This window comes from Tiliqua scincoides, chromosome 6 (genome assembly GCF_035046505.1).
Source record: "Tiliqua scincoides isolate rTilSci1 chromosome 6, rTilSci1.hap2, whole genome shotgun sequence".
NCBI lineage: Eukaryota > Metazoa > Chordata > Lepidosauria > Squamata > Scincidae > Tiliqua > Tiliqua scincoides.
Genome location: NC_089826.1, coordinates 81865359 through 81935045, shown reverse-complemented (window position 1 = coordinate 81935045; position 69687 = coordinate 81865359). Strand labels below are relative to the sequence as shown.

Genomic DNA, 69687 nt, shown 5'->3' with positions numbered 1-69687 from the left:
GAAAGAAAGAAAGAAAGAAAATCTGAGGGCGGAGGGGTAAGAGTAAGAAAGAAAGAATTTTACTCTCACCTCTCCACCCTCAGATTCTTTCTTTCTTTCTTTCTTTCTTTCTTTCTTTCTTTCTTTCTTTCTTTCTTTCTTTCTTTCTTTCTTTCTTTCTTCTATCTCTATCTCATATAAGGGACTTTCAAGGTCCGTTGAGGACGAAAGTGAAACTGACATTGTGTGAGCATAGAGAGGGGCGCTGGGGTGAAATTGACAAGGGTTATTTTTGAGAGAGGGGAAAATGAAGATCCAGGAAGTTCCATTTAAGATTATCTTTGCTGATGGTTCAGACTATATCTCAATATTCCTCGAGAGCAACGTGATCTTTAGCTGGGGTGGTGTGTACAAGCGGGTTTGGGAGGTGGACTTAGACCTGGAAGATCCAGGTTCGAATCCCCCCTCAGCCATGAAGCTTCCTGGTGACCTTGGGCCAGCCACTTTCTCTCACCTACCTCACAGGATTGTTGTGAGGATAAAAGGAGGAGAGCAGCTGTGTACATCGCCCTGAGCAATTTGGAGGAAGGGCAGTATAAAAATGTGAAAAATGAATAAATAAATAAACCAATGCATTCACAAAAGCAGCTTCCCCTCCATTTAATCTTGAATATTTTAAGGAGCAGTCCTCTGAATCTGGTGGTCAGTCGCAATCCCTTATGAACTATCTCTTTCCTTCCCCCCCCTCACCCCACAGCAACCTGAAATGGGCCCCTGAAGACACGCAGGAAAGAAGTAACCGCTTTCTCCCCATCGCAGGCAGGATCCAGAGTGATGCGGTTGCGTGTTTCAATCACAGCAGTGTGAGGTTGGTGTGGGTTTAGGGGAGGGGGCGAGGAGAAGAGAGGGCTTCAGTGGGGGTCAATATGAACGCGCGATTAGCCGGTGGGAGCTTTCGAGGTGAGACGGGGGCAAGTCAACAGGCGTTTGCTTTGGGGGGGGGGAGATAAGAGAAGAGCCTGGAGGAGGGGGGGAGCTGCAGACTCGTGGAGCTGGTTTTCATCTCCCAGCTTCGGGGGGATTTATAGCCCACCACCACGACGCCCAAATTTACAAGCCAGCCAGCCCCAAACCCTTGGCAACCCCCGTGGTGAGTTTACAATGGTTGTCATTCTTTTCGTGCTCATTTAGCCAGGGGCTGAAGCTCCCCCCCCCCCCAGCTCAGCCAGAGCTCAGTGAAAGTGTGTGTGTGTGTGTGTGTGTGTGTGTGTGTGTGTGAGAGAGAGAGAGAGAGAGAGAGACGCAGAAAGAGAAGGAGGTAAGAGCTGTCGAGGGTGGGCACAGGAAGGGGGCTTCAGCTGCCTGGGGGCGATCGGGGGTGCGTGGCTGGGCAAAACCTGTGGTTGGGTGGTCCGATCTGGGGCAGAGGCTCCCCTGCCAGCCGCCTCTGGGTCCAGTGCAGTCGCAAGGAAACAAGATCGGCAGCCCCCTCGGTAGAGGGGGTCCGGCTTCTTTGCTCTGCCCCTGTGAGGCCGAGAAGAGCCCGCAGCCCTCCCCGCAATGCCCGGGCCCTTTCCTCCTGCAGCAGCCTAAGAAAAGGAGGGAGGGGGGCCTGCTACCCAAAGACGTGGCGCAGGAATTGGGGGGGGGGTCGAGAAGAGATAGGAGGGCCACTGACAGAGCCCGATTCAGCAGAGTGGGAAGATCGGGATCGCCTCCTCGGGTACAGGGTCACCGGGAGAGAAAGCAGCCTTGGGATCTACTTCCGAGGAAACGTGCATCGAATCCCACCAGCCGGGGGCGAGGGTCTTGCTTGCAGCAGTGGCGTAGCTAGAGGGGGGTAAGCACTAAGTTTTGCGGGGACTGGCTCCCGCCTGCCGGGATTGGCTCCGAAGGAGAGGAGCCGCTTGCACACCCCGGAGAGGCTCCCTGAAAAACTTAGGCCTTTGCCCCCCTCTAGCTACGCCCCCGAAGCGCGTAGACTGGGCTGTGGGTCGCTCCGGTGATTCTTTCCCCCACGGGTTGCAGTTGAATCTTGGAAGGATCTTTCTATGATTCAGTGATGGGGCTGAGGAGCGCAGCCTTGAATGCTTTCTGCTACCAGAAAGCAAGTCCTAGATCGCAGGGGGGGGGGGGGCGGATTCAGAGGGCTGCTCTCGGGACAGCTGTGTGTGTGTGTGTTGTGTGTGTGTGGGAGACGACACGGGTCGACCTGGGCTTGCAGCCCAGCTTCTGTGTCTATTTGACTGGGGAGTAAGAGCCCAAACCTAGGCATGCCTACTCAGAAGTAAGTCTCATTATAGTCGGTGGGGCTTCCTCCCAGGTAAGTGTGGATAGGATTGCAGCCATAATCCCCTGGAGTTCAGCGGGGCTTTTCTCCAGGTACTTCTGAGTGGGGTTTGCTCCTGATACACGTGATTCAGCTGCACGTGTAGACTTCAAAGGGGGAACCCCTCCCTGTCCAATTCCCCCAATTTCTATCAAGATCGACATCGAGTAAGCACAATCCTATGCCTGTCTACTCAGAAGTACGTCCCATGATAGGAAATGGGGTTTACTCCCAAATAGTGCTGATAGGATTGCAGCCTTACTGTCCAAGCTTATGCGTGTCTACTCAGAAGTAAGTCCCATGATAGGAAATAGGGCTTACTCCCAAGGCAGTGTGAATAGGATTGCAGCCTTACTATCCAATCCTAGGCATGTCTACTCAAAAGTAAGTCCCATTATAGGAAATGAGGCTTACTCCCAAGGAAGTGTGAACAGGATTGCAGCCTTACTGCCCAAGCTTATGCGTGTCTACTCAGAAGCAAGTCCCATTGTGTTCAATGAGATTTACTCGCAGGGAAGCGTGGATAGGATTGGGTAGTGAGTCTCCTGCAACCCAAAGCCTACTTCGCGTTTACTCACGAGTAAGTCCCACTTCCTTTCCCCCCCCAATGCAGCCTGTTTCAAAAGTCCTTCCACCTGTCCTCCAGATCACGCCTCTCAGGTACTCACCACGGCTCGTTCGTAGGCCGGCTGCGCACCCAGGAGCTGTGCTCCGAGGGCGCACTCAGTGCAGTTCTACGGCGCGCTTCCCGTGGCCACCGTCAAACAAGACCCCAAACTCCATCCTCAACCCGTACACACAATAGGGATCGTGCGCCACCTAGAGGCAACTCGGTGCTACTACACGATTTCGGCTCCCTAAAGCCAGAACAGCGCCCATCCTGTTTGGGGACATGGTTATGTTCAAGCAGTGGCGTAGCTAGAGGGGGGCAAAGCACTAACTGTTGCAGGGATCCTCACCCTCCCCTTCCCAGCTATTCCAGGCAGTGGGAGCAAAACTGAGGTGTACGCATCCCCTCAATATCTTTTTCCCCTCTGCTCTTTTTCCCCCACTCAGAGCTGGGGAAATCTCAGCACAGGCCTCCTGAAGCTTCTAGAGCAGTGGTTCTCACACATTTAGCATCGGGACCCACTTTTTAGAATGAGAATCTTGTCAGGACCCACTGCAAGTGATGTCATGACCGGAAGTGACATCATTAAACAGGAAAATTTTTAACAATCCTAGGCTGCAATCCTACCCACAGCCTCTTCCTCCTAACTGTGCAATCCTAACTCCACAGTTACCCAGGAGTATACATACCCAGGAGTATTCATACCCGTACAATATACATAGTAGCTTGTTAAAAGTAAAGTTCTGTAACATTTCCCCAAATGCAGTCACAGACCAGGGTAGCATCAAGTCTAATATATTAAAAATAAAATATTGAAATGAATATTTCAATGGGGACCCACCTGAAATCGGCTCGTGACCCACCAAGTGAGTCCTGACCCACAGTTTGAGAAACACTGCTCTAGAGAATAGCTGCTCCTGGTGCTGTGGTCCATTGCTCAGGCTGTCTGCTTTTATTCATTGTTTTTAACAGAAGAGAAGCAACTCTTCCATCTGCCTCCCCAGAGCTTGCTGATGCAGGCAACCTGCTATTTTTTGATTGGCAAGCCAATCACCCTGCTTTTCTTTTCTTGGAAGACACCCATGATTCCAGCTTTACCTGCTGGAGGCAAGTCTTCCTGCTGCCTCCCAGAGAATGATGACACAAGCATGGTCTTCTTTTCTTACTGGGCAAATGGAGGTAGCTCTCCCTGGTTGTACAGGCAACCCAGCCTATTTTGTTCCTTGCAAGCCACCACAATGAGAGTTGGTTGGCAGCTCTCGTTGTTCCCTCCATGTTTAAGTGTGTGTGTGCTGCTTTAAACAGACTGTGTGCTGCAGAGAGAGAAGCAGTTTGGAAAAGCTTTTAATGTTGCTGGGTGAACCCAACTTCCCCGCCATCTTTGTTTCTCAAAAGACACATGCCCTAGTCTCTGAATCCGATGCTGATTTCCTCTTTGACTGTCCTTCCATGTTTAAGGCAGGCCATTGGCCTTAAAGCATTTGCTAGTATTACTCATGTGTCTTGCACATTTATGTGATTAAACATCTGTTCTATGACTTTCAGACCATCAAGTTTTTTTAAATTTGAAAAATTGCTCTTGTAATTAAGACTGTGTACATGGCTTGGTGATGTCCTAGAGGCTAGCCAGTCAACACTGTGCACACTGTCTCCTTCTGCAAACTGGTAGAATGGATTTCTTCTGAGCTTCATCTTGCAGGGAGGACTGTATGTCCAACCCAAACAAGGTGAATGGGATTCCACGGGGAGTTGACTGTTCCAGTTGCACAGACCTGCATGCTTCCCAATATTCTGTTTCCAAGTGTTCACCAGCCATGAAACAATCTGAAGGACCTTAAGAAAGTCAAAGAGGATGGAGTCAAGCGTGGATCTAAACACAATCGGGTCGGAGGTGGAGACCTAACCTAGTGAGTTACCATGAACTGTCAGTGCTCTGTAGTCTCTTCAATCAGAGACAGAATAGGTGTGTCCCTCAAACTCTCTCCCACGGGAACCACTAGAACCAACAGTGATTAACTTTGGTTGGATCATGTCCTAGCTGTGAACAATTAGAATAGCAGGATTTTAATGCTGCTCATCTGATTTTCCTTATAAGGGAAAAAGTCCATGTTCTTTTAAGACCAGAAGACTCAAATGCAAACATTCCTTATTGAAATTTACAAGCTTGCTGAAATAAATGTCTGAATCGTGCTGCATAAAACTGTTTTGTCCACTTTTGCATGCTGAAAGCCACAGCTGCTGCAAGTTCAAATAAAAGACATTTTTGTAACCTCATCTCTGGGACTGAACATGGAAGACCCATGGAAGGGCTGAAAAGTCAAGCTGCTTCTTGGCTTCACCCCCCAACCGCCTTCAGTTCTCTCCTCCCAACCGCTATTGAAAACCTATTGAAAGACATTTGTCATCAGTGAGAGTCTGAGGGAGCAGAAATTTTCACTGCCACCAGATGTCTGAATGATGCAGACTTTCCTTTTAGTTAAAAAGTGCCTTAAGATATATTTGTTCCTCAAGTCCAGTGCAGTAGTGTAGCTACAGGGCGGTGGTGCAGTAAGTATTGCAGGCGCCACAAAGCACCATGTAAAGGGCCCCTCCCATGCACCGTCAGACATTTTGAGCAGCAATGGCAACTGCAACTATGTTGCCATCACTGCCCAGAATGTCCCCAATTGTGAGTGGGATGGGCCACTTACATGGTGCATTCTGGCACCTGCAATGTACCCCCCCCAGACCGCTACTGGTTCAGCCCGCCCCCATAGTCCTCTACTGGTCCAGCATTTCTCAGGCTGTTCATCACAACCTGATTTCTGGTGGGTCATGGAGAGCCACCAATTTGGAAAGCCACCAACCACCAACATTCCAGGTGGCTAAGTGTTTGCATTTTTTAAATGCAAAAAATCCATCACTGGAGCATGTTCTTGCTGACAAATGTGATTTTGTCAGCAAGAACATGGCACAACCTGAAGATTGCCGAGCAGAGCACAGAGAGAGAGAGAGAGAGAGAGAGAGAGAGAGAGAGAGAAATTCTTACTAGTAAACTAGTGGGGCAGGGCAAAGCCTAGCCCCACCCTGACACATGCACTTTCTGTGTGCATATGAGTCACTTTTGCACCCTTTGGGCTTTCCCCCCACATTTTTTGATGTGTGAAAGATCTGCAGTGGGGCAGGAACCACCGGAAGGGGAATGCTGCCCTCACTACCCTCAACAAAAAAAATGCATGTGTGCCCCACTGCCTCCCCTTTACCTGCTTAGAAAAGCAGGCAGGTGGGAAAAGAGAGGGAGGGGAAGTGGAACTAGCCTCTTTACTTACCACTCTGGCACCATGTCCTTGCTTTTACTCTGCATAGTCCTGTTTATTTTAAACTGCATGATGGCAGTAGAGTAAGAGGAAAAACAGTCCATGCAGAGGAAGTATGAAGAGGCAACACTGGAGCAGAAAGTAAAGGGATGGGAGTGGGTTATATATACAGAGAGAGAGAGAGAGAGAGAGAGAGAGAGAGAGAGTGTGTGTGTGTGTGTGTGTGTGTGTGTGTGAGAGAGAGAGAGAGAGAGAAATCCGAAATAGTATAGAACACAGGTGTAACTCACTGACATCACAATATCATCTAACATCATGACACCACTTCTGGGTTCTCCATGGAGGAGAGGGGGCTGGTGGCTTCACGCTCTACATTCCTTCTCTATGAAGGCTCCCCTTTGTAGGAGAAAGAACAAAGACCCCAAAGGCACCTGTACCTCCTCCCCTGGGGAGAACCCGGAAGTGACTGCCTTGCACCTTTCAAGTTCTCCCTGGAGGAGGGGACAGTCGCTGTGATGGTGGTGGGTGGGTAATGGAGGTGGTGGGTATAGCCTTCAGCAGTGATTGACTGAGAGCAGAACAGTCCTGTTGGATCTGGTCAAAGGCCCATCTAGTCCAGCTTCTTGCATCTCACAGTGGCCCACTAGATGCCTCAGAGAGCACACAAGACAAGAGACCTGCATATTCTATTGCCACTCAATTGCATCTGGCATTCTGAGGCAGTCTACTTCTAGAACCAGGAGTAATACATGGCTTGTAATCTGTGATCGACTTTTCCTCCTTAAGTCTGTCCAGGTTGTCCAATCCCATTTTAAAGGCATCTAGGCCAGATGCCATCATCTTATGTGGCTGGGGAATGAAAAAAAAAAAAAAAATGACCCTAGGAAATGAGGGAGCTCTGAGATCTAAGATTGTAGGCCAGGAAGAACAGGGAGCAAAGGTGAGCTGTAAATGGGGATAAAGAGAGAGCTTCTCAAATAAATAAATAAAAGGAAAATGGCCAAAGGAAAGGATCTGAGAAGGAAGCATTAGAGAGAAATAGGCAGAGAGAAGGGCATATTTAACAAGAGGCTGCAGAGGGGAGGAACTGAATCTCCACCAGTCAACATTTGGGCTCCAAGACTTTGTTCATTCAAAAATGTACGCAGCTCAGGGTGATAAAAGCAGATTCACTTGGCCTCTCTGAGTGGACCACTGTTATATCATGTGCATGCAGCTTATATGTTGTAAGAAAACACCAGCTGACTAGTCTTTTCTTTTTTAAAAAATGGCATCCAATGACCAGGCTTGTTTTTTTTAAAATCTGGCAGAACTGAATTAAAGGAAGGTTTTGTTACTGAACCATTCTGATCTTGTGTTTATATTAAAAGAGCGGCGTGTAACCCATCATTGTCTCAAAAGAAAATCTTTCTGCTTTCTTTGGGCAATGACCCAAGAGGGGGGAAAAAAGTATTCCATTTTAAACTTGGAACTGGTGACAGGCTATTATGTCTGTGATTGTTAGCCATTATCCCTTTCCTGTATTTCTTCTTCCTCACTCACATTAATTAGCTTTGACATTTAAGAGAGAAATTATTGCATCACATGTGTGACAAGTCACAATAAAACCTCTAAACTGAATTGATTTGACATTCCCCTGTAATATTCAATTGCTTCCTGGCACCTGGAGCAGAAAAAAAAAAAGGAAATGTAGATTGCCTCGCTGTTTAAGTGATATGTCTACACTGGGATACACAGCCTTGTAAGCTAATTTTCTCAACAAGGCAGGTTTCAGCTAACTGTTTCCTCTCCAGGATGGGTAAGTAGCGTAGGAAGGACTGAACAGTGTTAAAATACTTCTTAACCCATTTCTGCCCAGCCCACAGATCTATACATTTGATCCCTGTTGCGTATATGCAACATTGGGCAGAAATGGCTTAATAAAACATTTTCTATGAAAATTACTGTAACATACCAGAAAACAAAATAGTCTCAAAAAGTAAACCCAAGCTTACCCTAAACTCATAGCCCACTTATTAAAACTTGCACCAGCTGATTGAAATGGGTCATTTTCAAAAGGCAGTTCCATTACAGTAGTTGATTCTGAAAGCTGACACACATGGACAACTATGGCTAGGCTGTAAGAGAAATGACTGTGCCTTAGTACCACCAGATCAGCTCCATGGCAAACAGTTCTGAAATTGTATCATAAATCACTGCACTAGAGCAGGGGTGCCCAAACCCTGGCCCGGGGGCCACTTGCGGCCCTCAGGAACTCACAATCCGGCCCTCAGGGAGCCCCCAGTGTCCAATGAGCATCTGGCCCTCCGAAGACTTGCTGGAGCCTATGCTGGCCTGACGCAACTGCTCTCAGTGTGAAGATGACTGTTTGACCTCTTGCATGAGCTGTGGGACAGGTGTTCCCTCCACTGTTTGCTGTTTCAGCTCTGTGATGCAGCAGTGGCAGTGAAGAAAAGACTAGCCTTGCTTTGTGCAAGGACTTTTATAGGCCTTGAGCTATTGCAAGACCTTCATTCATTCATACAAGTTCCACCTCTAATATATTCATTTATGTAAATTTATTCACATTTGAAATGTAAATTAATTCGGCCCCCAACACAGTGTCAGAGAGATGACGTGGCCCTCCTGCCAAAAAGTTTGGACACCCCTGCACTAGAGTAACAACAGAACTGTGAACCTGCGTTTTAAGTGTTAGCAATGTCTACTGTACCTACTCCCCCCTCCTAGACTGACTGGCCCTCCAAGCAACAATGCCTGTTTTAAGCTTGTTGTCCCACATCCAGTCTCCTACTGTCATTGAATACCAACACTTACTTATAACCAAGTAATTGCATTCACATTTGATGCTTGCAGTAAAATGCAGAACCCAATGGAACCGATAAACCTCTAAAAAGGAATGGTCAGTTGTGAGCAACTTTGAATCTGGGATCATTTCTGCATTTCTCATGTGGAAGTCAATCACTCTGTTTGTCCTCTGTGTGAAGGTAGAATTAAGCTATATGCCAGGATGGTGTAGTGGTTTGGGAGATAGACCAGGTTCCAAGCCCTGCTCAATCGTGAAGCTTCATGGGTGACCTTGGACCAGTCACCTGTCTCACCGGGTTGCTGCGAGGACAAAAAGAGGTCTGATGTGACCATGTTTTCAAGAGTTGCCTCCTGGCAATGACTTCCTGTGAGCAAGGTTGTGAATGAATGAATGGCCATGGGGAAGACTTTCCAGTGTCTGAAATGTCCAAAAGATCTGTAGTGGAGAGTGACCAGCAAGGCCAAGCAGAGAACTGGAGACTTGAACCCTAGCATTTTGCAGCTCAACTGCCTCAGTCTGCCTATAAAGAGACACTGGAACTAAAGGCAAAATAAAAACACACACCAAGAAACAGCTTTGGTGGCTCCTCCCATCATAACCTGCCATTTCAGATGAAAACACAGTAGTGCAAGAAGTCACCACTATTCTTGTGTATAATGGCTGTAGCTTATTATAATGGGCACAATCGAGCCAAATTTGCATGGGAGAGATTTAAGCATGTACTCAACTCCCATTGACATAAGTGAGATTTCCAAAGTGTTTACCTTTTCCTACAGTATGGATTTTGTATGTATGTAGTATTAGGGAGAGAGTCTGGTCCAACAAGAAGCTGACGGAACATACCAAGATCCAGGTCTACAGAGCTTGCGTCCTGAGTACACTTCTGTACTGCAGCGAGTCATGGACTCTTTGCTCACAACAGGAAAGGAAACTGAACAGGAGAGGAAACTGAACGCTTTCCACATGCGCTGCCTCCGACGCATTCTTGGCATCACCTGGCAGGACAAAGTTCCAAACAACACAGTCCTGGGACGTGCTGAAATCCCTAGTATGTATGCACTGCTGAAACAGAAACACCTGCGTTGGCTCGGTCATGTCGTGAGAATGGATGATGGCCGGATCCCAAAGGATCTCCTCTATGGAGAACTTGTGCAAGGAAAGCGTCCTACAGGTAGACCACAGCTGCGATACAAGGACATCTGCAACAGGGATCTGAAGGCCTTAGGAGTGGACCTCAAGAAGTAAAAAACCCTGGCCTCTGAGCGGCCCGCTTGGAGGCAGGCTGTACAGCATGGCCTTTCCCAGTTTGAAGAGACACTTGGCCAACAGTCTGAGGCAAAGAAGGAAGGCCCATAGCCAGGGAGACAGACCAGGGACAGACTGCACTTGCTCCCAGTGTGGAAGGGATTGTCACTCCCGAATCGGCCTTTTCAGCCACACTAGACGCTGTTCCAGAACCACCATTCAGAGTGCGATACCATAGTCTTTTGAGACTGAAGGTTGCCAACACACAGTATCACGGAAGACTTCTAAAATATTCTTGACAATAAAAACAGAGCTTTAACAACTCAAATACCAAGAGGCACTCACTTTTGGGAAACATTTTATAATTTATATATAAAATTCAGTAAGAAACCAAGTAGAATATTTGACAGAAAAATCCACATTACAACAACAATAAAAGTCCCCAAACAAAAAACAAAAACAATTAGAAAAAAAACACAGAACGCTGATTTTAGTTATAAAAACATATGAATATGAACATTTTAAAATAATCTCAGGTTATTTGGCAACTCATCCTTGCGAGAGACAAATTTTGATAATAAAAAATGCTTTACGTGAAACTTAACTTGAGGATTTGTTCTTGTGAGAGTACGTTTACGAAAAGATTCTGGCAGCTGCACCAGGCTCTGTTTTAATACCAGCATATAGATAAAAGGATGAACATCTCTACGTCCTACAAGTGATACTCCAACTTCAGCATGTTTCAACTGATAACAAGGGGAAATACTGAGAGTACAATTAAAACGCTTCAAAATGAGACAGACATTTTCACTTCAGAACAGTTTCGGCTGAAGAGATCTAGTTCTACCTCAATGAGCTCTAGCTACTTTGATGCTGGGAGAAAAGTTTACAGATGAGAATATATTTCAAAGTGAGTGGGGTGCTTTTACTCAACACTGTAAACGCAGCCCAAAAATTTTTACCTTACAGAAAGCCACAGATGTGACAAGGAAAGGAAACCAAAGTCTCTTCCCTCATACTAATCTACTTGACTTGAATACATGCGAGAAAATACTTTGTAAGTTACCTGGCGGCATAATGGAGACCTCAGTTGATTTTTTTTGGGGGGGGAGGGGAGGAAAGAAAACCTCCCCCTGCTCCCATCCTACACAATGCTAATGATGGCTGCACAACATTAAAAAACCCAATTCAAATGATTAACATAAGTTGATGGAACGAAGTTCACAGACCAGTCCTTGCTGTTAAATAAATAAAGTGTTCCTTGTTGATTAAATTCATACACAGTAAAATACCTTTTTTTTTTATACATGGCTTATTTACAAAAGGCGTCATTAAGAGGCCACTGGTGATGAGTGGATTGGAAGCATCGGCATTAGAGACTCACCCGTGACAATCGCGGCTTGAGATAGAAAGTAAGCTTCTGCAATGTATATGATCTTCAGCATTGACAAGGTTTCTACAGCTGTTTATAATGTGTAACCTAAGAGTTCTGCATTGGTGAGGTTATACCTTGAAAACAAGTGCATGCAAAACTTCTGGACTTTGTTTTAAACAGAAGCAAAAAAGAGCTTCCTTGTTGCTTTTCCTTCTCGTTCTTTTTGTGCGTGGGGTACAACTACCGCTTAGACCTCTTCTTCTCGGGCTCATTCCCTCTCAGATGACCTCTCTTGGGCACCACTGAAGGACTGGCTTCCCTTTTACGCTTGCCAGGCTGCAATTTAGAACTGAACAAAAAAAAAAAAAAAGAAAAAGAAAAGATGTACACCCAAGAACAAAATAGGAAAAAGCCCTCAAATAAGACTGCTGTGGACAGAACTTGGCAGGGATATCTGGTGTGTGGGAAGGCAGGTGAGGCAGAGCCTCCCTACTGGAGTCCTTTGAAAAGTGCTGCCACCATGTGAGGTACTCAAGCACTCACAACCCATGCGCGTGGGTTGTGAGCGCTTGAGCACCTCTCACATGGCGGCAGTGCTTTTCAAAGGACTCTGGTGGGGAGGCTGTTTCACCTGCCTTCCCACCAACTGCACGTCCCTGGAACTTGGCAAAACGACTCTGGGCAATTATTACTTATTTAATTTGCACTCCGCCTTTCTCCCCGAAGGGCACCCAAGTCCTTGGAGGTATATTTTAAATTATATTTATGTGTCACTTTTCCCTAAAATGCTCACAGTGGTATATGGGTAAGACACAAAATGCCATGGAAACCAGAAGATAAACAGCCCCGGTTATGAGACAGGTATTTCCCCAATGAAAAGAGTCACCCCTGAACAAACCCTGTCCCACCTCTGGAAAAGGAAAGATGCTCAGCTGAACATGTGGGCAGGTTTGTACCACAGAAGGTGTTCCTCAAAATGTCTTTTAAAGTCCTAAATGGCTTGGAACCAGGATGAAAACCAAAGCTTTGGACTAAGCCTGAAAGGGACTCCGGAGCCAATGCAGACGAGAAAACAAACAAAAAACCCCACAAGCCCCAAGGCAGTCCAATGGTCCCTATACCAAAACCCTTAAAAGTTCTCTTCATCAAGAGGGAACCAAGGTGATTCTGCAGTCTAGGTAGGGTGAGTCCAGCAGAGAGCTTTGTCCAAAATCTCTGTATTCAGCTGTTTTACAGGGGCAAAGAGCTAAACAACTCGTAATCAAGCTTGGGAGAGTTGTCATCCAGGTTGGAACCCATGACAGAGGATCAGTAACAATTTAGATGGTAGTTAAATTTCTCTCTTTTGACAGTCTTATCTCTAACTTAGCTGCCAAAGTCATTCAGTTCCACTGTCCAAAACCATGAGAAGCTCCCACCTTAAATACCTTATCCTGGTTTCTCTTCGCCTTTTGAGTTAGCACAAACCCACCCTTATTTTAAAGCTTTTCCTGGGTACTGAAAAGAAAGAGGACAGCAGAGAAGAAATGGGCAAGTAAGGCGCATATACCTAAGCCAGAAATGGCTTTCAGGACCCTACTTACTGTGTCAAGAGCGGAGATTTATTCGATTGCACACTGATGGGTGACCGTTTTTTCCCCTTCAACTTCCTGCGGTTTGTAGGAGAAACTGGACCTGGGCTTTGGTTTTTAGATGCTGCACGTGTTGTTGGCTTGCTAGGCTGCTTCCTGGGGGGGGGGGGGGAGAAGTAATTGGTTACAAGCTTTTACCATGTGTTCTGCAATGTGGTTTTCACTCAAAATATTTTCTAATGGATAATTTTAGAAAGTACAGATCAATGAATGTGACAGCTATAGTGATAATTAAGTAGAAAAAAATCGTTATTGAACAACACCTGAAGGGGTTTAGAAGACACTCTTACACTGGCTATTCAGAAGTAAGCAGTAACAAGGTGGCAAGCCAATAGTCTCTGATTGGAAGTATTCTTCTGATTTCTGAAGCAGACACTACTGACCCTCCATAACAAGCAAAGCCTGCAAGCGATATTTTTCAGCAAACCTTGATTAGAACTTGGTTGCAGCAATCCTACTAAGTGTTTTTCCACTCACTGGGGGATGTGAAGAACCAAGAACCCCCCCCCCTTTCTGTATTGTTGCTGTTACCTGCAAAATAGGTATTAGTTTTTGGAGTGGAAACATGGGCAGAGGAAGGGGCGAGAGTACCCACACACCACCTACCTCTGCCACTTCCCAGTTCCACATAGTTCTATCTTCTGAATTGTCCCCTCCTCGGCGAAAACTGGAAGTGGCTTGCGGAGGCTTCCAGAAGGCCCTCTGAGGCACCCCCTCAGGTGTAGTACCTGAGGCCCTGTATGCCTCCAGCCTCCCCCTTAGCTATGCTAGTGGTCTCAAGATAGTTATCCAAGCATTGAAACCACAGGCACATCCCGAGTGACTGACAATGGAATGTCTTGCTGGTGGATTAAATACAACTGGAATGGCTAACTGACAAACTTTGGTACTTGTACTACATTTAAAATGAATACATTCGTTGCTGGAATCCAAGACCAGGATTCAGAGTTTGGTACTTGCACATTAGGACTTTCTCTGCCCGATGCCTTACATGAAGCCATGCATTTGGGTGGAGAGATCCTCCGGAGCGTCCAAGCCATAGCAGAGCCGGCATTACCTTTCAGCTTCCAATCTGGAAGCCGCCCTAGTTGTCGCTCCTGAACGCGTCTCATCAGTAGCATCATCACTGTCAACGTCGCCTCCTTCATTCTTGCCTTCACCCTGACCTTGTGTGTCCCCTTTGACTGCAGGTGCGAGCTTCTGTCGTTTTTTAGCTGGTTCAGGTGTATCCACCCCTGCAAAATGTGACACGCATTCTCAGATTTCCACCCAAGCCTCCAAAAAGTAAAATGACACTTATTTTAGAAGGGGAGAAGCTCAACAATTTTCCATTTCCCTCTGCATTTTAATTCGCACTTGTTTGACTTAAATTTCTCCAAACACATTTGCAATGGTTTACTTCTTCAGTTCACAGCCAGAATTCATAGAAAACTCAAGTGAGTGGAGGGGAGCAGCTGGGATGTAGCAACCCTGACATGAGATTATAGCATTTTCCATAATATTTATTTTAATAACCCAATGATTTTTCCTCCAATGAATAAAGGATAATAAAACTGATCTCGTTCTCTGCAAATGTTCTCCTTAATAAAGTTAAAGGAAGCAGAGGCCCTGCGTCTTACCCGTTTCCTCCGATGGCACTCGAGGCCGTTTTGGCTTCCTTCCTCTTCGACGTATAACCACCTCCTTCCCTTCTTCTGCTTCCTAACAGTTGGAAGTAAATAAAGAACAAAATGGAACTTATTTAGGGCATTTTGGTTTATAAAAAGCAGATAAGGGATGGACAAAACAAGGATTCATAAAATTATGAACAGTATGAAGAAGGGATGATGGACGTTTTGAAATTAGAGTTGATAAGAGGACACACACATAATTAACTTATTGAACCCTTCCAGAAGATGAGGTGAGGGCCACTAACTTGGAGAACTTAAAGAAAAAGAAAGGACAGAAAGTAGGCCTATCAATGATAAGGCATGTTCTGTGCAAGCAGGCTCCACAAAACCTATTCATTAAACTCACGTTTCTCTTGCTGTTGACTATTATTAAAGCAGTTTACAAAAAAAACATAATACTAAACAGAAAGAAATCAAAGTTAATATACAAAGCAGCAGTTTTAAAACCTTTTTGAAAACTAAACTTTGTCTTTGGGAATAAAAGAGTCTTCAACTAATGTTTAAAAACTAAGAGAGGGAATCGGTCTAATCTCTCTGCTGAGAGTTCCACAATTGTGATGTTGCCAGCAGAATAGTTTGTGAGCCTAGAAATAGGAAAGAAGAGAGACCGGCATCCAGTAGCATAGCTGGGGAGGGGGTGGTACAGTAAGTACCGTAAGCGTCACAACATGAGGTGCAAGTGGCCCCCCCCCGCTTGCCATTAGAGCCATTTGGGACAGTGACATGGCTCTGATGGTAAGTGGGAGGGCCACTTGCACCTCATGTTGTTGTGCCTGCAGTACTTACCATGCGCCCCCTGGCTACACTACTGCCTGCATCAGACCTTCTGACCAACTCAGGGCCAATTTTTCGGGTGCCACTAGTGTTTGGATTTTTGCATCCACAGTCTCAATAGCTAAATAAAGTCTCCATACTGAAGATGCAAATATATTTCGGGTTCCAAGATGCTGAGCTCAGGGGAGATGGGTCTCCTTCATGCTGACCTGGGAGCACTCAGGAGCATATGGCTGGCTGCTGATGGGGAGACAGAAACCTGGACCTTGGGTTGACCCAACAAAGCCATTCTTTGGAAACAGTTTTCACTAAAGCATGTGCTGGAAGTGATCATAAGCACAGTTATGCAGACAACTCCATTGAAAAGAAACACTTACAGCCTAATCCTATGCATGTCTACTCAGAAGTAAGTCCCATTATAGTCAATGGGGCTTACTCCCAGAAAAGTGTGGATAGGATTGTAGTCACACTCTTCAGTAAATGTGTTTAGGACCAGGATAGAAAAGGAACTGAAAATTTTGGTACTTACATCGCCTTTTTCATTCTCATTCAATGCAGCTTTGACTGAAAAGGAGAAAGTTAAGAAGTCTGCATAAAATGCAAGTCTCACAATATAAAAAACCTCAATCTATTTTTACTGTTTTTTTAAAAGGGCATAAAAATCTTAAGCTTCAAGAATCAAGCAAGTGTAGAATAAAATGTCACCTGCTTCTTGCACAAAAATAGGTAACAGATGAGACAATCTGTTCCTTTACAAAAATTTTTTAAAAAACCTACTAAGTAGTAGTACATACAAATGTATTTAGATAAAAATGTCCCTCAGGTGAGTCCAGAAGAATTAAAGCCAAATCAAAAGGTAAGGAGTACTCCAGCACCCCATTCACATGAACTCAAATTATTTACTTTCAGGACATTTCCATCAAATGCAGAAAAAGAAACCTGCACCTGCCCAGCATCTCCAATGCTGACCAGATTTATAAAGAACACAATTTCTTCAACCTAGCAGGAGTAAGGTATCATATGCCCACAGAACCTGTGTCAGATACGTGGAGAGCCCTCAGGCAAAAGCCCTACACAGACCTCCTTTCAGACATGCGTGCATGCACCAGCACACCCCAGAAGCATTCCACTTCAAAGCAGCTGCAGTGAAGGCAAAAAGACAAATCTGTCCATATGTCACAGCAGCGGCAGCTTTCCCTCCTTCCATTGCCTGGCAAGCTCCCTAAGAGACATTGGGGGGGGGGCAGGTGAGAGCAGAGCAGCATTGAGGGCAGGTCATCTGAAATTTCAATATTAACATGAAGACTTATTCAAGGAACAACTGATGAGCTAGACAATTAATTACTGGTACAATTAAGGACAATTAATACTTGAGGTGCCACAAAGAAAGATAGCAGCACTGAAACAAGATGGGATGGCATTTTCACCTCCAATGCAGATCTGTCAGTATCTCGTTAAAATTCTACTCCCAGCAAAGCACAGTACAGTACAGACGACAGACAGTACAAGGTGTCTGGCTAAGCTTTGGATATGTTCTGGACCAATGTGTTGGTGACAATGTCATATCATCATAAATGCCAGAGGTATTTTATACCTCTGGGGCAGTAAATGAACCTTAGAATCTAGCTTAAGCGTTAAACAAAAAACTTTTCAGTCTGTTTCTCTAAATCCAAGATTGCAGACTAGAAGCAACATTAGGTCTGTTTTACAGAGATGTCAACCAATGGCAAACTGAAGTGATTATGTTCTCATTAAAAAGATTCCTAATTTTCAGCATCTATTGTAAAATGCGACAAGCTGAAAAAACAGCAATCAAAGGGCAGAGTGGATAATGTAGTTACTTTCAATCACCGGCACACAGGCTGTTTGAGAAGTGATGATGGAACCTGCTTCACCTCAAATATTATTGGAACGATGGGGAGCAATATGTATGGGAATCAAGTACCCCAGAGAATCGAGAAGGAAAAGTCCCGTGTGTGGAAAACCCTTGCATGCCCATTAGAGCTACCATAGATCTCCATATCAGGGCAAGTTAATAGAAGGATATGTGTGAACCTTTGAAACAGTAATTCTCAAAAGAAAAATGCTTAGATTCAGGATGTACTATATCCCCTCCACGCTCTGTAACCTCCTTTGCACAGAAAACATGCATCTGAATCATTACCTTTTGGAGAATTCTTCGTTCTGCCACGAGGGTCTGGTGTCTTCTGCAGTGAATCAAAAAACAAACAGTGATGCATCTATGTTATGAAACTAAGACATGATTAATCACACTGAAGCGATACTCGGCACTACTGCAATTCATGCAAACTAAAAGTGGAATGTATCATGCAGTACATTTTACAGCTGAGGGTCATTTCACATATTACACAGCAACTAACCTGGGTTGACTGAATAGCACATGCCTTGAGTGGGGTCATTAGATTACACAGACTACTAAGAGTAGCCCCCTGTATCAGTGATTCTGGTATCCGTGGTTTCATTTATCCACAGTTCAAATTCTGCCCCGCCCCCCACTGCACAAATGACTTATCTGTCTCTGATTGCAGCCTTCCTCTTGCTGCCTCCTGTGTCTGGATGTCTCTGTACTGTCTGCAAATGCTAGTAGGAAGCACAGACAGAAATCTGCTTCCTGCTGGCATTTGCGGACAGCACAGAGACAGCCAGACATAGACAGCAACAAGAGGGTTGCAATCAGATACAGTTAAGTCATTTGTGCGACGTGGTGAGGAAATTTGTGAACTGCTTCTTGTAGGTTTGCTGCTATCCATGATTTCTGGTATCTGTGGTGGCAGCTAGAATCTATTCCCCATGGATACCTGGGGACCCGTGTAACTTTTTTTAAGTAAATGGCTGGGATGCAAAGAGCTGCTGAGGTTCAGGCAAAGGGATTATTCGGAACCCATGGGATATTTTTGACTTTTCTTCATTGAATGATAGAGTCTCATGCCACATCACAAACTGTCTTCAGACTCCTGTCAATTTCAAAAGCCTTGTTCTGTGCAGCACCAGGTGCCATTGTTCAAGGGAAACAAGTATAAAGCCCCTTGGGCTCAAGAAACTGCTTTCATGGTTCTCTGGATCCTGGCCAACTTTTGTTATGAGAACATTTAAATAGCATTCCACAGAAAGCCAGAATTCCCACAACATGTAGTGGACCCAAATAGAAAATCCAGACAAATGCTTACATTCCCAGTGCTTGCGTCAGCTGCTAAATCTTGACCTGAAAGGAAAAAAATAGACCTCCTGAGTTCAATGAAATGCTCAAGTATATTTTCCATAGAAACGTGGCATCATAATTACCCCGCGGTGCTGCTGTCTCAACAGGATATTTACGAGGTCTTCCTCTTTTTCGCTTAACTGGTACTTGCTGGTTTACCTAAACAAAGGGGAACAAAGAGTGCACAGTTTAGTTTTCAGCCAGTTCAAAATGAGGCCACTAAAAGCAACTGTACTGAGAACAGAAGAGCCTCGTGGCACCTTTAAAGAATAACAGATTTATTATGGCATAACATGTCTTGGGCTGGATACAGGGCTGACCCAAGACCTCCTGACGCCTGAGGGGGCATGCCTAAAGTTGCCCCCCCTTACCCAATGATGTGCCAGCCTCTGCTCCTCCCACTCTCCCATGTTCTAGATCAGCACTCCCCTCCCCACCACATTTCTTCTTCCTCTCTGTCCTTCTCTTCCTTTTGTAATCCAGAGGTGGAAGGAGGAGGCACAGAGGAGGCAAGAAATGGACAGAGAGGAGCACCCGCCCCACCGCAACAAATCTGCTACCTGATTTAACAACTACTGTTGGCTCCATGGAGGAGCAGGCCCCAACTAGATCCCAAAAACACTTTTGCCACACCATAACACAGGCCAACACACATTTTGCTGTATTAAAAGTTAAACCTCTTCTTGGGTATATATATGGGGTGCGGATTCAAAAAATTGTATCAGTTTTGTCCTACCATGTCTAATTTTGGAGAAACAGCCTAGCCCTGTTTAGTGAATGGTTCAAGCAGCATTCTTGTGAGCAAGTCCACACCATGGCTTTGAACCATTCGCTAACAAGGCTATGCAAATCTAGGCGTGATAGGGCAAAATGATACCATTTTTGGAATTGGTATACCAAATTCCTATACGACCTCCCCATGCTTCAGAACACCTCCCGGACACAGACAGGTCCTCCAGACGCCGGCCTGGCACCTGCATTGAGCAAATCAGCCAACCTGCGGATAAGGAGGTCCCTCTGTCCTTGGGAAAGCTCCAGGGCCTTGTTTTTATTGCTGCTTTTATTATAAGTGAAATAATTCCTTATTATTGCTATCAGTGAAGCACCATTGAATGATTATTTGTGCCATGAACATTTTCTTCAAAATAGTAATGAATTGGAAGAGGTCAGGTCACTTGCCTCAATAGGATTTAGACTGGACTTCAGCTCTGGTTTTTCACAGATATCTACTTTGCCAACAATCTCACCTGCAGGAAGAAAGAAGTTCAAAAGAACACATTAACTACCTATCATCATTTCTGAGGACTTGCAAACACTAGGCAATTTCCTCTGCACTGTATAAACTCTGTTTTTTGTTCGCTGCACACCCTATCATTTCTGTGTCTGTGACAATTTAGATAAACATCAGTGAACATAATGCTGCTGTAACTTGTCTTATAGATATAAGACAATATATAATGCTGCATCACGTATCCAAAGTTCATATTAATAAGGTACATATTGCATTAGTGATCACAACCAGAGCATTCATTTAATACAAATATTGAATTAGAACTGTCTACACCTGTACTTCCGTAAGGTGAATATACAAAAAGACAGTTATATGCCCACTCAATTGTGGTATGGTAAAACATACAGCACAAATCTAGGACATATCTACTCAGATGTAAGCCCTACTGAGTTAAATGGGGCTTACTCCCACATAAGAGTGTATAGCATTGGTTCTCAAACATTTTAGCACTAGGACTCACTTTTTAGAATTATGATCTGTTGAGACTCACTGGAAGTGATGTCATTAAACTGGAAGTGATGTCATGGCCAGAAGTGACATCATCAAGCAGGAAAATTTTTGACAGCCCCCAAATGACAAAATCAAACTGAAGTAGTAAATTAAAAGTTTACAATACATTTAAAAACTTACTTAAAATAAAGAAGAACCCTCCTAACCCTCCCAAGTAGTTGCTGATCTTTTTAAAAAAATTCCCAAACATCCAATCCTATCCACACTTACATGGAAGTAAGTCCCATTAACCATCACTGTCAAAAGCATATATGTAGTAGCCTGTTAAAAGTACAGATCTGTAATGTTCCCCAAATGCAGTCACATACCATGTTAGCATCAAGTCTAATATATTAAAAATAAAATGCACACTGAAATGAATAGGGACCCACCTGAAGTTGGCTCACAACCCACCTATTGGGTCCCGACCCACAGTTTAAGAAACAATGGTTTATAGGATTACAGTCTTATCTTACAGGTTTGTTTCAAGTATTACATTAAGATAATACATTCGAAGCATTTGTACACTCAAAGAGCTATACAAATGTTTATCATATCACCTTTTTCTTCTACAGCATCTGACGAAGGTTCTCGAGTGTTAGCAACACTTTCAGGCATTTTTTCAGAGTCTGTGTCAGTTGCTCCCTAGTAATATTAAAAACAGAGTGCTCTAGTACCAAGAAGGGGATACTGTCAACTACAAAAATTCTAAAAGGTTGTCTTCAGAACGACACAAGCAACAGTCACTCTATAATTGTGTGAGCTAATTAGGCCACAGTAGTTTGAGTCGCTTCCACTTTTGTTTACAAAATTTTATTGGTTGCTGTTCCAACCAAAACAGCTCACAAAGAACTCTAAAAATTACTCAGTGTAAAGTATATGCTCCATGCCAACGTATTTTGCAAGTTGCAGGCTTGAAAACAGGTTTAAAAAAATACCATATTGGTTTCTGGTCTTGCTTCCACATGCTGGCTCTCTTCAACTTCCTCTCTTGAAGTCAGGTTCATCTGGACATCATCTGCAGAATAATGTTAGCATTTACTGGGGACATTTTCCAAAGTCATAAGAGCAAGAATATTTCTTGTCCCCAGCTTTCTTCAAGTCAAATCGACCAACAAGCAGAGCATGCAAACTTAGGCATAACGTTCATTACCAGGGATGAGAAACGAAGAGTGCTTGTTGTTTGTGAGCTACCTGATTTAGTCTCTCCAATAGCCGGATGTCTCTCTGTTGTTTCTGGTATAATGCCTTCCTCCTCCTGGCTAGGTGTTTCTATTACCTAAGAAGAGGAGAGATGAGAAGACCATAAATAGAACTTTGCTGGACCAGAAGGCAGCTCGTCTAGTATTGTGCTCTGAAGCAGTGGTGTAGCTAGAGGAGGTGCAAAGCACCAAGTTTTGCAGGGAACCTCACCATGGCATGCAAATAGCTCCTCTCCTTTGAAGCCATTCAGGGCAGTGGGTGCAAAGAGGGTCTGTTTGCACGCCATGGTGAAGCTTCCTGCAAAACCTGGTGCTTTGCACTCCCTCTAGCAACGCTACTGCTCTGAACATCCGTCAGCCAGATGCTTCAAGGAAGATCCCAAGCAGGTCACAACAGTAACAACTCTTGAGTGCTGTTCATCTGGTATTCAGCAGCACATTTTCTCTAAACGAGGAAGCTTCACTTAGATATCATGCCTTCAATAAGGGACTGATTTGTGAATTTGTCTGACTACTTTAGAAAGGGCTGAATCTGGCTATTCACTGTGCATTGACAATCTTTTTCCGATTCCTTAATAATGTTTACTGTTTGACAGTAAGGTGTTCTTTGTGTGTGTGTTTTTTTCCCCTACTTTTACACTTTTTCACCCAAGTAAAGACTCAAGTAAAACAAGCAAAGACAAATGCAAACCTCTAATGATTTTTCTTCAGGAGCTTCTACTGCTTCCATTATGGCTGAGGTATCTGAAGCTTCAAGGACTAAAATACAAAACCACAAATATGTGGATTATTAATCATAAAGTACCATTTATATAATGGGTTTCAAATGCTTCACATACAATATCAGTAAGTTTTTACAACCCCCCCTCCCACTTCCCATTGAGTGTTACAGAAAAACATGGCTTTCTACTGGTCAGCTAATGAGTTCAAAGATGTGACACTGGAACCAATGACTTCCTAGTTCACACTTCTACATCTTATGAACTCTTCTACACTTGCAGAGTTATCAAGATGGACTGTAACAGGGATTGCAATGCTTTCTCAGAACCACAAAAACCACATTTTTTAAACAGTTTGCATGTGCAGAGAAAAGAGGGAGGAGAGAATTGTGGAAGGTGACCCAAGGTGCATATTCCTCAGGATGGATTTTTGACTGGGGAAATCTAAGCTTTGTTGTGGAGTTGTTGCTCTGCTTCTGAATGTACAGAAATCAATCATTTGCCTGCTGAGGGTGTCATATCATTAGCACTGAAATGCTCTCTAAAACCATCTCTTTTTTTGGTTCATTCTTATTTTAAAGGGAGACTAGCTGGAACAGTACAGCCTATGGACCCATTTATTTCATAGTCAGTAAGAACTGCAAAAGAAGAAGAATCTTCACCTTCCAATTCTTATTCAAGGTTACCATTACTCACAAGGCCCTCTGGTACAGAATTCCCATTCTTTCAAACTATGGCAGAGACCACCAAACACAGGCTCCCCTCCCCTCCCCACCTTTTGTTAGAAAAGGGAGTCTAAAGTGTGTGGGTTTCTGCACGAGATATGCTTAAGGTATGTGGGCAAGATCTTTCAGCTTGCCTCCTCCTTCACCTTCATTCTTGTTTACAACATTGGCTCCACTTATTGTCTCCTGGGCACCAAGTCAAGAGCGAAGCTCTTCAACCCTTCTCTTCACAATGAGCGGCAACAAAGAGCTTGGAAGAGCTCTCCCCCTCAATATGCACCTCAGTTGCTCACTCAAAACCACAGGCAATAGGGAGGGGCCCTGGGGGGGAATTTAGAGATTATGTGGAGCACCAGGCAGGAAGCCCAAGGCTCCCAGTTGCTTATTCCAACTTTAAATGTTTAAAATTCCAGTAGACTGGAACTCCCTACTATAAACTTAGCATACAAACCAGCAACCAATATTATTCTGTTCCACACTATTCTTTGAGAATAGAATGCTCATTAAAAAATCATTTAAAATGTATACATTGTTTTCTTTTATTGTTACCACATTAGGATACAAAATAGAATTTTTTCAGTTTTTCAAATATACTGTCAAATAGAGCCAGATCTTAGCCACTCAAAACAGCAACTGAGTGTTTACATTCCTGGCAATCTTGGACGACACAACTCCCCTGTCTGCTGCACTTACTCAGTCTTGACAGAAGACAGGATTCTCTTTTAAACAACTTCCTTTCACCTCCGCTGAATCACACCAAACAGAGCAGAGGGAGTGTTCTAAAAATGTCTCTCTCTAATGGGACAAGTACTACATTTTAAACACTTGTCATATATAACACGATTTACATATCATGGCAAGAATCCCTTAAAGCAGTGGTTCCTAAACTTTTTCGACTGGCAGTTCCCTTGACCTACTAGGCCACTGGCCTCAGCTCCCCATTAGGGCTACAATCTTATACATTGTGTAGGGTGGTGGGTTTTTCGCAAGGATTCTGTGGCTCCCCGGTTGGTTTCCACAGCTCCCCGGGAAGCCACAGTTCACAGTTTGGGAACTACTGCCTTAAAGACTGGCTACGTTTTCTGAAAACAGCACCCATACCTCAATACTAGCATGTGAGCCCAAGAATTAACTATTTGAAATGCAATAAAATTTGGATGTCAAACTTATAGTGCACAAGGAACAGATCTGAATATCCATGGGTGCCAAGCCCACACCTGGAGGGCCTCAGAACACCTCCCACACACAATTGGAAAGCACTTATGGTTCGCAACAGACTTCTGGTCACATAGTGATGTTCTGAGAAATGGGGAGGGTGTGTCTGGCCTCCCTGCACCTCAGAACACCTGCGGTATGTGACTGAGAGGCACTTCTGGTCATGACCAGGCGGTCTTCTGAGGGCCCCTCCATTGATTCAATTATCCACAGAGTGTCCTGAAACAGAACCCCTGCAGATACCAATAGCCCACTGTACCGCCACACGAGCCAAAATGGATCAGGGGCTATGTGAGCTGCTGGTGTCAGAAATCCTGGAAGTGGAGAGTTTGCTCCCATGTGCCCTGACTCAGTGAGCAAGCTACAGCCCTAGAAGAGCTATTGAGTTTAATTAAAAGCACTTCTGACTACTTTTCACACTCCTCAGCTCAGAGCAATGGGCAACTGGAACAGCTTCTCTCCATCCTTTTTATTGCTTCCCACCAACCACGTTTACTTATTCTCAAAACTTGGGGCCTCACTGAAGTGTGGATTCGGATATCTGTACCTGCAACACATTTACTGTGCTACCACTTTTTCAGACAGTCATTTTTAGTACGCTAAACCCTACGGAGCCATTACAATCTCTATGCAGCTTTCTTTTGAACAATTATTCCTTGAGTTCTATTGGCTGGTACCCAATATCAACTGTGAATTTTGCCATTAGAAAACTGAATTTACCTTTGAGAACCTCTTCTGGTTGGCGCTTTTCACGTAAATTTTCCTTTGCTGGACATCTACGCTGAAGGTCCTAAGAAGTCAAGGAAAGAAAAATGTCAGGACTATGGATCTCTTGGTCGCCAGCTTGTTTCTGAGCTGACACAAAGAACTCTTGCAGAAAAAAAGAAAATGCACCAGTACTTGCTTGAAAAAATAATAAAATACACATTTTTATTAACAAGTAGCCAATGTTTCAGCGTCACCTGTTAACAAAAGGCACATAATCATCTTTTTCCCTACATGCGCCCACCTATGTGCTTAAGATAATAGGAGACACTTCTCTGGGTGCCTAATTTCTGAAGTTAGGGGGTAGCAATTGGATGAAAAGGCCTTCTCCACCATGGTTCTCCACTTCTGGAATACTCTTCCTAGGGAGGCTTGCCCGATGCCTGCTCTGGTGCCAGTTGAAGAGCTTTCTTAATTTTCTAGGTGTTTTTGAACTTGGTTTCACCGTGCTCCCATGATGACTGACGGCTGTCATTACCTCTGCTGTTTTCGTCATGCTACTGTTATTAACTACTGGCTTTAAAGTGCAATATTCTTGAAGTCCTTTAGACAGAACACTTGCACCATCAGTGTCTTCTCATGGCAAGCCCCACAAAAGAAAGGAGCATGTGTTAAGTCTAACATGTACTGCCACCCCCGCTGAGACTCAGACTAAGGCAGAGCCAAAAGGCTAAATCTTCCTCTCTGATGCCGAGTTCCTGACTAGGATTGGGGCCCTGCAGCTAGTTAAGAACATAAGAACATAAGAACAGCCCCACTGGATCAGGCCATAGGCCCATCTAGTCCAGCTTCCTGTATCTCACAGCGGCCCACCAAATGCCCCAGGGAGCACACCAGATAACAAGAGACCTCATCCTGGTGCTCTCCCCTACAACTGGCATTCTGACTTAACCCATTCCTAAAATCAGGAGGTTGCGCATACACATCATGGCTTGTACCCCATAATGGATTTTTCCTCCAGAAACTCGTCCAATCCCCTTTTAAAGGCGTCTAGGCTAGACGCCAGCACCACATCCTGTGGCAAGGAGTTCCACAGACCGACCACACGCTGAGTAAAGAAATATTTTCTTTTGTCTGTCCTAACCCGCCCAACACTCAATTTTAGTGGATGTCCCCTGGTTCTGGTATTATGTGAGAGTGTAAAGAGCATCTCCCTATCCACTCTGTCCATCCCCTGCATAATTTTGTATGTCTCAATCATGTCCCCCCTCAAGCGTCTCTTTTCTAGGCTGAAGAGGCCCAAACGCCGTAGCCTTTCCTCATAAGGAAGGTGCCCCAGCCCCGTAATCATCTTAGTCGCTCTCTTTTGCACCTTTTCCATTTCCACTATGTCTTTTTTGAGATGCGGCGACCAGAACTGGACACAATACTCCAGGTGTGGCCTTACCATCGATTTGTACAACGGCATTATAATACTAACCGTTTTGTTCTCAATACCTTTCCTAATGATCCCAAGCATAGAATTGGCCTTCTTCACTGCCACCGCACATTGGGTCGACACTTTCATCGACCTGTCCACCACCACCCCAAGATCTCTCTCCTGATCTGTCACAGACAGCTCAGAACCCATCAGCCTATATCTAAAGTTTTGATTTTTTGCCCCAATGTGCATGACTTTACACTTACTGACATTGAAGCGCATCTGCCATTTTGCTGCCCATTCTGCCAGTCTGGAGAGATCCTTCTGGAGCTCCTCACAATCACTTCTGGTCTTCACCACTCGGAAAAGTTTGGTGTCGTCTGCAAACTTAGCCACTTCACTGCTCAACCCTGTCTCCAGGTCATTTATGAAGAGGTTGAAAAGCACCGGTCCCAGGACAGATCCTTGGGGCACACCGCTTTTCACCTCTCTCCATTGTGAAAATTGCCCATTGACACCCACTCTCTGCTTCCTGGCCTCCAACCAGTTCTCAATCCAGGAGAGGACCTGTCCTCTAATTCCCAGACTGTGGAGTTTTTTCAGTAGCCTTTGGTGAGGGACTGTGTCAAACGCCTTCTGAAAGTCCAGATATATAATGTCCACGGGTTCTCCCGCATCCACATGCCTGTTGACCTTTTCAAAGAATTCTATAAGGTTTGTGAGGCAAGACTTACCCTTACAGAAGCCATGCTGACTCTCCCTCAGCAAGGCCTGTTCGTCTATGTGTTTTGAGATCCTATCTTTGATGAGGCATTCCACCATCTTACCCGGTATGGATGTTAGGCTGACCGGCCTATAGTTTCCCGGGTCCCCCCTCTTTCCCTTTTTAAAAATAGGCGTGACATTTGCTATCCTCCAATCTTCTGGCACTGTGGCCGTTTTGAGGGACAAGTTGCATACCTTAGTCAAGAGATCTGCAACTTCATTCTTCAATTCCTTAATAACCCTTGGGTGTATGCCATCAGGGCCCGGTGACTTATTGATCTTTAATTTATCAATGAGGTCTGAAACATCTTCTCTTTTAACCTCTATCTGACTTAACTCCTCGGTTAGGAGGGGCTGTTCGGGCAGCGGTATCTGCCCGAGATCTTCTGCCGTGAAGACAGATGCAGAACTCATTTAATTTCTCTGCCATCTCTAAGTCTCCTTTTATCTCCCCTTTCCCTCCCTCACCATCCAGAGGGCCAACCGCTTCTCTGGCGGGTTTCCTGCTTCTAACATATTTGAAGAAGCTTTTATTATTCCCCTTAATGTTGCTGGCCATGCGTTCCTCATAGTCTCGCTTGGCCTCCCCTATCACCTTCTTACATTTCTTTTGCCACAGTATATGTTCCTTTTTATTCTCTTCATTAGGGCAAGACTTCCATTTATGGAAGGAAGCTTCCTTGCCCTTCACAGCCTCTCTAACTTGGCTGGTTAGCCATGCAGGCACTCTCCTGGATTTAGTGGAACCCTTCTTTCTTTGCGGTATACACCTCTGCTGGGCCTCTATTACTGTTGTTTTAAGCAGCCTCCATGCACTCTGGAGAGACTGGACTCTTTTTACCCTCCCTTTCAACCTCCTTCTAACCAGCCTCCTCATTTGAGGGAAGTCCGCCCGTCGGAAGTCAAGGGTTACCCAAATAATATATTTAAAGTCACTTCTAATTTGAAGTATGGGGGAGACCCCTGACCATTCCGTGCAATGATGACTGGGTGACAGAGTTTGCATTTGATACATGGTAGACACAGGGCAGCAGGTCTAGCCCCATGTTTTCTGCCAGAAGAAGTTGCTTGCATTAACACAGCATCTCAACTGGCTGGACTACAATCTGGGTCATTGGAATGTGGCTTCATTTCAACTGGACTATGCAATTATTGGGTGGCACAGCAATAATTCTGCATGTTTAAAATACTGTTTGGAACTTTAAGGTGAAGTTCATTGACAACTCCTGAAGGGCCTGCAAAACTTGCATTGTTATACTGTCTTATGGACAGGAATATATATATGAAATTAGGACTCTGTACAAACTGCATAGAAAAAAACTGCAAAATGAGAAATACCTCTTCAGCTGCCCTCTTAGTCATTAGCTCCAGCTCTTCAGTCACAACTGGCACAATTTCTTTATTGTCTAAAAAACAAAACCAAGAACAATCAAAATGTTATAAATTTGATTGCACTTGCTGCTATTTTGCAAACTATTATGTCATCCAGTGGAATCCATAAATTAGTTTTGCCATAAGTTACAGTGGTGCCTCGCATAACGAAATTAATCCGTTCCGCGACTCCTTTCGTTATGCGAGTTTTTCGTTTTGCGAAGCGCGTTTTCCCATAGGAATGCATTGAAATTTAATTAATGCGTTCCTATGGGCAAGAAAAGTCAGAACAAAGTCAAATTTGGTTTACAAAGTGTTTATTAAGTGCTCCTTAAAGGCATACATACTGTACAGAGGATTTCAAAAATGGGGGGATGCTGAGTGGGGAGCTTGAAGGCTGTAATCCTGTGCACACTTTCCTGGGAGTAAGCACAATGGGACTTACTTCTGAGGAGACATGCACAGGATTGTGCTCTAAGCTGGGGAGGACAGAGCAGCTGCACTCAATTGCTTGCTTTTGCCCTGATCATGGGGGGAAACGTGAAGGAAATGGGGCAGTGAGAGGGTGAATGAGCGATGGGGGGATGCTGAGTGGGGAGTTTGAAGGCTGTAATCCTGTGCACGCTTTCCTGGGAGCAAGCACAATGGGATTTACTTACATAAACTGACATGAAGATCCGCCCCTTACTAGGGTGAACGGGATCATAGACATGAAGATCCGCCCCTTACTAGGGTGAACGGGATCATAAAGTGACATGAAGATCCGCCCCTTACTAGGTGAACGGGATCATAAAGTGACATGAAGATCCGCCCCTTACTAGGGTGAACGGGATCATAAAGTGACATGAAGATCCGCCCCTTACTAGGTGAACGGGATCATAAAGTGACATGAAGATCCGCCCCTTACTAGGGTGGACGGGATCATAAAGTGACATGAAGATCCGCCCCTTACTAGGGTGGACGGGATCATAAAGTGACATGAAGATCCGCCCCTTACTAGGGTGAACGGGATCATAAAGTGACATGAAGATCCGCCCCTTACTAGGGTGGATGGGATCATAAATGGACATGAAGATCCCCCCCTTACTAGGGTGGATGGGATCATAAATGGACATGAAGATCCCCCCCTTAAGACAAACCAAAACAAAACAAAAATTCGTTATGCGAAGCATAAGTCATAAAAATTCGTTGTGCGAGTTACCAAACTTCGCACAATGCTTTCGTTCTGCGGATTTTTTGCTGCGCGGGGCATTCGTTATCCGAGGTACCACTGTACTTTGTTCCAAAATTTAACTTGGAAAATATTTCTAACAATCTTTTTTTTAAGTCTTTCATATTTGTCCAATTTCTTGTATCTCATCAACATTAATGGCAATATCTCTTTGGAACACTGGTGTCCAGAAAAAAAGAATATGCATAAAGTACTAAACAATGCTTTCTTCTGACAATGGTTTACTTGAGTTAGACATGTCTTCCCTGAATTCCTCCTGATGAACCTTTCTCCAGGATTTCCACCCAGGTGAATAAAATGAAGCTGCAAGTTTACAGGAAGAGGCTGTTAGGCAATTACAGGGGGCCCCAAATCCATGGATCCTGTTCCCTCAGATTCACTTCTGCAGATTGGGACAATCCCCCCCCCCGGGACGTGCAACCTCTCCAGAGGCAAGGGGAGCTCCACTTTCCTTGCCTCCAGAGGGACCTCTGAGCTCAGCAGAGGTCATGGACAGAGGTCCCTGGCCTCTGCCAAACTCAGGCTGAGCTCTAAAGCAAAAAAACGCTGCTTCCAGTTTCACAAATAAACTGGAAGTGATGTTTTTAATGCTTATGGGAGGCCTGGGGAAGCCCTGGAGGAACTCTCTGGTCTCTGCTGAGCTCAGAGGCCCTTCTGGAGGTGAGTAGAGCTCCCTTCACCTCTGGGGGAGCAGCCCCATGGGACTGGACGTTCACCCATATCCACGGTTCCAGGTACCCACGGGGGGGGGGGTTTCCAGAACAGAACCCCCGTGGATAAAGGGGCATGCCTGTACCTGCATTTTGTAAGGCCTGGATTCCTTGTATTGGTTCATACTGTAGCAATTCAGGTTTTCATGCTGGTCGCTGTGTTAAATGCTAACATCAACACCCCAGTGTTATGCTAACCTTGAAACCCAATATACTTGGGGTGACAGACCTAAACACACAAGGCAGTAACCCTCACTGGTTACACTGGAACTTGCGTTTAAGCAAACATGCCTTGGACTGCGCTGTGTTCATTTACATTAACCGGTTCCAACATTTAAAAAAACCCAAGAGATTCATACGATTTGTTTCTGGAATCGTACAACACTGAAATAAAGAACACACTCAGGAAACCTCACCCAAGTCCTGTGCTGCACTGCTTTGAGAGGAAGCCTCAGGCTCATGATGATCATTCACTTCAGCCTCCGTGTCAGTCAAGCCACATTTCCCATGCAGATCTGTTCCTCCATCCTGAGAACTGCTTCCCAGTTCCGAAACTAAAGAAGTCCCACTTTTCTGGTTAGGGAGGTCTCTTGTTTCAGAAAGATCCGTTTTAAATACTGGTGCATGATTAATAGAGTCAATTGCTGAACTCTCACCCCCTCTTTCTTGTTCCAGGGGCATTACAGGCAGACTTGATGCAGCTTCATTCCGTTGCCCCCCCTCTTTAGCTTTATTTACATGCCTACAAGGTTCAGGCAATGATCCTTCACTGACAGGTGAGCCCAAATGTGTTTCTGCGGAGCGGTCTTCCCCCTCACTCGCAGCTCTCACTGCATTTGTTGGCATTTCTGTTCTTTCAGCCTCATCCCTGGTTTCAGGTGGTGCTGACTTCCCCTCCAAACTCTTCAGGAGGAACCCAAGGGCATTTGGCAGACTCTCGGTATCAAGCTCAACCGAATGACTGCTTTCTTCTGGGGCTGAAGAGAGGGTGCAGTCCACCGCTTCGACACATTGGGCAGTACTCCTTTCATCCGCCACACTTGCAATCGTAAGCAGCATTCCCTCCGAGTCAACAATAGCAGAGACACTGTCGCATTCTTCCACTGTCCCAGCAGAGGTCTTTGCTTCTGGTTTATCTGTGCTTAAGGCAACCGACTGCTCATCAGGTTTGCTGCTGGAAAGGGTGAGGCCAAGAGCCTCACACTTCCCCTCCTTCCCAGCAAAAGTTGTAGAACTTTGTTTGATTTCTTCTGTGCTTTGAATCGCTAACCCAAATTCTTGGTCTGCGGCTTCCTGAGCCTTGCCTTCCTCAGCCGCATTTGTGCAGACTGCAGCACCTTCATCTTTTGATGGGTTGTCCACTGGCACCAGCATACCAAGGATGCCTTGGGTGTATCCTTCAGCTGTGCTTGTAGAGATAGCAGAGGTCTCAAATCTTCCTTCCATTCTAGCAACAGAAACCTGACTAACCTTCTGTGTGACTGCGGGAGATATAGAAGCTTCAAAATGTTCTGCTGTGCTTGTCGAGATCACACCTGCATCAGCCGTTTGCTCTGGTCTCAAGGCAAAGTGTGAAACAGGATCTCCAGTGCCCTCCTGGGCAATGGGCACATCCGGCTCTTCAATTCTGCTTGTGGAAATCACAGTGCACTCATCTCTTTCCTCTTTGTTACAAGCTGCTGTATGGCTTTCCTCAGGTCCTCCAGTGGTTGCACTGGGCATAGGAGAGGCATATGTTTCGGAGGTCATTTCAATAGCTCTTACAGTTGCAAATAAACTCTTGCCCTCTTCCATTGCTGCGCTTGGCATAGGGGCCTCAAATTCTTCCAAAATACTTGTGGAAACCTTGTTTGGTTTAACATCAGCTACTCCATCTTGATTTGGATATTCTACAGCAGTACTGGGCATAGGTGCCTCAAAGTCTTCTGCATCCACTGGACTTGTGGTCTCCTCAAAGTCTTCAACTGTTCTTACAAGTAGCAATGTTTGTCCGATGTCCTTGTCAGAACCATGCGCAGATGTAAGTTTTACCACACTTGTAGAGATCATCTCCCCTTTATCATCTTCATTAGCTGATGACATGGCTACTTCTTTTGAAACTGTCCTAATCAATATGTCTTCACAATTCCTACTGTCTAAGTAAGAGGTGGCATCTTCACTCTTCGCCTTCACGGCAGAGAGCTGACCTGAGCTTTGCTGTGAGGTGGCGTTCATCATGCTACACTCAGATTTCTCAGAAGTTGTGGATTCTTCCTCTTTTCTTGCAGTGAAAGCTGTAACATTTTCACTGCCTGTATCAACACTAGCAGTGCTGCTTTCAACCACCCCCTTTGAGCTGCTGAGGGTATCATCATGCTTAGGTTCTTTCTCCAAGCCTGTCATGCTGTCAACAGTCCCTTTATCCATGCTGATGGCAAGCTCACTAGGCACTGCTCCAAGATGGCCTGCAGCGAGGCAGACAGAAGAACTACCACTTTCTGCAGCTCCCTCGCAAACCACCGCCCTTCCACCTTCTTCTGTTCCTGTACAGGCCAAAGGATGTTCAGTTTCTTCATTGCCTGTTCCAGTACTAGTGACGAAGTTTTCAGCTTCTTCATCATCTTCTTTGGCACCAGTGCTGGTCACAAAACCTTCATCATCGCTGGAACCGCGGCTTACTTCAGTGACGTTGGTTTCCACTCTGGCTTCCGTGCTGTCTGTGGTATGCTCGTATTTTCCCTGCACATCTAAAGAAACTACAAAGCCTTCATTGCTGTCCTCCAGGCCAGCACACACAGCAGCGACTTCAGGGTCATCTTCCGCTGTTATGCCTGTGCTGGTGACGGCACTCTCGCCATTCACCACATCTTCGCTTTTGTCAGCGCGTGGTCCTGCTGCTATATTGTTGGTTACTACTTCGGCGCACGCTCCAGTGACGGCGCTTTCTTCTTGCAAGTCTGTACCGGACACCAAACAGATGGCAAAGCCAACATCTCCTCTTTCCACACCTGTGCAAGTCACAGCACCCTCAGCTGCTTTAAGCTGCTCGGCTCCAGTTGCATTACTCTGGAATTCGTTGACGGTTGCATTCGTAGGTTCATCTTGAGTGTCCGTGCCTGCGCTGGTTACGGCACCATCGCTGTCCATTTCACCAATGCAAGTAGCAGCACTGCCAAAGTTGTCTGTACCATCATAGGTGGAAGCCAGACACCTCTCTTCGGAGCCAGCACTGGTTACCGCATCATCTTTCTCTTCCGTTTCCATGCTGTTTATCCTTTGCTCCGGCTCTTCTCCACTGTCATCAGTTAACGGTTTGCTGCTGTGTTCTACGTCATTCCCAAGGCCTTCGCCACTTTCCCCCTCCTTTGTGCTGGTCAGGGAGCTTTCGCAGGCTGCAAGACCTTCAGTGACGCTGCCACTAGGTTCAGCTGCTGTCACAGAGCATTTCCTGAAGCACTTTTCCTTTGCAAAGCTTGGACCTTCCTTACTGTTGGCCCAAGTGCCCACAGTGAACCCTTCATCTGCTTCTATACTTGCCCAGCTCAAAACAGACCCACTTTTTTCTTCTGAACAAGTTATAATGGCATCACCTTCTCTTTGCAAATGTGAGGATGTGCTCTCTTTGCCTAGGCCTTCTTCACTACTAGTGGCTGTGCTGCTGTTCCCAGTGCTTCTCTCTGTGCTCGTTCCTATGACAATCGCATCAGCAGCCTCCAGTCTGCTGTGGATATCACCACATTTACTGCCTTCTATGGTGCTGCCTACTACACTGCTTTCATTTTTATCTTCAATAACTCTTCCTGCATCACCATGTCCTCCTCCTTTGCAGACCCTTGCAGAAGCTTGACTTATTTCTTCTGGAACAGGGATGGGTACAGAACCTGAGGAGGATTTTATTAGAGCACTGGTACCATGATTCTCCTTCATTTGGTCTTTACCTTCTATAACACCTTGGCTTTGTTTTACAAAAGAATTCTCCTTTACATGTTCTCTTTCATCTTTCTCCAAGCTGGTTAAGGCCGTTGTGTTTGCACTCTCATCTTTAAACAATGCTGGGCCAGTCCGACTTTCATTCTGCACAGTGCTGTCCCTTTTAACTTTTCCTAGCATGCTACCTTCCTGAACAAATGCTGAAGCACTTATGTTCTTCTCTGCTGCTGGATTACAGCTTACACGCACCTCGCTGCTGTTGTCTGTAATATCAAGGTCAGCGATCTCACCATCTTTTACGTTACTGCTCAGTACAATGCTAGCATGATGATCCATGTCAACAGCAGGTATCATTTGACTGTCTGAAATTACATCTTTAACACAAGCCCTATTCAAAGATTCCTCTTCAGGCACATCAAACAAAGGGTCTGAGACTTCTGCTAACTGTGTATCTAAGTATTTTTTGTGGACAGCATCTTCTCTGGAGGAGCTATTTGTTGGAGAACTGCTTTCTTCAGTTGGACCAATTATATCTTTAAGATTCTTTGGTGTTTGAGAATCTTCAGTCATTTTTTGGAATCTCAGTTTTTCATCCTTATGAGAAGCAGGGAGCAACATTCTGTCACTGGTCTCATTACTGGAGATCGCAGGATCTGGTTCCTGCTCAAGGGGTTTCACCTCCTTCAAAGCTCCTTTGAATGCATCACTTGGCACACCCACTTCCTTGGTGGGAACAGACCCAACCTTTTGTTCAGGGTTACCTATACGTGAAAGGGAAGATTCTGATGAGGTTTCTTTGGAATGCTCAGATATATCCTCACACTCTGAATCATGGTGTGTTTGGTCTATGACAGTATTTTTAAATTTAATTTCTTGTTGTGAATTATTATTGCTTTCTTCTTCAGCTCGAGATATCTGATGAGTACTACTGAGCCTTTGCTCCAACTCGGTATCCATTGGCTCTTGGCTCTGTTCAGAATGTGATGTGCGGCCACGAACTGGCTTCTGAAGGGCTGGAGAAGGGCTGGAAACAGATGAGGTTGCTGTTGCTTTTTCTTCGCCTACATCCACTTCTTGGGTTGAGGAACCTCCCCTTCTGTTTTCACCAGCTAACCTTTTACTAGACTTTTTATCCTTGGATAGATCATTTTCAGGCACTTTTGCACGACCGTCTATTTCTTTACTACCTTTGTCCTCTGGTTTATTGTCTTCCTCTCTCTTTCTCACTTCCTTACCACTATGCTTCAAACTTCTGTTTTTGTGACCTTCTGCTGAAAGTTTCCTTTCTAGCCTGGAACTGCTGATATCTTTATCACTTTTAGTCTTCTCTTTTAGAGTAGATTTTTCAACAGACTGCAACTTAACTCTGTGGCTAGGATCTTTCTGTGAACTACTGATTACGTGTGCTCCACTTTCTAGCTCCAATTCTGAAGAATTTTCATCCAACACTTTCCTTTCCGTTTTGGATTTGCTCAGCTTGTCTGGGTCACTCTCTTCCACATTCCTGTCCTTGTCCAATTTCTGCTCAGGTTCCTGCCTGGAAGAACTTTCTTGCAATTCAGTTTCAGGTACTTTGGCTTGTTTGGTGTGGCTCTTGGATTTGGACTTCAAGAAGGATCTTTCTTCAAGGGCACTCTTTGATCTTCGCTTGTCTTTGTGAATACTATCACCCTGTCTCAAATTGTTATCCGAGCTGGTCGATTCGGCATCATGTCTGTCTTCTGCATAACTTTCACTCCTCCTTGATGTGGCAGAACTATGCTGCTTTGATGCACTCTGAGACTCTTTCGGAGGTCGAGAGTCACTGGATGACCTTTTGGACTTGTGTTCCGCTCTTGATTTTTCTGTGGAAAGCTGTTTGTCTTTTCTGTTGTTCTCTTTACGTGTGCCGTCTTCATTTTTGGAAACATGCTCAGAGACATTTTTCACATCTTTGTTGCTTACTGAGGCTTTCCTTTCACTTCTGTGTTTATTCTTCTTTTCAGTTTTATCATCTGACAAAGATTTTGCTGGCTGGCCATGTTTCTGTATGTTATCCTCACCTTTCAGGCCTCTCTCAGATGGAACACTGTCTGCCTCATCACTTGTTTTATGAACGCTATCACTTTTAGACTTGTGCTTTGTTAATGATTTATCTTCAGAAAGAGTTCTCTCTTTTTCATTTTTGTCTTTGGATGACCTCCCCTCTTTCTTGGGTACACTTCTAGAATTCTGGGTGTCCAAATCATCCTTTTTTATATGCTTTTCATTTTTAAGTGTATTTTTCTGCTTCTGAGGTTCTTCGGGGCTGGCCTCTGTTCTGTCAGACTGACCCTTGGGATCCCGAGGTTCAGTGTCTTGGTGTGCCCCCTCCATCTGAGGAGAGACAGATGTTTTCCTTTTGTGTTCTTTTTCGATTCGAGGATCACTTCTGTTTTCATCAGTTGAATGCACAGTTTCCGAAAGTCTTCTAACGAGTTTGCTTGCTTCGTTCTTGCCTTGGGTAGCTTTCACTTCTTTTGAGGAGGGCTTTTCACCACTCTGCAAGAAAATGTAGCAGATGTTAGACAAGTCCTTGATGCTAACACTGCTAGTTTCACCCATACCATGACAAAACCCATATTCACTGCTCTAATTGCTATTTTTTAAAAAATCAGCTGCATAGCCACTCAACCTAAGAATACATTTCTTCTTCCACACAGGTAGAACAAGCATTCATGTGACTTACAAGTCAGTATGGGGCAACTTTGTGTTTTATGAACAAAATGAGTACAAAATATGGGTTAGGAAACCAGTTGCTTTGGAATTAATGGGAATTTAAGAATTCAAAGCAGTGGAAAAAATTCAAGATGCTATTGTGTCAGATGATTGATCATTTCATTTAGTGAAGATTTCTATCCAAACACAGGGAATTCAGTAGGATTTGGAGGATTTGGAGGATCTTGAGAGCCTCCAAACTTTCCTTTATTAGTGGCTTTAACTAAAAAAACCCACAAAAACCAATACTGCTAAATTTGCAAAAGCTAATTTTGTAATATGGAATGACGTGTAATACATCATCAGTCAAAGTCCATATATCTGAATTTTAAAAAGGCATGAGATCAACTAATGACTTTTAAATGTTATAAACTATTGCTTTATAAAACAGAAACACACTTCATTTATCTTTTGAGGTTCCACGAGATCCTCCTCAGACTGTTTCTTTTCTTTCTTCCTGCCTTCTTCACTGTGTCTGAAATAGAGTAAGAAAAAGGAGATGGTAATTGAAACAAAGTATTTTAAGCACTCTCTTCCAATGATCTTAAGACGACAAGAGCTCAACTCTATCCCCCCCCCCCGGCATTGCAAGCAGGCATGCCAAAACAGGCAGCGCTGCATGCTAAGGTGGGGGTGGGTGGGTCGATGAGGAGGCTTGGGAGAAGCAAGGGAAAATATTCTCCCTTACCCCTCTTCTATCACCTATGGGTTTCCTTGGACCTGCCCAGCTATATACTGTACTGTACATGGTGTAAGTTCAAGGAGAGAAAGGGGTGTGCTGGGTGGTTCTGGAAGGAGTAGCATCCTAGCATAGGTTGCCTGTTCCGGGATATCCCCCCTCTCACTTCTGACATGCCTCCCGCCCTTCCCCATGGTCTGCCCAGAAATGCCCCTGCCCACAAAATGCCCCCCCCCGCCGCCAATGCACCTGGACCAGCAACGGCTCTCTCAGTTGCTGCAGCACACAGGGTGCTACCTGCCGTCGGCCTGGAAGCGTGCGGCAATAATCTCCATTACAATGGCATTTGCAAAGCCACAAGGTGTGCTCCGCTGCTGGCTGCAGACCCTGCTCAGATTGATGTTAAGAATAATATTAGTCTAGATTTTGCCTCTTTCAAACAGCAACAACTTTCCCTAGTCATTGTAATCCAGATCTGTAAACCCGGAAAGAGTGAAATGACCTTTTTAAAATGAAAAAAAATACATGGGATTTATTTTCTTGAAGGGAAAATTTGAATAAATACCTGGACTCTCTTTTTCTTTTCCTGCTTAGGGCCACCTTCTTTTCAAAAAACCTTTGTTCTTTAAGCACCTCCTTAATGCTGGCACCACCAGCTTTTGGTTCAAGGCCTTTGGCTGAAGACTTTTCCACATTCTGACTGTTTTTGCCTAAAATGACATAGTAAAAATCTTTAAAGTAAAAAACTTTAAAGATATCATTCTTTTAGTTACAAATATAAAACTGCTTACAGATGACTAAACTAGGTTTTAAACTTTTTTCAAAAAGGCAACTAAGTTTACAGACATACAGACATATGTCCATACTAAAGCTCTCAGTACCTTTCTTTCCAACTTTTACAGCCTTTGTTTTTTCTGCAGCTTTCTGTTTCCGCTTTTCCTCAAGTTTTTCTCTGTTAAGTCGTCTCCTTAAGAGCCTCTCTTCTTTTTCTTTAGCCTGAATATCAAAAGACAAGATAAAGACAAAATAGAATTATAGAATGGGTCTAAAAACAAAGAGGAGACACTGACCTCAACTAAAATCCTTGGCCTCTCCTCCTACCTCTTAAGGCAGTGTTTCCCAACTTGGGGGTCATGACCAGGGCAGGGATGCATGTTTTGTTTGGGATGCTACCAACCCAACCAGGGACCCATAGGTGCCGCAGCACTTCCAGGTTTTGCTGCCAGTGCACACATGTAAGTTAAAAATGTTTTTTCTTGTGTGTGTGGCAACAGCAGTGAAACTCAGAAGTGCAGTATCTACACATCCCTGATCGGGTCACTACCAAGGGGGTAGCATCCCCCCCCCCAAATTGGGAACCACTGCGTTAAGGGTTTGGGGATATTGTAAGAGCCAGCACTGCTGATCATGTTAGGCAGCAGCAGAAGGAAATTCCCTCCTGCTGCACTCCTAGTTCCCTAGAAAGGCAAATCAGGTCAGGGAAGCTCACGTGTAATGGGGCCCTCAGACCACTAATAGAACTAAAGGATATATGTTTGCAAATGGTTTCACAGCAATAACAGAGAAATCTGACTGCCTAGATGGCAACTAACCACTGGGTAGCAGCCAATATGCATAAACTTAATTCTTTATCTGTGACTATCTCCCTAGAATCGATGTTCTAAGGAACAAAAAAAAAACCAAAAAACCAAATGTTGGCAACTTGGTAAGTCAGGAGTTCCCCAAACTGAATGTATGAAATGCATCCACTGTGGGATCAAAGGACAGCTGGTGCTGGAGATGAACAGGCATTGCCCCCCGAGAAGGGAAACAGGAACTTACAACAGATTGACGGCGCTGTTCTACAGTCCGTTCATCGTCAGAATCGCTATAATACTTGGAGTAAAGGTAAGGCTTGTGAACATAAGCATGTCGGCCAGGTTTCGTTTTTTTATCGTTAGGCTCTCCAGCCTCTGGTTTTGTTTTAATCTCCTCCTCTTCATCTAAAGAAATGTTGAGACAATGAAGGCAATTTAGAAGAAAGGTTACATTAATTCAAATTTAGATCAGGTTCCAGAGGACCAGGCAGAGCATCCCAGATCGTGTTGGCTTCTTCTTCCACTTCACGCTGTCACCCAGGGTGTCTCTCCTGCTGACACTGAGCGCCTATCCAGAGGGGCCCCCCCCCACCAAGTAAAATGAAGGACTTAGCTGGAGAGGGGAAAAAAATCAGCAACACTGTTCAAGTGCAAACAGAGGATTTTATTGAACCCACACTTGGTATTTTCCCTCTGAACATAGATTAAAAATTAAATGTTGGCAACCTGTTGTTGGCAACCTTCAGTTTCAAAAGACTATGGTATTACGCTCTGAATGGTGGTTTTGGCACAGCGTCCAGTGTGGTTGAGAAGGCCGTTTCAGGAGTGACAATCCCTTCCACATTAGGAGCAAGTATAGCGTGTCCCTGGTCTGTGTCCCTGGCTATGGGCCTTCCTGCTTTGGCTCTTTGCCTCAGTCTGTTGCCAAAGTGTCTCTTCAAACTGGGAAAGGCCATGCTGCACAGCCTGCCTCCAAGCAGCATGCTCAGAGGCCAAAGTTTCCCATCTGTTGAGGTTCATTCCTAAGGCTTTCAGATCCCACTTGCAGATATCCTTGTAGCGCAGCTGTGGTCTACCTGTAGGGCGCTCTCCCTGCACAAGTTCTCCATAGAAGAGATCCTTTGGGATCCGACCATCGCCCAATCTCACGACATGACCAAGCCAACGCAGGCGTCTCTTTTTCAGCAGTGCATACATGCTGGGGATTCCAGCTTGTTCCAGGACTATGTTTGGAACTTTGTACTGCCAGGTGATGCCGAGGATGCGTCGCAGCGCATGTGGAAAGCTTCCAGTTTCCTCTCCCTGTTGTGAGTGAAGAGTCCATGACTCGCTGCAGTACAGAAGCGTACTCAGGACGCAAGCTCTGTAGACCTGGATCTTGGTATGTTCCGTCAGCTTCTTGTAGGACCAGACTCTTTGTGAGTCTGGAAAATGTGGTAGCTGCTTTACCGATGCATTTGTTTAGCTCAGTATCCAGAGAAAGAGTTGTGCATATCTGAGTTTCTTTTAAAACACCTTTTTTGTTTTTTCTTACCACACAGTAGTCTTTACCCAAATGTCACAGAACATGTTCGAGTTACAAACAGAAATAAGTTTAACCATCACTGCTACTGCAACAGGTCTTGGATAGAATCCTTAGGTGATGAATTTGGGTTTAGAAAAAGACATGACCCAATTAAGAAATTCTATTTATGACAGTCGTATTCCACTAATATAATATACTCCAGCAGTACCAGTATAATTCAATGGTCAAGAAGGCAACAGGGATAATTGACTAGCAATATAATCCTATGGTTGCTTACTTGGAATTTCCACAGTGTTCAATGGAGCTTAATCCCAAATAAACATGCACAGGATTACAGCCTAACATCCAGTGCAGACATTCTGCGTTACCACTGGGGTGCAGCATGGTCTTCCCTCTCACATATGGATTCTCCTCTTCCACCTTTGCGGGTTCAGTAGCATATGTGACTGTTGCCCAGATACCTTCTTGAACTCAGTCTGAAAACTCTGCTTTATCTGGCTGTTGAAATGGGTTTATATCTAGGTTCATTTTAACCTGAAGGGCTAGCAGTCTCATGGAATGCTGGCCTTTGTTGAGGGACTGGGGATAATTGATGCATGAGATGTAAGGGTACCTGTGAGCTTGATCTCCAAGTCCTACATAACATGTACATCTGCACTGGGCCCAAGTAATGCACAACTATTCACAGTATCAAAACTGCATACATTCTATTAAATAAAAATATTTTAACATTCTGTTTTTTCCCCAATTAGATAAATACAGTGCTTGCTTAGGATTGCTGCTTTACCATCAGAAATGATCTCTCCTTCTTCCGTGCTATCAGAAAGTGCAACTTCTTCTTCGCTCTCTTCTTCAAAGGAGGAAAGATCACTGGTGTGAACAGAGCTAACAGTGATATCACTGAGTACATCCAAGTCCGACTCCTCCAAAGCTAGAGTAGAAAAAAATGAAAACAGAACTCAATCTGTTTCTTAGAACATGGAACTGGGTCTTAAGCAGCGGTTCCCAAACTTTTCTGACTGGACCACTGGTCATGGCTCGCCATTAAGGCTATAATGCTATACATTGTATAGGGTGGTAGGTTTTTTGCAAGGATTCTGTAGCTCCCTGGATGGTTTCCATGGTTCAGTTTGGGAACCACTGGTCTAAAGAATCCTACACAGGAGCAGAAAACTGCTTTAGTGCACAGATAGATGTTTGCCCATTTTTCTTTTCAGCTACAGCCCCTTGCACCACATTAAATGTTCTGGAGCCTCCCCTGATCTTCAGAAGTACCTTTCATAGGGCTACAATGGAAGAGAGCAGGATACCGTCAGTGCACAAGCAGAGCATGGGGCATGGTTCTTGATATCCTGGCTCATAAATTATAAAAAGCAGAATAAAAAATTTTAAGAAGAGCCCAACTCATAGGTCTGCAATTTAAGCAGACTCACAAGGTGGAGGAAGCAGAAAGCATAAGCAGAAGGCATTCTCCATAAGAGAATGGAAAAAGAGATGCACTCATCACACAACTGAAAAAAGCACATGAAATCAAATAAGTTTTGAGGTGCTTTGTAAAAACTGGCAGGGACCGGGTTGAACATACAAACTGGGTTGAAGCAATCTTGATAGAGAGGCTGGGAAGGGGGCAGGGACATTTTTATAATCTGTCAAATTATTAAAAAATGGAAATGCTTTAAAAGCAACAAAAAGAATGGCTGGATAAAGAAAATGCACCACAATACTCAGAGTACCGAATTACATTTGTTGTTTTAGGTTTCAACAATACCTAAAACAACATGTTCAACCAAATGTTGTTTGGTTAACAATACCCTCTGATAATATTCAGTAAACACTCTGATCACAGTTGTAACTACGTTACATATTCATAATGCAAATTTGAGTGTAAAGTGCATGCAACAGGTAAGCAAATCTTCTGGCCCCTTAAAAATGTGACCATAATGTGTTTCCAGAGGGAGAGGATGGAAAACCTACTATGCTAAGTACCCATTAGTAACAAAATGTTATTTATCTACTCAGCTACAGTATTTTTTTTTTAATTCCAAGCCTACCTCCCCTGTACCATCACTCTCTCCCATCTGTATTTCGTATGGCCACTTAAGATTTGTATACCTTCTTTTGTACTTTCATTTGCTTTGTGTTTATTGCTGTTCTTTTCCAGGGCAGCAGCTTTGATCGATTCTGTCTCTCGGTCCTTTGCTGCCTTTTCGTCTCTGGTTTTAAGACTGTCGTTGCTCCCTCTCAAGTGGTCCAACCTCTTTTCAGACTTTTCTTTTTTCTCTTTCTTCCGCTCTCCTTTCTCTGAGCTTTCTGATTTTCTCTCACTTCTGTCCATCGGTTTACTTTTCTGCTCATCACTTTCCTGCACAGCTTCCTTGCTTGGATTAACCAAACTGTTAGCTTCTTTTGATGCAGTTTTTCCATCTTCACTTGAAGAAAGTAAGTTATTTGTATCTTCAGAGTTTGCTCCTGTTTCAGAGTTTTCGTCTGCAGAGTTACAGGGAGGCTTCTCTCCGTCTGGTAGATCTTCAACATTTCGGTCTCTCTCAGTGCCGCTATCCAGGCTATGCTGAGATGGAAGTTTTTTGGAAGCTCTGTCATTAGTTTTTGAATTGATGGCTTCTGTTGAGGCCCTGGCTGCACTGGCTTCTTGGTTCAGAGAAGTGATTGTTTCCAAAATGGACATTGCATCATTAGCTACATTGGCATTTGGGATGGCAGCAGAAGCACCTTCATGGAAGGGAAACAGATAAAAAAATTAGTATTCACCATGCAGACTAATCTGGAAAAAAATCAGCTCTCAAATATCTCAAATGGTCCAGTGAAATGCTACAGTTAGGTAACAACCGTTTTATTTAATAGCAGACTATTAGCCCGAACAATCTAAGCTACAGTGAAATAAATCTAAGCTTTATTGTTCTTTCCTCAAGAGACACCTTAATCTTAAAGATAACCTTTAGAGCAGGGGTGTCAAACTCATTTCATACAGAGGGCCGAATAGCATTCATAATGCCTGCTGAGGGCCGAAAGTGATGTCATTTAGGCAGGTCATGACCAAAAATAAGCACTTTTTCTCACTTGGGAACTCATTAGCTGCAAATGACAGAAGAGAAAAATATAAATATTTTGATCATATTCAAGATATGGGAGAGCTCAATTTTCAAGTGGGCTACCCTTTCAGCAGTAACACCTCAGCATGGCTCAGCAGCTGAGAGCCTGAGGGCCGGATAAAAAGCTCCTGTGGGCCGCATCCAGCCCCCGAGTTTTATGTTTGACACCCCTGCTTTAGAGTGTGTTTTGGTTATAGTGTCAGAAAATTGAGAAACATCAACTATTACCAGTAATTCTTAAGCATTTGAAGGGACGAGAGAAAACCAACAGAAAATTCTGATACGTCAGCAAATACCAAAGATCACAAAATACTTTCAGTAAATATCCCCCTAATTTCATTAATTAGCTAACACTAATTAACCAGAAAAGAAAATTAACCAGCTAACACTGTATCAACTAATAACAAAAACATTTGACATTTCTGGGGAATATCCTAGTACAGGGGTTCTCAAACTGGTGTGTCACAACCCACCAGTTTGTGTAAAGCTCCCCGCATTCCTTTAAGGGGCAGGGGAAGGGGGGAGGCAGTGACGCAATCCTCAGAAATGTTCAAAAATAGCAAGAGCAAACCACTTTCAGTATGCAAATGCAGTTAGGAAATGGTTTGCATTTGCTATTTTTGAATATTCCAAGCCTTGGGGAGCTCTGCACAGGGTTCCCTGCACCTCCTGCTACTTGCCCAAGTCCACAGTAAGCAAAAGCACTTCCCTTGCCCCCCTTAGCGATGTGATCCTGGGGAGTGCATCACTGCCCTCCCCCCTCCCCTGCAAAGACTTACTTTGGAAGTAAATCTCCCAAAGAACCACTGTCCTAGCATCTACCTTAAAATATACATTAGTAAACAAGCAAAGTTACTGAATGACCCAAACACTCGATTTTTTGAGAGGCAATACTATCCAATAAGTCATACTCTGCCTCAGCACCTTCACCCACAAATGAAATAGCACCCCAGCAAGTATAAATGCATTTGCTCATATTCTTTGTTATCACCGCCTCACCCTTTCCTCCAATCTTTTTGCTGTTTTCGAACTGTGACAGACTGGAAACTCTTTGAAGCAGGAATCTATCCTTCCTTATATAACTCTGTAAAAAGTCATATACCTTGATGATTTTGTATAAGTAATACAGGTTTGTTTAGGCATAAGTTGCTTTCTTAGGAGTACTGTACAGCGCTTAATTTTGGGGGGCACTCAACAAATAAGAAATATCCAATTTTCATATCCAATAGAAAATTTTGGATAACCAAACAGAGAATTTTCAGAAATGGTCACCAACAAACCAAAATAGGAGTTTTTTGCCTGAGGCGATGGGGAAAAAAATACCTTGTATTGTAACCGGAGCATCTGGTTTCTCCTCAGGTGGTGCTGGGCCAGGACTGGCCTCCTCTTTGTGATTTAATGTGGCTAAGAACTCATGGACAGCCTTTTCCACTTGTGGTCTGAAGATGTGGTTGATTTTTGGATCTACAACTTGAGAAATGATTCTGTCAATTCCAGATTCCAACATTCCAGATCTGAAAGGAAAATGACAAAGAAGGAATCTCTTTTTGTCCAGTATGTTCCTCACATTGAGTCAGGTGTGAATTCAAGAGACTCCTAGTAGGAAGACGAGGATGGTCAAAACGATCATTAAATTATAACACATTTCATGTGTTCATAAAAATTTTTCATCATCTTGAAGCATAATTATAAGAAAGGCCAGAATTATCTATATTGCAGATGAGGGCTGAGGATGTGGGGGGGGGGGGCAAGCCAATACTAGCTACTGAATTCATAGCAAAGACAAGACTGAATTAGGGTCTTCCCAATTCATAGCTCACATTTGTAGTCACTGTCCTATCCCAGTATTCTTATAATCAAGTATTACAAATTACAATGTGCTCTTCAACAGATGGCAGATCCAAAAAGACTAAGAGGAGCTGACAAGAAGATCTTTGGCTTTTGCTGCCTGATCTTCTACTCTGTTGATTGCAAAGTCAGAAATTTCACTGGGTTAGCATAAGCCAGAAGTCCCCAAACTTATCAGGGTAACGGTGCCCCCACAGTCTCTTCTCCCCAGCTCAGCCAGGTTCCACCATCTTGGATCTCACAAAATCCAAGATGGTCGCGCCCAGAAGAACCAGTAGGAGGGATGACAGGGACATTCCATGGTGCCCAGTTTCGGGACCACTGGCATATGCCCTTTGCATGGGTGGCAGCGCTTCTTCCAATATACCCACCACAGATCAACCTCTCCAATATCAAGAGAACTTACTTGAGAACTTGTTGTCTGATATTGTTTCTCAGCTGGTTCTTGTTTAGGTGAGGACTCCAAGTATGCGTTGCTAGATGGTTGGAAACAAAGTTGTCCACCCGCTGTCTTAGATTCTGATAAGCAGGCTGAATAGAGAGGGGGAATAAAACAAGAAATCCTTTGTGACGCTTCTACCTGTGGCATGCACAAGACAGAACAAAATGCCAAGAGTCATTATTTTAAAATGACTCAATGAAGAAGGTGAAGGAGGGCGATAATACTGATCATCCTTCTCCTAAAAAGAGAGAGAAAAGTCCCAATACTGTTTTTTTTAATCTTCCCTGCCACACAGAGAAGCACAAGGCAAGTACCATATAGTGCAATCCTACATATGTTCACTCAAATGTAAGTCTTGTGTTAAATGGGGATCATTTGCTAGTACCTGTGTTAAGACCAGCGGGTCACAAATTTCGGTCAGGCGCTATCCTCTTAAAGGGAGTACTGACCCATCTGGGGACCCATAGGTGCTGTTAGTACGACACTTCTGGGTTTCGCGGCTCCTGCCGCTGAACATAGATAAGTTAAAGAAACCCTTTTTTACTTATCCATGTTTGGCAGCAGAGACAGCAAAACCCGGAAGTGCCATACTAACAGCACCCACTAGTCCTTGGTCAGGTCGCTACCCTCTGTAAGGGGATTGCATCCCAAAAGCAAACGTGAATGCCTGCCCAAGGTAGTCAGGTATTTCCCCCAGGTTGGGAAATAGTAGTTTAGAATTACAGCCTCAGTTGCTTATCTTCCCATAAAAGGCATGACTAAATCAGTGACTACAGCGCAATACCCTCTTCTAGTCAATATAAGCTAAGGGTTCTTTGTGCCTTATGCTCTGACCAAATCCTAATAATACTTAATAGCTATCAAACTTTTTCTCCCAGATGCCCAAAAGTTTGGGTAACTTGACCCAATACTTAGTGATCTTGACAATGGATCCTTGCAAGGCAGGCCACAACAGCAAAACCCCTTAGAGCAAAGGTCTGTCTTTATTTTTCACTTTGCCTTTCAATCATTCTAGAAGACTCTCAAGGCAGCTTTCAATTTAAAAGGAAATACAAAAACACAACAGAACACAGCCCTGCAGTATATGACAATATAAATGCCAACTTGCAGAGAAAGCAGTTCCGGAGACTGGGGAGTCTATGTCAGATAGGTACAGAAACCACCGAAGCACTGTGGCCCCCAATTCCCATTTCCAACAGATTGTCCAAAGGATATCTCAGTTGATGGTAGAAAACCAAAGAAAGATCCAGAGAATTAGCAGGACTGCACTCTTCCAATACTTTGACTAGTATAGGTCATCCATCAGGGTGACCAAGGATGTTTCAGTTCCAAATGCAAGCCAGAAGCCAGACTGAAACCAATGCTGAGTTTTTTAAAAGTAATTATTTTTTGTTAATTTAACACTTATATATGGCTGTGGAGTAAAATCTTTATCACACTTGAAGAAATAATTGCTTTATTGACTCTTTACAGTTCTAAACAACCCTACTGGACACAACTGAGAGCCATTCAATAAGCATATACCTTCTATGATATGCATCTTCTACGTTTACAATTCAGGGAGTGCGTATGTGAAAATTAGCAAAATGCTTAGAAATGCTCATCAGTTCACTGCCATCTAAGTTGACTTTTTTAAGGTCCTAGTATCAAGAACAGCCACTTACAGTATAAGAACTTGGCCAAAGTCTGCTTGAGAAAACTGCTCCATCAGGGGTGCAATCCTGAGTACACATATTGGTAAATAAATCCCACTGAAATTAATGGAACTTGGCTCTGTATAAATATGGTTAAGTTGGTCAAGAAAAACCCAAGGGATAGCAGTCTAATAGGAAAAGAAAACCACTGTTTGCATGTCAAAACACCTTTAAGAAGCTGGGAGGCTTGGGGTCCGCAGGCTCCTTGAACCCCAAGGAGGCCAGCACTGCCTGACAAGAGTGTTAAAAAAAACCTTTTACCCCCTACAGCAGAGTGATTGATCACGTTCCTGCCTTTACCCTCCCTCCGACCCTTAAAGGGAATGAGACAGGACTTCCCTGGCTGGGGCTTCATGAAGTCCCAGTTTGGGAATCTCTACTTTAATAAGCCTCTCCCAACCCGGAGAGCCAAGGGGTTATAGAAGCTAGAACAAACTTAGCAGCCCTGTAAAATAGGCAAGGACAAAAGTAACTTATGATCCTGAACTCCTTGGAAGAAGGCAGTATAAAAATGTCCTTCCTTCCCTCGCCCCTCCCATCCAACAAAAACCATGCTTTGAATAGATAGTAGCCAAAAAGCGGGGGGTGGTGGTGGTTCTCCCAAATATACTCAATCATATCTATGCACCATGTTTATGCACCAAGTTCTAATCGAACTACTGCTGTCTTGGGTACCACCTGAAGGTAATCCTTGGTACTACCACAAAAAGTCATTTAACATATGGTTACAAGGAGAAATAAAAATCAACATAATGCCTTCTTACTCCATCCATCCCAGTACTTTTTGCCTCAGGTAGAGAGAGGACTTTTCTAAGAAGTCCTCACATAAGAATGTTAGAAGAGCCCTGCTGTATCAGACCTAAAGCCCATCTAAGTCCAGCTTCCTGTATCTCACAGTGGCCCACCAGATGCTTTAGGGAGCACATAAGACAACAAGATACGTGCATCCTCTTGCAATTCCCTTGCATCTGGCATTCCGAGGTAGCCAAGAATCAGGAGGTTGCATTTACCCATCAAGGCTTGTAACCTGTGATGGACTTTTTTCAGAAATCTGTCCAATCCTCTTTTAAAGGTTTCTAGACAAGACACCATCACCACATCCTGTGGCAAGGAGTCTCAGAAATTAATTACATGCAGGCCAAAGAAATACTTTCTTTTGTCTGTTCTAACTCTCCTGACACTCAATTTTAGTGGATGCCCTTCTCTGTTTACCTGAGCCATCTTCATAAAAAAGGCACATTTGATACTATTCTAATATCACCCACCCTTTGGCTCTGCTCATTTCCCCTACCACCATGACTCACACAGAGAGACCATGCACTCTTCCTCTCCAGCATATCTCCTCTACTAAGTATAACTGTGTAATGCTGGTCTTTCTTTCATTATATGGGTGTGGGGCTGAGGGCCACACTCCTTTGATAACTGGGTTTTGAAAAAATAAATAAAAATAATGTACATACCACCTTTTTCATCCATCACGAGGAAGAAGGTAGGATAGTTATAATAGCAAGACAAGAAAAAACTAAAAACAAAAGTCAAAATAAACAGAGAACAGCCAGCTTAAAGAACAAACTGACATTCCAAAGGAAGTTCCATCAAGACACAGCTAAACCAGGCCAAATGTCTGTTGAAACAAGAAGTTTGTACCACTTGTGAAGTCTATAAGAATCACTGCCTTATTCTTTTTCAATTATGAATAGCTCTAAAGGTCAGATCAAACAGATTTGATCCTGCAGCACTTCCAAAAAAGTGCTACAATTTTGATTTATCACTTTAATCTTACAACAGACCCATAAGGTAGGTCATTTTTCACCCCCATATTGCAGATGGGAGATGGACAGACTGAGGCACCAATCCTATCCTATCCAACTTATGAAGTTGTGCCAAAGGGAAGTGCATTGCATCTTGAGGTGGGTGGGTGGGGGAGGCTGTTACAGAAGCCTCCTCAAGGTAAGGAAATGTTTGTTCTTTTACCTTGGGGTGCACTGCCGCTGGAAAGGTGGAGAAGATTGTGCCCCAAGACACTGACAGCAGCTTGCCCAAGGGCATCTAGTAACTTCATGGCAGAGGCAAGCATTAACCAGGAATCTCCCAGTCCAGCTTCTTTAGCCACATCAATATAAGAGAACAAAATTGTATTCAACCCCACCACAACCAGTCACTAAAATTTCTTCTCCAAGGAGGCAGCACTGTTATGGAACTCCCTTCTTGCACACCACTCGAATGTGCATTTCCTTGTTCAACCTGCAGGACCCATCAGCCAGTTGGAACAACCTGGGTTTGTGCAAAGTGCACTTGTACCAGTGCTCTCCAGGAACAGTGATTTATACCAGCAGTAAAGATTCCACACTATCTGCACCACCAACACTGCAGGCAGCACACAGTGAAGCAGCAGCGTACAAGTGTTTTACTGCTAAAGTTTCTGTCAGGGTAGCCAATTTCTGTTTGAGAATGCAGCAAAAACACTTTCACATGTTACTGTCACCTGAGCTCCCTTTCTGTACGAAATCTGGGCTCAAGACAACTTACAATAGTCCTCCCAGTGGTGATAAATCTCTGCCTGGGCTGACTCATTTTCAACTGCAGGAGGAGGGTCAAAATGACTGACTTGCTCCATTAAAAAAAATTCCATACACCAAAAATGATGATACAAGAAAAATTCTAGATTATCCTCCTTCCAACATAGCATGTGGACAGAAGACGGAGTTCCTTTTATTGAGGAGCAACCAAATGAGCCTCCATTCACAGTCAAATGGAAGAACCCAGTACAACTATTAGACCAATAAATCAAAGGTTATTAATGCAGCATATATGTGGAGAGACAGGAGGGCCAGTCTTGGCAAGGGCTCTGATGTCTTTGACAGCAGCCTATCAAATACAATTGCCAGGCCTTCTACTTAACCTGAAAGTAGACTCTACTTTCTAGACTCTTCAGGACTAAGCCTCTTTCTCAAATTTTGTGGTCAGTATACAGAATCAGAGACAGCTATTTATTACTCAACTTGGGGTGTTTTTATTATTGGAATCATGCCTGCACTGATCAGGCTTCACAGCTGAACCATTACACAACATAATGCTCTACCCTCTGACCCGCTGGGACATTATTCATGCTAATATAAAATTCTGGGTCCTGGCCCTTCTCCATCAGAATGTTACCCCAATACTCTACTTCAACATCCAAAGTTGCAGGAGATGCGGGAGAACCCGTGGACATATATATTTGGATTTTCAGAAGGCGTTCAACACGGTGCCTCACCAAAGGCTACTGAAAAAACTCCACAGTCAGGGAATTAGAGGGCAGGTCCTTTCCTGGACTGAGACCTGGTTGAAGACCAGGAAACAGAGAGTGGGTGTCAATGGGCAATTTTCACAATGGAGAGAAGTGAAAAGCGGTGTGCCCCAAGGATCTGTCCTGGGACCGTTGCTTTTCAACCTCTTCATAAATGACCTGGAGACAGGGGTGAGCAGCGAGGTGGCTAAGTTTGCAGATGACACCAAACTTTTCTGAGTGGTGAAGAAGTGATTGTGAGGAGCTCCAGAAGGATCTCTCCAGACTGGCAGAATGGGCAACAAAATGGCAGATGTGTTTCAATGTCAGTAAGTGTAAAGTCATGCACATTGGGGCAAAAAATCAATACTTCACATATAGGCTAATGGGTTCTGAGCTGTCTGTGACAGATCAGGAGAGAGATCTTGGGGTGGTGGTGGACAGCTCGATGAAAGTGTTGGCCCAATGTGTGGTGGCAGTGAAGAAGGCCAATTCTATGCTTGGGATCATTAGAAAAGGTATTGAGAACAAAACGGCTAATATTATAATACCATTGTACAAATCAATGGTAAGGCCACACCTGGAGTATTGTGTCCAGTTCTGGTCACCACATCTCAAAAAGGACATAGTGGAAATGGAAAAGGTGCAAAAGAGAGCGACTAAGATGATTACTGGGCTGGGGCACCTTCCTTATGAGGAAAGGTTATGGCATTTGGGTCTCTTCAGCCTAGAAGAGAGATGCCTGAGGGGTGACATGATTGAGACATACAAAATCATGCATGGGAAGCATAAAGTGGATAGAGAGATGCTCTTTACACTCTCACATAACACCAGAACCAGGGGTGGTGTTGGGAGAGTTAGGACAGACAAAAGAAAGTATTTCTTTACTCAGCATGTGGTTGGTCTGTGGAACTCCTTGCCACAGGATGTGGTGACAGCATCTGGCCTGGATGCCTTTAAAAGGGGATTGGACAAGTTTCTGGAGAAAAAATCCATTATGGGTTACAAGCCATGATGTATATGTGCAATCTCCTGATTTTAGAAATGGGCTATGTCAGAATGTCAATGCAAGGGAGGGCACCAGGATGCAGGTCTCTTGTTATTTGGTGCGCTCCCTGGGGCATTTGGTGGGCCGCTGTGAGATACAGGAAGTTGAACTAGCTGGGCCTATAGCCTGATCCACTGGGGCTGTTCTTAAAGTCAGGACCTGAACCTCAGAACACCTAGCTAACTTAGGCTGCAATTCCAATCCCAGGCATACTTACCAAGGAGTAAGTAAGTCCCCCAAGACTTGCCTAGGATTGGGCTGATGGTAACTAATCATGCAGCCACTCAACAGGGAAGACTCTTTCCTCCCCCGCGAATCATCACCTTCTGCATTTCCACCTTTCAGAGACACTCAAGACCTGGCTAACTTAGGCTGCAATGAATACTTACCTGGGGGAAAATCAGTCACATTGATTATGGGACACTATAAGTGGACTTGCCTAGGATGCACGTGGGAAGGGGCTATGAAGCTGCAATCCTCAGTGTGCTTCCCTGGGAGTTGGTGACATAGCTGGAGGGTGGCAGAACGTCCTGTCCTGCAGGGAGCCCCTTCTTTCGGAGCCATTCCGTATGGTCCTATTTTTCCATTTTGCTCCCCCCGCCAGGAATAGCTCCGAAGGGAGGGGCCACTTGCCTGCCCTGCTGAGACTCCCCACCGGACTGGGCACTCTGCCCCCCTCCAGCTATGCCACTGCAGGGAGTAAGTCAGAATCATTGCCTGGAATGGGGCTCAATCCTGAGAAAACCTGCACAGGAGTGGGCTGAAGGCAGCCCCCCAGCCAGGGCCAGCAGGGAAGACTCCCCCACCGCCCTGAAAGGAACATCACCTGCTGCACTCAGGACCCCACCTGGGCTCCCCTGGCTGGCTCCCCCCAGCCTCAGCCACGCCCCCAGTTCCCAAGCCACGCCCCCTTCCCCAAGCCACCTTGGTGTCGACGTCGGCCAGGCAGTCCCGTCGGAACTGGTCGAAGAGCCCCTGGCTCTTGAGGCGGCCGAGGATGAGCGAGACCAGCTCGGGCTCCGCGGCGGGGGCGCCGGAGGATGTGGCCGGGGGCGGCGGCGGCGGGGGCTGCGGCTGAGGCGGGGGAGGCGGCGGAGGGGGTGGCGGAGGGGGAGGCGGCTGGGCCGGAGGGGAGGCGGCCGCCGCGGTGGCTGTTGCTGCGGAGGCGGCAACGGCGCTGCCGCTGCCGGACATGGCGGCGGGCAGAGCGGCGCCTCACGCAGCGGCTGGTAACCGAGCAGCGACGCCCCGCCCCGCCGCTCTCCTCCCGGCCCCGCCCCGCCCCGGAAGCAAAAGTGGCTGCTGGGCGGAAGTCGCTGACAAAGAGATGCCGCAGGCCAAAGAGAGGCACTCCTGACGCAGAGGGGATTTTTCCGGCCGTTCGCGAACTGCACATGCGCGAAGCCGAGTTGGCTCCTCCCACCGCTCTGGTCCCACTCCGCCTCATCCCGAACTGCGCACGCGCACAGCCGAAGAGGCCCCGCCCACTGCGCTGAACGTTCCACTCCGCCTCTCCCAGCCCCGCCCCCCTCATCACTCTGTGCCTGGCTTGGGGTTAACCCTCTGTAGCCCGGCGCAGGCACTGAGAGGGCTCTTATCACCAAGGCGGAGGAAGGAGGCACCCTAGGGTGCCCTAGCCCTTGCCCTCTGCTGGTGCTAAGCCTTGCACAGAAGCCCCTGGACCAGCGGGGCTCAGAGCACAAGGACCCACTTTTTGGAATGACAGGCTGTGGGGACCCACTGGAAGTGACGTCATTAAACCTGGAAGTGACATGGCCAGGAGTGACGTCATCAAGCAGGAAAATTTTTCACACCCCAATAGGACAAAATCAAATCCAGTCAATTAAAAGTTTATAATAAATGTAAGCATTTATTTCAAATAAAGAACCCTTCCAAGACTCCTAGGCTGCAATAGCATGCATGCTTTCCTGGGAATAAGCCCCATTGAATTCAATGGGACTTACTTCTCAGTAGGCATGTATAGGATTAGGCTGCTAAGCAGTTGCTGATCTGTTTAAAAAAAAAATCCCAAAGGCCGCAATCCTATCCTATCCACACTCACAGTCCAGTAGGTCTCAAACATTTTAGTATCAGAGCCCACTTTTTAGAACGACAATCTGAAAGTGATGTCATTAACCTGGAAGTGATGTCATGGCCAGAACCTCCATCGTCAAGCAAGAAAATTTTTAACAACCCCATATGACAAAATCAAATTAAGTAATTAAAAGTTTACAAAAAATGTAAATTTAAAAATGTATTTAAAATAAAGAACCCTCCTAAACCTCCCAAGCAGCTGCAGATCTGTTTTTTTAAAAATTCTCCAAACATCCCAAAGGCTGCAAACCTATCCACACTTACCCAGAAGGAAGCCCCATTGGGCTGTGAGTGTGGATAGGTTAGCATTGCGGCCTTTGGGATTTTTTTTAAACAGCCCCATTGACTATCATTGATAAAAGTATATTCATACTAGCCTGTTAAAGTACAGATCTGTAACATAACCCCAAATGCAGTCACATACCACAGTAGCATCAATTCTAATAAAAATAAAATACACATTGAAATGAATAAGGAAAAGAATGGGAATGTTATGGGTTTTTATTCCAAGTTCTCATTTTCATTAATTTTAAGCACTTTAAAAGTGTACTAGGTGGGTGATATAGTGTCAGCAGATGCAACCACATTACTATTTCTAAGTGGAAAAGTCATCTATTTTAGGGCCCAATCCTAACAGGCTACAGTACTGGTGCAGAGCTGGCTCTAGGTGTTGTAAGCATGTTGTAAAGCACGTTTAAAAATTCACTTACAGTATTCCAAATATGAGAGGGAAGAGTACAGTACTGTGCAGTAAACAGTACGTTTTCTTACAGTAAAAATTCCCTTACAGTTAAAAAAAAACCCTTACAGTCTGTGCTACAAAGCCCGACACAGAGGTTCGTAAATCTGTGCTGGCAAAATAACCGGTGAGAAGCCATGTTGTGGGGCCTAGGGCTTTCCTTGGAGAAAAGGGACGAAAACGAGAAGACCTCTGGCGACTTCCCTGCACCTGTGGGATACAGCAGTTGCCATTTTGGCACCACTGTTTCTCCGGGCACTGGGAATTTAGAACTGCACTGTTACTATCTGGAAAATATCTTAAACACCAGTGTTTTTATTTGTATATTTTAACATAAAATTTTAACACAAAAGATGGTGTTCTGTGTTCCAGCTTCATACATCGTTTGATTACTGTGTACTTCTTGCTTAGCATGTGAACTGATCTGAAAAGTATTGAGTTTTGAGGGGGTGGCAAGGTGATGTGAGCATTCTGTCTAGGACGGTCAATTGATACATGTAAGTTTTCTGTTGATAGATACTGCAGTAATCATAGATGAAAATGCATGCCTGACTCCCTTGTGCCCTGATACGTTTCAGTCTATTTCAGTACAGGGGCTGCGTGTCCTTCAGTTTTGTGCTGGCAGAGACAGCCATTTGCTATAGCAATTGTTCAGAAAGACATAAATTGGGATTTAATGAATGGTGACTCTGCTTCTTTTACAAACCCTGAAATTGCCTCTTGGCTGTAGCAGAAGCACAACAATACTGAAGGAAACCAAAGCTCTCTGATTGGGGTCACTGGGCTCTCCTAGAGTCAAATGTCTGCTTTATAGTTTTTGCATCTGTAGGCATTCAGAACTGTAAGCATTTGTTACAGAACAGTTTTCCGATTTCATGTGATGACTTTTCCAATCCTTGAATGAATTGACTATAATTGGTCAGTCATGCTTAATGACTGATCCCAGATGTGTAAAATTGATAACAAGGCTGCAATCCTATACACGCTTTGCTGGGAGTAAGCCCCATTGAACACAGTGGGATTTACTCCTGAGAAGACATGCATGGGATTGTGCTCGAGTGTATAGCAAAGTGGTGGTAATAAGAGTTACAGCCCAGCCCTGACCAACTTTCCAGCACCCCAACAGGGCATGGGTTGCATTCTCCTGGGGGGGGGGCTGCATTTACAGAGGACTCCTCAAGGGGCTGCATTGCAGTGCTGGAAAATTGGTTAAGATTAGGCTGTTAGGACAGCCCCCCCTCATATTTGGATTGCTGAATTGACAAAGGGTATACAAATTTCAGAAAACCATGTATTGCTGCAGGTCCCAGTTCAGATCATGGACACCTTTGCTCTTCAAGCTGAGATCCCCTGTAGAGGAAGATACCAGGGTTGAACATGGAAACTTCTACATGCAAAATCTTGTGCTGCACACAGTGGTGTAGTTAGAGGGGTGCAAAGCGCTAAGTTTTGCAGGGAACCTCAGTGCAGCGTGCAAGCAACCCCTCCCCTTTGGAGCCATTTTGGGCGGTGGGACCAAAACAGAGGCGTACAAGCAAAATGAGGGTGGGGCAGGGGAGGAACTGGAGGTGGGTGGGACCGGCGGCGCAGGGCTCCACTTAATCCTGAACTCCGTGTCAGGCTGAAAAGCCCAACACAGAGTCTCTCAAGTCTGTGCTGGCAAAATAGCCAGCGCAGACTTGAGAAGCCCCATTGTGGGGCTTGGGGCTTTTCCAGGAGAAGGGAACAAAAGTCCCTGTCCCCCGAGGAAACCCCTGGTGGTGTCGGTGGTGCCGCTGGATGCAGCAGTAGCCATTTTGGCACCACTGCACCCAGCTGAGCCACCACCTTCAGGACTGGACTGTTATTCAGCTGTGTGAGTGTCATCAGATTGCCACTATTTTTTGCTGGTTACTGATTTGTTGGGTGACCTGTCATATATTAAAATAAAGTTAATAGGGGTGACACCAACCCTAGTGCTGCCACTGCATTTAGGCTGTGCAGATGATATTGTCATTTATTATGCATGGTCTAGTACCGGAGGAGGTCCATCATGAGCTGTCGCACTGGGTAATGCAAGCCCTAGTGATGGCTCTGCAAGGAGGAAGAAGTGATTTCATTTGTAGATTTCATTTTTTTTTTTTTTGCCTTTCTTGTCAGTTTTACTTTGTTTTAGTTCACTCTTACATTGTTTTTAAAGCTTGTAAGCTGCCTTGGATTGTCTGTGTCTGAAAGGCAGGATATAAATGGAGAAAATAAAAGAGTAATAAAAAGATGGAGAAGGCATGCTTTCACCTTCCAGACAACAGATGTCAGTTGCTGGTGAGACACGGGTAAAGGCCCCCATAGAGGATCTTAATGTGGGCAGGCTCCTATAGGAGAAGACAGCCCTTCTGGTTACTTAATTATGTACAGCACCATCTAGCCTGAACTAGTATGTGCAAATCCCATTCATCTCAATGGCAGAGGGCAAACACATGATTAACTTCCATCATTGAAATGGATGGGTGTTAACGCTGCTGAACTTGGACTGGATTTTCTTCCAAACATTTAGATTCATCTGAGTTTGTAAGGTCCCCTTCTACTCACGAAGCTGTATGGCAGAAACGTTTCCCCCAAAATGGATAAATATGAGGTAATATCCAGCGTAATCATGGCTGTCTCCTGTGAAATCCCAATGAACTGACCCATTGATGAGTACTGCTGGAATGGGCAGTGATGAATAGAAGAGAGATCATTTTAGAGTTTGCTTACAAAAACTTCCCCACTCCAAGATATTTGTAAGGAAAGCAAAACAGTGATAGCTTACCAACAAGATTGCGATGCTTCAGGGGTTCTGTTGCCATGGAAAACACTTTCAGTGTTACAGTGTTTCCCCACCCATATGCTAAACTGAAACACATCACACCTATCATGTTGCATGCATGGTCATGCAGCGATGCACATATACACATGTGTTCCAGAGCTTGTGTATATTCAATGTTGGCATCCTTCAGTCTCGGAAGACCATGGTGTCACGCTCTGAATGGTGGTTCTGGAACAATGTCCTTTCCAGTGCGCGAAGCCTGGGTAAAGTAGGTATGGAGGATAGGCTGTTACCCATGCAGCAAATCCCCCCTCTCCACGTTGCTGAAATGGTCCAATGGAAAGGCAGAGGCCAATACGGTTGGTTCCAGCGGCGTCGCAGGAGTTGCCAGAACGTGACTGTGTTCAGCCATGAACTGCCTCAGGGACTCCGGCTCCAGATTTTGCCTTGAGGTTGACTCCTGAAGCCTTTTCCATAACTGGATGTAGCCACAAGGCAGTGGAGGTTTGGGATCAGAGTTTTCCTTCTCTCAGATGAGCTGCCTTCCCAGGCTGACGAGTCCCATCTACCCGGTGGCTGTTTAGTCGCCTCTTACAACAAATACAGCCAAACTGAGGGCCTATTCTTATCCCCAGCCCCCAGGGGAACATATATATTCAACAGCTTCCAAAACCTCACTCACTAAGCCGACTTCTATGCACAGGCAATTCTGAAATGGACAGGAAGCTCTTGTTTAAAAACGACCACTGAAGAACACCTGGAGCTTCAGGTTGTGGTATTACACAGAATGGCAGGGATGGGTAACAGTGACCCAGGAGGTCATACAAACTCCAGAGGCTTCCCTTCCAGCCCACAGCATATCCCAAGGGCAACCACAACTAGGGCCAAACTACACAACTAGGGCCAAACTACACATGATGTAGGAGAACAAGGATCAGAAGTTTTCTTTTTAGGTTGGTGCAATTGGATTGGAGCTATGGCATTGATCAAGCTTTCTGTTATGCCATTGCTCTGACTGAAATAATCTCCTCACCTAAGTGGCTATTAACTATGGTGGGGGAGAAAAGACAGGGACCTATATTTGGACCTATCTTTCTCTTTCTCTTAGGACAGCCATTTTCAACCTGGTGTGACATGGCACATTGGTGTGCTGCAAAAGGTCCACAGGTGTGCCGTGGAACTTCGGAGCCCAGCTGAAAAATTGCTGAAAAGTTGTACTGGGTTCTGTGGCTCTGTTTCTAGGGCAGTGTTTCTCAAACTGTGGGTCGCGAGCCAATTTCAGGAGGGTCCCCATTCATTTCAGTATTTTATTTTATTCAACTTGATGCTCTCATGGTATGTGACTGCATTTGGGGAAATGTGACAGATCTGTACATTGAACAGGTTACTATGTATATGCTTTTAACAATGATGGTCAACAGGGCTTACTCCTGGATAGGTTTAGATAGGATTGCAGCCTTGGATTGTTAAAAATTTTTTTGCTTGATGATGTCAGTTCCGGCCACGACATCACCTCTAGATTAATGACATCACTTCTGATGGGCCCTGACAGACTGTCATTCTAAAAAGTGGGTCCCGGTGCTAAAAAGTTTGAGAACTGCTGTTCTAGGGCAATTGTGTGTAGTAACAAATTGTCTGTCCCCATCCTTCACCGAGCTGGTGTGTACATGTGTGTGTGTGTATATGTGTGTATAAAATATGTGTGCACAGTATGTTTGTGTAGAACCCCCATATCAGCAGATTTGGATTCTGTGATTCAAAAGTGTCAAATTGTGCACCATTTGGAGTAACTTGTATGATGAAACTTTCCTGCCCTATCACACCCATGACTCATCTCTCTTTGTTCTCTGTACCCAGGCTGAACCATTTTACTCGCATCCAGTTAGCTCTAGCGTTCTCTCTGTCTGCATTTGTTGTGGAAGCAACTTTATCATAGATATGTAGGTATGTATGTAAATAAGAAATGACTTATATAGAGAGTTTGCTACTTCCTGTGGTTGAGGGCATCTGTGGTAGGTCTTGGAACATATCACAGGTGGATACTGGGTGGGGGAGACAGGACAACTATATAGGTAGGCAAGCAGGGAGCTATTCAGGCATACCCATAAATCAGGGGTCTCTAAACTTTTCGGCTGAAGGGCTGCCTCAAAAATCTGGCACAGTGTTGAGGGCCTGAAAAAAATATTAAATATGAAATTTAAATAAATACATTAGAGATGGAACTTAGATGAATGAATAAACGGGCTCAAATGTCCAGGATTTGTCCAAGCACCAACACAGCCCAAGAAATAAAGTGCACACACTTAAATGGACCCCCATTCCCCTACCCCACAAGCACAACTCTAGCTGTGTTTGGTCAACTGGGCCAGAGACTCTCAGAGGATCAGAGGCTGACTGCAGGTCGGATAGAGGGTCTCTGCGGGCCACATCTGGCCCCCGGGCCGTGGTTTGGAGACCCCTGCCATAAATGAACACTAACACATCTACATAACTGTCAATAGTCATCTGTGTATCTGAGTTTCTGGACATTCACAAAATTGTTTGGATTGTCTTGGATTGGAATGGCAACATCAACAAATTTAAGCTATTCGTGGTAACATGCATGTATCTTAAAGTAACAGCGCATGGTACATGTATGAATGTTAGTATGGCAGTGTTTCTTTCTGCCAGTTCTTTGTCTTCTATGTCCACTGCCTCCTCTAGCTGCAGCGAAGATAATAGATGCGGCTTTTGTCTTACGAATGCCACGTGTGACCTCACAATTGCACCAAGGGTCAAGAATGTTGTTGCCTAAACTCCAGTGTCAGGTGCTGCATGTTTGCTCCTGGTCAGCTACATTCTACCGAAGAGATTAGGCGCCCATCTGAAACCGCTAAATAGCGCCCTTTGGTTTTGATGGATTAGCCTGGATAAATAACGCCTTTGTTCCTTTATTTGCTTATGTAGATCTTGGGGCTTGTTTTTTCCCAGGCTATGGTCCACTTTGCCAGCAGGTGGCAATATTTGACTTTTTACTCTCAAGGCTTTAAAAGGAGCATGGAAAGGCCTCCCTTTTCATCCAAAGGCACCGGTCTGCTGTGTAGTACATGCCTCAGCTGTAAGTGGCTGCAGTCATTAGATCCCATTTGGGTACTTGCTCATTCATCAGTTTTGTTCGCAAACTCAACTAAGTCTGTGTGTTTGCATGCGCTATCTGCGTATATCCCGATGACCCACTGGATTTTAAGAAACTCCCTACGAGCATGCATGGACACCCTAAAGCAGAATGGAAATGCTAAAATCAGAGTTCATCATCTTGCACTATGAGATTCCCACATAGTATTCAGAGCACAAATTGCACAGGAGTGTGCACAGGAGAATTGCACAGGAGTGTGCCGGGCTCGTGGTGGGTACTGGCTGGTGGAAAACCCAGCCAAAGTGAGGGCAGCTTTGGCTACATTCTTTCTACAGCACAGACCACTGTTTTCAATTTGTGGGGCTGTTGTTTCCAGTGGCACACAAAGATGCCAAAGACCCAGAAAGGCAGCAATGCTTATGGGTTGCAGCAAAAGCACGAGCGAGCCCAGTGACCCTCTTGAGCACAGGAAGCACTTGTTCAGATGCAGGAAATACCACTGCAAAGCAGCATGCAGGAAACAGCAATGTGCATGCATACAAAAGCATGTTCTCTGGTGCAGGAAGAGGTCTTTGCCGCATTTTAGGGTGCTCATCTCCTCCCAGGGAAGGTACTCACTTCCTTTGCAAGCCCTGTCCTAGTCAATGACGTAGCTAAGGGGTACATTGTCTTGGGGGGATACCTTACTTTGGGTGCCATACCCTGAGGGGGTGAAAACCAGAAGTGCCTTTCAGAGAATTCTGGGGACCCGATTCTATCGGGCCCAACGCCAGCACTCCACCAGCACCGCTGGCCCAACCATCACAAAAAGTGCCGTAATGTACTTTTACACCAAAGTTACAGGCACACCTCTGGCACCAGGCCCAGAGGCAGGTGGTGAGGTGGTGAGGTGCTGAAGGACATGCAGCGAGGGCTTCTCCTGGTAAGTTTTGCTTCTGGTTGGCAGCAGGGTGTTCCAAGGCAGGGGGAGGGTTGGGAGGGGGCAGAACTGGTTGGGGGAGGGTGGAGAGGGGAGAAATGGGCCTGGGAGGGGGTGGAGACAGTGGCAGGCCCTGCCAGCATATCCTGACCCCCCTCCTGGGCCAGGAAACCCAACATGAGTCTCTTCAAATCTTTGCCCGCTCAATAGCTCTTGCACGGGGTAAGGGAATATAAGTTCCCTTCCTCTGAGGAGAGCTGGCGGTGCTTCCCTGGCTCCATTGGATGCAGTGGTTGCCATTTTGGCAACGCTGCGTCCCTGGGCGCTAGGGAAGCTTAGGATTGGGCTGACTGACACCTTCTCAAGGCGTGGTACACAGGGCCTCAGAAGGTACCCATGCAGCCCCCCTCCAGGCCTCAGAAGGAAGTGCTTTTTGGAGCCCTCTAAGATGCCATATTGGGGGGGGTAATAAAACTTGGGGGGTGTTACGAGGGGATGTTAAAACTTTTTGTGCCTTGGGTGCCACACGCCTTAGCTACACCAATGGTACAAGCCCTAGGCAGATGGTCCAATATTCCCCTTCCCATAGTGGGCAGGGCAGGGCAGGGCTGGAGACAGATTTCTGTTACAGAGTGGGAAGCCTAGGACTGTTTTTTCCCCCACCGAATGTCCTCCAGGCACTGGTGGTGCAAATGACACCAAAAGCCTAGCCTTAGGTGTGGGTGGGGAAGAGATGTGAGAGAACAGTAGCCTTTTAAAAAAATGGTTGGCACTTTGCAGTGTTACGCAAGGACAGGGAAGGGCTAAATACGTGCCTGGAGGAAAAGCTTGTTCAAAAATGTGGGCTTTCCTTGATAGCTGCTGTTTTCTGTTCTTGCCAGAAATGGCATTTGATCCATTGCCTTCCCTTGCAATTCCATTCCTTCAGGTGTTTGCTTTATCCAATAGTGATCCAGGGGAAGGCTATAACATGGAGTCCCTGCTCCTCTCTTGGGTGATTTTTCAGTGATGTTCCCTTACCCTGAGGAGACCTCTTGCCTGCTCAATCCCAATGCTGCATATAGTATGGCCGTGCAGCCCCGCTGCGCCAGTGCTGGATAGGATTCTGCTGTGAGTGAGGCTGGCCAAGTCCTATATACAGAAGCATCACTAGGGTTTTATCACCTGGTGCAAGAGCCCATTGCATTGCCCGCATGATAGACCTCCTCCCATACCATTAACTTCATTCATTCATTTAATATAAAACAGGTCCAGCCTATTTATACACTGATTTTTTATACACTGATTTGACTCAACACAAATGGCCCCTGCAAATGAGAAGGAATGTGTTGATCCCTGGAGAAGGGAAAAATGCATCCCTTTAAAGTCAGTTTAAAAAACTGAACAGTCCTTTAACAGTAGTCTCCTTAATGAGAGAGAGAGAGAGAGAGAGAGAGAGAGAGAGAGAGAGCAGCTGGCTGACAATCCAGCAATCCTTCTCTCCCCAGTGGACCCCTCCCTTCCCCCTGAGCAAGTGAAAGAAAGGTGATCACTTTGCATTGGTGAAGGGAGGGGCTGAGTGAAGCTCGTTTCTAAGCTCTTGGAGGACAACTGATTGATGGATTGTCTTCTTAATGTCTCTTATCTTACATCACAAAAGTCAGCAAGGCTGTTTTTAAATCACCAGAGCAAAGAAACTTTGTTTTTTAAATTGATTTGCTATAGTGTGTTTTTTGCCATCCATGTGAGTGCTTGGAACGGAACCCACGCGAATAATGAGGCTCAACCTGTACAGACCTGTTTAAGTACAGGTCATCCAACAAATCAGTAATCAACAACAACAACAAAAACAGTGACCAACTTAATGGCACTCACACAACTGAATGAGAGTTCTAGTATTAGCTCACGGAAATGAGAATAGATTCATATTAATACCTCATTGGTTTCCTGCTGTGTCATAATAACGCCTCATTGGCTCTAATTAGCCAATTATTCTAATTAGTCTCATGGGTCAGTTTTGAGTCAAGAAAATCCACTTTTTAGTACATAAGGCAGTTGTGTTTTCTGGTTATTTGGCCGTAACATTTGATAGAATGCAGTTATTTAAACGTTGTTTTTTTCATTGCATTCTGCATGAAATTCCACATTGAATAATGTGATGGTATTATACAAAAATACCAAAATTTCACAATTTTGGCCAGTAGTGGTGCACCCCATCCCAAGTGTGTCACCTGGCACAGTCTGTACCCACCTTACCCCCTAGTGATCCCACTGCCTACGTATGTGATTTTTAGAAAACTTGGCTGCATCCTCTAGTGACTCCATTTTGCAAGCAACAACAGCGACAATGAAAAACAAAACAGAACCCACCCTGGGCCATCATCATGTGCACTTCATTGTAGTGTAAACTAAATAGCAATGTTGAGTTGCACCACAGAAACAGAGGAACTTGCTGAATTGGGCCGTTAACCTAAGTTTGCTGCTGCCACCTCTGCAGTCTCTCTGCAGTAATGGCATCAGGAATTGCAAGCAGGAGGTTGTAATGTAGTACAACTGGGAACTATTGTCAAGATTTAACGACACTGCATTTATGGCTCAAGGACAAGCATGCATGGAATACTATCTGCGTTACTGCAGTTCTCTCAAGCGATACAGTTTCCAGACAGAGCAGTTCCGCAGTAGATAGCAGCAGAAGCTGATGCCTTTCATTGTTAGATGGTCTTTATATAGGAGAGAGAAATGGAGTATTTGGAACCTTCCAGACATTCTAATGGATGGTTAGTTACGCAGTTCTTCATAAGCAACATCCATGATCCCAATCTCCTGTGTGCCAGAATGTACAGCTTTCCCTGAGCTCCTTGTCAGCCAGAAGTAGTTAAGAACTCCACATCCAATTCTACGGCTTAGCAGCTGGAGAGAAGTTCAGTGACACTGTGTCCTGGGCAACTCTCTCTTGGTCAAGTGAGTCTCAGTATTGGACATTTGTGTCTATTCTTTTTGGGTCCTGTACATTTGTGTCCCAATATATGGATATTTATTAGGACATTTATTACATTTATATTAGATGTACTTTTAAAAAAATGCATTGGTGGAGTTAGGGTTAGGGCTAGGATAAGAGATTTAGCATATATAACATGGGGTTTGTTGCCCAGTTATAGTTTGTTTGTTGTCCAGTTATAGTGGGATGCAAATAACTAGGACGAAAAAAGAAATATTGACTATATATGTGACCATATATATATATGACCATATACACAAGCTGGACCTCATATCCATGAATATCCAAGGTTCAATTACAGAGGCCAACACACATTTTGCTTCCTTCAACGTTACAGCAATTCCTGGGTATGTTTGGGGTGCTAATTCCAAAAATGGCATCCATTTTGCCCTATTACGTCTAGTTTTGGAGACACGGCAGAGCCTCTTTAGTGAATGGTTCAAGCAGCTTTCTCATGAGGAAGCCTACACCATGGCTTCCTCATGAGGAAGCTGCTTGAACCATTCACCTATACTATATCTCCAAAACTAGACGTAATAGATGCCATTTTTGGAATCGGCACCCCAAATTCATAACAAACCACCATAAAGTTTGGGAAAAACTTTTCTGACCCTATTTTGTAGGCCTGTGTTATCTGCAGATTCCCCCTCTCCTGTGCTCCCAGTGTTAACTTCCTCTTTAGCATTCCATCTAGTTTTGTCAGTTATTCAGGCTGCCAGCAGCCTCCTTTCGTTGATTCATAAGCACAAATTCTTATAGCAACCTGTTCTAAGCAAGAAACACTTCCTAGTAAGTGTATGATGTATACGCTTTAATGTAAGCATTAAAAGTATTGTAGTGGGCACAGGGGGCGTGGGGGGTGCTATTAATACAGGCATCTCCCTTATCTGCAGTTTCTATATCCATGGGAGGGGGGGTCTATGGAACAGATCCTCTATGGATACGGGGGGGGGGCATGCCTGTACACAACTTATATAGAGAACTGTATAGTTCTCCCTGCATAAGTGCCCCGAGCAAGATGGCTTCACTTGATGGCATCAAGCATCACTTGATGGCTTCCTGATTTAAGGCAAGGGCAAGGCCTTGGGCAGTTGGGTTGGGGTGCTGTGGCCTTCTGCATTAAGGGGGAGGGTCGCTCAGCACGTGCATTTTGTTCAGAGCCAGAGTTGCTGTGGCGGGGTGCTAGTCTATTTTTACACCCAGTTCTGTCCGGAGTTGCTCACGCATGGAGCTTCTGCAACCTTCCCTGTGTGCACCGCTGGTGGAGGCAGGATCGTGAGTTGTAGCACTTTGGGGTTGATTGGTGGGGCACCTGCTTACAGTTTGTTTTGGAGAAAGCAAACAATATGCACCTTGACCTTTTTTTTTTACGCTTCTCGGGCAACTCATCATATGGAGACAACCCATATCTTAAGGACCAACTATGTGATACATATGATCATAAGAACATAAGAAGAGCACCACTGGATCAGTCCATGGGCCCATCTAGTCCAGCTTTCTGTATCTCACAGTGGCCCACTGTCATGAATAAGTACATGTTAGGCCTAGGTTGGCATAGAAAGCCTGAACCAAACTAAGACAGTGTAACTGAGAAGTTGCTAGCAGTTCCCAGCTGCAGGAATGTGAGTAAATAAACAAAAGGATTTGTTGTCTCTCCTTTGCTGGCCAGGAAGGACAGATAACAAGAATTGCAACCCATTGGAATGTTTAGCAGCTTAGCAGACAGAGAGGCGCCTTATCAAGGGTGTTTGAGTCCAGCTGTGGATCTCCAGTTGGGAGGGGTAAGAACTAAGAGGGGTTAGCAACCAGGCCAACTTCGAGAAGGTTCTGTTCCTCAAGGGTTCTGATTGGACAGTCTAATAAGTATGAAGTCACCTCAGTACAATTAGCATAGGAAGTATAATAATGAGTGCCCAGGAGGTGTGAGGGTCCTTCTTGAACAGAGTTTTGGGTGCAACATCCTGCACGTGTGTGAGCTCTATTGTCCATCATGGGCACCTGGCCTCATAGGTAGCCCTGGAGCTAAGAGATCTACAAGAGTAACTGACCCAGGTGAGAGATAGGGACTAATAAAGATAGCCAGGTAGCTTTATGATTTTATTGCTGATATGTTTCCTAGATGTTTATGCCTCTAGCATTTGCTGCCTTATTGTAGAGTGTGTAACCTTATGTACTTAATAAACTAAAATACCTTTTACTAAGTTGCTTCATTGTCTGTTGGGGACAAAGGTTCAGAATCCTGCCTAGCCGTTCAGGAAGCTACCAAGTGCTCATTGAGGTCTAGTAACTTGAGGACTGAGGCTTGAATTGGAGAAAGAGCTCAGTGCCTGCAAGGGATAGAATTAAGCCTAGAGGGTCTCAGTGTCCCTGGACTGAGGCACTGGCACATACAGGGTGGTGGCAGTATTACTGGGCAAGGGGCCTTGAGGGCTTTAGGGTTCGAAAACCAAGAACCCTGAGCACCCAAACCCCCCTTTGTTCACGACACCCACCAAATGCCCCAAGATCACATGCAAGATTGATGTCTGGTGGAAAACTCCCCCCAAAGCTGTTTTAGGAAGGACAATTTAGAGTAGAGATTTTGGGGGGTGGGGGTGGTGCTGAACCCTTTCCCCAACCACCATTTCCCTGCTCCAAAGGGCCTTCTCCAGAGCTTTTCCTCCCATAGGGTTATTTTCCTATCACTTGTTCTTTGTACATGGACATTTGTAAAGCTGTATTTGAAGGGGAAAATATCTTATGAGCAACAACAAAACAGTCTGTGATATCTATTTAAATAGATGGACAAAGAAAAAGCCTGCATCAACCACAATATTTGTAACCTAAACCTCTTCTGAAAAGTGAGTTTTAATAGTCTTTTGAAACATTAAAAAAAATACACAAATGGAATCTGGTACCATTGAATTATACCCTTCCCACACGTTGCCATGTATCTCAGCAGTGTGCATGCATTAATGGGTGAATCTCATTGTTCTGTGAAATCCTGACATAATAACCCTTTCTGAGATTACCCTCTATGGAAACCAGGAGTGTCAAACATTGGGCCAGATGCAGCCCCCGGAAGCAATTTCTCCTATTCCCCCCCCCCATTATAATTGGGCTCTCCCAGCATGATAATTGGGCTCTCTCATATCTTGAAATTATGAATAAGATTTGCACATTTTCTCTTTTGTCATTTGCAGCTAATGAGTTCCTATCTGAGAACAAAGTGTTTATTTCTGGCCGTCACCTGCGTAATGATGTCACTTCCTGCTTAATGATACCACTTCTGGCCCTCAGCAGGCACCATGGATGCTATTCAGCCCACTGAATGAAGTGAGTTTGACACCCCTGTTCTATGCCTTCATTGAATGCACCGAAGGGGGAGCAGAGCTTCACCTGCTGGCCTTTCCTTCTGACACTGGTGTATGCCTTGGCCAAGGTCATGACACCCACAGGTTCAACTGAACACCCATTCTCATGTATGAACCCCTTCCATGCTGCCTGCCAAAGTCACAGTATGAAAACAGCAGGTATACCAACCCTGGGGACCAGGCCAGCAGGCCCATTCCCCCCTTCACATGCTGAATAAATACATGGAGAGAAACTTCTGGAAAGGGCTAGTGTGTTTATGGCGCCATTGCCATGCCATCAACATTCCCTATGGGGAGAGCAAGAAAGACATAGTGCTGGGTAACAAGCATTAAAGTTGTGAGTCAGGGAGATTCAAATCCTGGGCCTATCATGATCTTTCTTAGTGGTTATAGGCAAACAATCAGAGCTGACCTTAGGAGCTGCGGGGCCGAAACATTTTTTTTTTTCAGGGCCCCAGGTTCACAGCCAAAGTCTGTAGAATCTTACAGATATAAATACAATTTATTATTTTACATTTTTTTAAAAAAAATATTATAGCCCTTATATCTCTGTGGTAGGATGGAAATCCATTTATGCATCTAAGCACATAAACAAACACCACTAACTTTTTAAAAATTCAGAAGAACATTAAAATAGTTGCTGTTCTCCATAAAACCTGAAGTGTGTTGTTAGGTGTCCATTGCAAATGTGTTGTTGCGTGTTATTTGACAAAACTAGAGTAGATTATCCTAGTGCAGCGGCGCCTTAGAGGTTGGACCCAATTGGGACCAATTGAGACTTAAAGCCAGCCCTATAAACCATAGTTCTTGCAGACTCACCCATGGCTTTTAATGTGATATTCTTAAGGTCCAGTCCTATCCCCGACTCCACGCCTTGATACAGCAACACCAAAACAGCCTCCACTGTAACCGGCAAGGCTGGGGAAGCAGGCAGAAGTCTCACTGGGGTAAGGGAACATTGGTTCTTTTACCCCATATAGAGCCCTGCTGGCCCCAGTGGGTTTATTTGGAGCTGGGCCATCTACTTAACTGGTGCAGAACCAAAGAGACCCATGTCGGGCTTCAAGGCTCAGGAGGGGGATTAGGATCTG

The 69687-nt window shown here is 44.8% G+C and overlaps 1 protein-coding gene across 1 annotated transcript; it reads right to left on the bottom strand.

The window, feature by feature from the left end:
- Nucleotides 1-10753: 10753 nt before the first annotated feature.
- BOD1L1 (biorientation of chromosomes in cell division 1 like 1) lies at nucleotides 10754-53809 on the bottom strand. The gene is made up of 25 exons (XM_066631887.1): nucleotides 53539-53809; nucleotides 46569-46693; nucleotides 45638-45828; nucleotides 43317-43934; nucleotides 41992-42135; nucleotides 39924-40084; nucleotides 38984-39098; nucleotides 38668-38812; nucleotides 37823-37898; nucleotides 31195-37207; nucleotides 28805-28872; nucleotides 25297-25366; nucleotides 22609-22676; nucleotides 21910-21994; nucleotides 21654-21733; nucleotides 21276-21360; nucleotides 20115-20182; nucleotides 19019-19094; nucleotides 18904-18938; nucleotides 17880-17922; nucleotides 16245-16279; nucleotides 14891-14972; nucleotides 14329-14506; nucleotides 13224-13367; nucleotides 10754-11989 (listed from the first exon to the last, which is right to left on the bottom strand). Exons 1-25 carry the CDS (start codon nucleotides 53806-53808, stop codon nucleotides 11881-11883), a joined length of 9084 nt encoding a protein of 3027 aa, XP_066487984.1. The 5' UTR covers nucleotide 53809; the 3' UTR covers nucleotides 10754-11880.
- Nucleotides 53810-69687: the final 15878 nt, after the last annotated feature.

Bases quoted from the DNA above. Each gene is read 5' to 3' on its own strand.
- BOD1L1 (XM_066631887.1), bottom strand. From the start codon at position 53,808: ATGTCCGGCAGCGGCAGCGCCGTTGCCGCCTCCGCAGCAACAGCCACC. The intron at 21,734-21,909 runs GTAGCTCACAAA...ATTATTCTGCAG, and splicing joins TATTGGAGAGACTAAATCAG to ATGATGTCCAGATGAACCTG. The intron at 20,183-21,275 runs GTGATATGATAA...TTCTTCCTGCAG, and splicing joins AGATGCTGTAGAAGAAAAAG to GTGAGATTGTTGGCAAAGTA.